The 72089-nt window shown below is 34.6% G+C and overlaps 5 protein-coding genes, 1 long non-coding RNA gene and 2 pseudogenes across 7 annotated transcripts; 2 read left to right on the forward strand and 6 right to left on the reverse strand.

The window, feature by feature from the left end:
- The first annotated feature begins 10957 nt into the window (after positions 1–10957).
- On the forward strand, positions 10958–11790 carry LOC144547735 (UDP-glycosyltransferase 74E2 pseudogene; annotated as a pseudogene).
- Positions 11791–12046: 256 nt separating this feature from the next.
- Positions 12047–14902, reverse strand: LOC144547866 (uncharacterized; annotated as a pseudogene). The gene is made up of 7 exons (XR_013509162.1): positions 14656–14902; positions 14231–14300; positions 13711–13870; positions 13534–13615; positions 13203–13425; positions 12460–12524; positions 12047–12392 (listed from the first exon to the last, which is right to left on the reverse strand). The product of XR_013509162.1 is annotated as an uncharacterized LOC144547866 (transcript).
- Positions 14903–22191: 7289 nt separating this feature from the next.
- On the reverse strand, positions 22192–29615 carry LOC144548034 (putative disease resistance protein RGA3). The gene is made up of 3 exons (XM_078296720.1): positions 29113–29615; positions 22990–26044; positions 22192–22435 (listed from the first exon to the last, which is right to left on the reverse strand). Exons 1-2 carry the CDS (start codon positions 29488–29490, stop codon positions 23000–23002), a joined length of 3423 nt encoding a protein of 1140 aa, XP_078152846.1. The 5' UTR covers positions 29491–29615; the 3' UTR covers positions 22192–22435; positions 22990–22999.
- A 1764-nt stretch (positions 29616–31379) lies between these two features.
- Positions 31380–34763, reverse strand: LOC144547860 (uncharacterized). The gene is made up of 7 exons (XM_078296546.1): positions 34447–34763; positions 33680–33749; positions 33150–33309; positions 32971–33052; positions 32645–32867; positions 31903–31967; positions 31380–31835 (listed from the first exon to the last, which is right to left on the reverse strand). The coding sequence occupies exons 1-7, from the start codon at positions 34756–34758 to the stop codon at positions 31581–31583; spliced, it is 1167 nt and encodes a 388-aa protein (XP_078152672.1). The 5' UTR covers positions 34759–34763; the 3' UTR covers positions 31380–31580.
- Positions 34764–37546: 2783 nt separating this feature from the next.
- On the reverse strand, positions 37547–38856 carry LOC144548005 (GDP-mannose 3,5-epimerase 1-like). Its single transcript, XM_078296695.1, has 3 exons — positions 38363–38856; positions 37980–38187; positions 37547–37846 (listed from the first exon to the last, which is right to left on the reverse strand). The coding sequence occupies exons 1-3, from the start codon at positions 38389–38391 to the stop codon at positions 37691–37693; spliced, it is 393 nt and encodes a 130-aa protein (XP_078152821.1). The 5' UTR covers positions 38392–38856; the 3' UTR covers positions 37547–37690.
- Positions 38857–49452: 10596 nt separating this feature from the next.
- Positions 49453–50612, forward strand: LOC144548061 (uncharacterized). Its single transcript, XR_013509220.1, has 2 exons — positions 49453–49778; positions 50283–50612. It is a non-coding gene; the product is annotated as an uncharacterized LOC144548061 (long non-coding RNA).
- Positions 50613–52048: 1436 nt separating this feature from the next.
- LOC144547865 (uncharacterized) lies at positions 52049–53378 on the reverse strand. Its single transcript, XM_078296549.1, has 4 exons — positions 53303–53378; positions 53034–53124; positions 52458–52690; positions 52049–52346 (listed from the first exon to the last, which is right to left on the reverse strand). The coding sequence occupies exons 2-4, from the start codon at positions 53080–53082 to the stop codon at positions 52134–52136; spliced, it is 495 nt and encodes a 164-aa protein (XP_078152675.1). The 5' UTR covers positions 53083–53124; positions 53303–53378; the 3' UTR covers positions 52049–52133.
- A 2782-nt stretch (positions 53379–56160) lies between these two features.
- Positions 56161–59352, reverse strand: LOC144547736 (putative disease resistance protein RGA3). The gene is made up of 3 exons (XM_078296437.1): positions 58981–59352; positions 56499–58692; positions 56161–56267 (listed from the first exon to the last, which is right to left on the reverse strand). The coding sequence occupies exons 1-3, from the start codon at positions 59350–59352 to the stop codon at positions 56161–56163; spliced, it is 2673 nt and encodes an 890-aa protein (XP_078152563.1).
- Positions 59353–72089: the final 12737 nt, after the last annotated feature.

Consider the following 72089-nt stretch of genomic DNA (forward strand, 5'->3'; position numbering starts at 1 on the left):
TCACATTTCAATATGGAGATCATGTTGAGCAGTTCGGATCGACGTTTTGAACTTTAAATCGCAAAATATGAGGGTGAAGTAAAATAGTCGCTTTACTCACAACTAACCATAGCCCATCTCTCTCTCTCTCTATATATATATATATATGCCCTAACTAAAAGAACCGAAAATAATTTACAGTTTGTTCAGAAGAACCGATAAAATTTTAGGTTTTGTCTACATAATTAAAATCTCATGGCAGGCTATCTATTGTTCTACCTATATAAATTGAAATCTCATGGAATCACATGTTCATTAATTGGTGTTATATAAGGTCAGTTTAGTCATTTTTTGCAAATTAAATTTTTTTGTTTTCAATTGACAGAAAGCTCCCATGCATTCAAATGTCAAAGGATTTGTCACTTGGGTTTATCAAAAATCCCATATAAGTAAAGCCCAAATGAACGATTTAACTTTGTTAATTTTGTGTTCTTATACTTGACGGTGTATATTTTTTTGTTTTCTTCATTAAAAATGGTCGTCTTCATAGGTTTTCTTCCTTGAAAAGGCTCATGTTAATATTAATTGACAATTATAAAGCACAAAACAAAAATATTGCAATCATTTTTTCCCCAAGGGAAGATGTTGGACTCACAATGATTTTGCCACCCAATAGAAATCTAAGGTTGTAGCAATATTTTCATAGAATATTTGGCGAACAAATTTTAATTTGAAATAATTTCATAATCTTTATTTGAAAGAAAGCTAGACAGACATCTCGTAAAAGATGAAAAAAAATGGTTTTATGTGGAATCAAATGTTTTTTATTGGAAATTTTTTTGAAATAATTTTATTTGAAAATGTTTTTATATGGAAATAAATGTAATTTGGTAAAGCACCAGCTATTTCAATATATAACACTAATATATATATTTTTTATAGCTGACAGCAAATTCCGTCAACAGATATATTGATAAAAGTATATAACACTAATATAGAGCACATCTTGGAAAAAATGAAAAAAAATCATAGCCAAAACAGACAATCTCATTTGATTAGCACTAATTGTTAGTCTGAAAGATATTTGAGGAGACTCCTTACCATATGTAGGATTAGATTATTTTCCTTTTCTTTTCCAATTTGATTGTTGTGATTGGCCTATATATGTTGCCACTGTAGGATAGGCAACCTTGTTCTAAATTGTGTAATATCTTTCGTGGCAAGGGTTGTTGTGCAAAAATGTAGAAATGGTACAGCCAAAACTACAAACTTGAGAAGTCATTATGACTGAGATCGACAATGCTATAAATAAGATGCGAAAATTTTGGAGTGCAATAACAAAAACGGGACCAAAAATTGTTTTCCACTCAAAAGGATCGGCTTAGTAGGTGTTTTGTTCCTTCTAAAGGTTCGTTTTAATTAATACTGCCAATTACCATACACAACACAAATATATTGGCTAAAGAAAAAAAAATAGTAGAGATAAGGATAACGACAAAAAATTGGGTAATACAAAAATTGACTGTTGACTTGCTTAATCGTTCTTTAAGAGGTGAATATTTGAAGAAAAAATTAAGTATAGAAAAAAAATCAATGAAAATGAAAGAAAAGGAAATTTGATTCTTTCTGTGTATTACAAAACATATAATAAATCAAATAGTAAATTTATTTCTATCGAGGGTCTTCGAGAGGGCACCTAAATGTTCCTTGTGGACCAAAGGAAGACATCTATTTGCTGCAAAAAAAAGTTGGACAAGAGCTTAATTTTGGGAGAATTTTAAAAAATGTCCATCCTTTAAGAAAGATCAAATAAAATACTCCCTCACTAAATTTTTTTGACAAAATACTTTTGTGGGACCCAAACTAACCTTCCCTCCCTCTTCCCTCTCTCCATGTTACTCTCTCTCTCCACGTTGATTACTTTGTCTTTTAATTTGGAAACTTTTTTTTTTTGGAAAGTGTCAAATAAATAAGACTCCATTATTGTTATTTTTTTTTCTCATACCACATTAAATTCCCTAGATATCATGCATTTTTAATAACTTCAAATATTTACTTCAAATATTTGCGTTTAACTTACTCATAAGTTATGTTTCATTTTATTTTTATGTTTTGTTTGAATTTTAATTTATTTCAATCTGTCTTCTTTTGATTCGATGATCCGTCGTAATTTAAACTATTTCAAATATCATCAAATATCTCATGTACAAATTTATAAAATTTTATATATTCAATGTAAAATTTATTATGTCAAATATTTTTAACATCCTAATTTATTTTAACATCATTGTACTAGAGTATTAATTTATACTATAAAATATTTTGGATTAACATGTGATGAATCTTTATAATATAGACATTTTACATATAGTTTATTCAGTACAAAAAACGTAACATATGAATATATTAAATATATACATTCTACGTATAATTTATTAAGTAAAAAAAATGAGAATGTGGCTTACACAACTATAAAAAATATATCACATCACATACTAAGAACAATTAAGTGAGATACTCATGTTTAAAAAAAGTACTAATCATGTACATTTTTCTTAAAGAAAATTAAGAAAAAATTAAAATTAATCATTTTAATAACCACACAACATCAAAAGTCTAACAAAATATGCTAAGATTTATAGTTCAACTTCTATCTCCTCATCAACATTATCATCAGAATTAGAGCATTCTTCCTCTTCAAAATATTCGCTTGCATCACTGGACCATTCGAATGACAATGCATCAGCCATGATCTGTGCAAAAAAATATTAAAACAGTGCATTATCATTTCACATATTCATTATAATTTTTGTAATTAAACTTGTACATATAATTTTCTCTCCATTACCACGAATTTAAGTTTTTGATGTTTTGGCTCCTTATACACAGAGTTATACATTAAAGAGATTCACAAAATATAGATTTGAGTATATTGAATATTAACTATTAATTTAATCAAGTACTTATTACAATATAATTTATCCATTTAATTGGACCTGGAGCAGCATGCAGCAATAAACTGCCACACAATAGAAGTAAGCTCTCAGCAAATTAACATTTGAATTTCATGCATACTATTTTCTGCCATACTAAATAGTTAGGAATACAGTTTATTTATTTCATTTATCATTCATCTTTTTTTTGTTTAACTCTAAAATTAAGAATAACTATATATTAAGAACAGGTACGCACAACAGATGGCATGTGAAACAGTAAAATAAAAAATAGTTGAGGCTTATTTCAGTGTCTCTTTTCTTAAATTATGTTAAATAATATATTTGCAATTAAGAAACTAAAAAATCATCCAAAAGTCAAGTTAAAATTATCTACTTAATCAAACTCAACTAAATAATTTTGATAAAAAAAAAAAATACAAGTTAAATTCAAAAAGCCTCTTATCAGCGGTTCACAACAAATAAGGCAACAAAATATATAACCGGCTTCTTCTGAATTCTGCGGTGAAATTTAGCCAATTGAAAAAAAAAATTCAACATTTTCTATTAAATAAGAGGACTTATGCCATGTAGGATTGGCAAAAAGAGCTCGTGGCTCGTGGCCCGCTTGGTATTCGCCCGTGAATTGATTGATAACAGCTCGTTCGTTAGTGGATCGAGTTAAAATTAGCTCGCTCGCTACATACTCGAGCAAGAATTAATGAGTTTGAGTTTGGCCTGGCTCGGTCGTTAACGAGCTATTTAATGTACATAGTTTAATAGTTTAATTGGATCCGTTCACTTCAGATTGAGGATATTATGGTCTATGGATATTATAGCCAGTGTTATGGCAATTGCACTTTGGACTGTGTTTAAGTTGATTGGTAATTTTATATGGAATATGTGTAAATTAATTATAAGCAATTAAGTTAATTTGTATGAATTTGTTTGATTTGGTATGCATGAATTTATTCTGTGAATATATTTGTATGAATTTAGAATTTTGATATATTTGTATGTATGAATTTAGCTGTAAACTTAATTTATAGTAGTTGATTTGCTTAATTACAATTGAATTAAGAGCATTCTTCGGTAATTAGTCATATAAATATTATTTTGTTTTAGTCATAATTGATAAGATGTGTTATGAAAATTTAAGATATAGCAGGAAAGAAAATATACAAATTTATAAATTTGTCAAGCTAATAACGAGCTAGCTCGGCTCGCTCGGACAAGCCACGAGTCGGTCTTGAGCAATAGTTTTAGCTCGGGACCTAAAATCTAAACTCGCTCGCTCAGCTTGATACACTAACAAGCCGAGTACAAGTGTGGCCTAGCTCGCTCTTTAACAGCTCATTGCCACCCCTAATGCCATGTGATGCACACATATAATGCTCTGATCTAAGCCTAAGTAGAAGATATTCAACAAATTTGTTTTATCGGCTCTTTTTCATAACTTGAACCCAAATATAGGCCTATGACATATAATAATTTCCAAAATATATTTTTAATGTTTATAATATTCATTCAGCAATATATTCTCACTAGACTCCATATGTGATAGGTATAACAATGTTTAAGAAGAGGAAAACAAATATAAGAACGGTTGGCCTAAATCAGAGAGGCACTGGAATAGAGGCAAATCAGGGGGGCGAAAAGCAAGTGCGGAGGAGAACAATGCGCCGGTGTGAAGGAAAGACAGTGGCCTAGTGCGGAGGAGAGAGGAGGAGAGGCAAGCTGTGCAGAGAAGAGCGTGATGAGAAAGGGAGACGAAGAGTTTGAAAAAACAAACAGAGCATTGAGGAGGCAAACAGACGGAAAGGAATTTTTTTTTTTTGATTCTACGGAGAGGCAGTTTGGAAATAGTGAATGTAACTAGAAGGAAGGGAAAAAGTTTACATTAGTGGGTACCAGAAGGGCATTTTGACAAACAATTTAAGAGGAGGGCATTTTGTTTGATCTTTTTTAAAGGGAGGGCAGTTCATAAAATTTCCCCCTAATTTTGTAGCAGCAACAAGGAGTTTGCCTACGATGCTACGCGTACCATAGAGGACGGCTCAATATTTGAGTTTTCAAAATCCTAACGGTTGATTCGAACCATTCAACATGTTCTCCATATGAATATGTACTTGCAAACCAAATTTTTTATTGATTATAATATTTTTACTATTTTTTTTATAGGTAGAAAATCACTTGATATGAAAATTCAGTACCATTCAGATCAAGTGATTTTCTACCTATTAAAAAAATAGTAAAAAAATTCTAAAAAATGGAAAATTTGGTTTGCAAGTACATATTTATATGGATATCTTGTTGAATAGTTCGGATCGACTATTAGGATATTGAAAAAACATAAATATTGAGCCGTTGCACGGAGGCCCTCTATGCTACGCGTAGCATATTAGCATTTTCCCAGCAACCAACAAGTAATATAAATATGAAATGTTTATTTGTCGAAACAGGTAATTTTGCAGCTTGATTAGTCAACAAATCCTACCATGGCTTATGGTTAAATAAAAGCAAAAAAGTTATGTGGTCTAAAATCTAAATATTAAAATAATAATTATTATAATAATAGGAAAATTTATGAACCTGATTTGATTTATGTAGATCCCCAATTTCAATACCAGTACAACTGCAGTGAAGAACATGGACATAAGTGACGAATGGCTCCGTCAGGGCAGTCTCAATTGATGGAATCAACCCATCTGGCATAACACAAAGCAATTTACAGTTTTTGATTTCCAACCTTGAAAGTGTTGAAATACTCTGTCGGCCGATATGTGGCTTTCCATGAGAGGAATCACCAATTGGCTCAGTAGATTCCACCAACTGTAGTCCATCCATTGTTATTGATTTCAGGACTTTACACCGGGAAATTTTCAGTGCATCCAACATATGATTCCCTAGTCCAGTAATCAACTCAAGGCAGTGACAATCAGAAATCTTCAATTTCTCAAGCTGGGAGGACAGTTGCTCTAGCTGTAGAACTCGGAAACCATGACAACCACTAACGACGAGGTGCTTGAGAGTGTGAAGATTGTTGAATGGAAGAGATTGAATCTTGTCACATTTATGTAACTTGATTTCCAACCTTGTAAGCGTTGAAATGCTCTGTCGACCGATATGTGGCTTTCCATGAGAGGAATCACCAATTGGCTCAGTAGATTCTACCAACTGTAGTCCATCCATTGTTATTGATTTCAGGACTGTACACCAGGAAATTTTCAGTGTAGCCAACTTATCCAGATTCCCTAGTCCAGTAATCAACTCAAGGCAGTAACAATCAGAAATCTTCAATTTCTCAAGATGGGAGGACAGCTGCTCTAGCTGTAGAACTCGGAAACCACGACAAGCACGAACAACGAGGTGCTTGAGAGTGTGAAGATTGTTGAATGGAAGAGATTCAATCTTGTCACATTTATCTAATAAGATTTTCAACCTTGTAAGTGTTGAAATGCTCTGTCGGCCGATATGTGGCTTTCCATGAGAGGAATCACCAATTGACTCAGTAGATTCCACCAATTGTAGTCCATCCATTGTTATTGATTTCAGGACTTCACACCGGGAAATTTTTAGTATAGCCAACATATCTAGATTCTCTAGTCCAGTAATCAACTCAAGGTAGCAACAACCAGAAATCTTCAATTTCTCAAGCTGGGAGGACAGCTGCTCTAGCTGTAGAACTTGGAAACCATGACAATCACGAATGACGAGGTGCTTGAGAGTGTGAAGATTGTTGAATGGAAGAGATTGAATCTTGTCACATTTATCTAACAAGATTTTCAACCTTGTAAGTGTTGAAATGCTCTGTCGGCCGATATGTGGCTTTCCATGAGAGGAATCACCAATTGACTCAGTAGATTCCACCAATTGTAGTCCATCCATTGTTATTGATTTCAGGACTTCACACCGGGAAATTTTTAGTATAGCCAACATATCTAGATTCTCTAGTCCAGTAATCAACTCAAGGTAGCAACAACCAGAAATCTTCAATTTCTCAAGCTGGGAGGACAGCTGCTCTAGCTGTAGAACTTGGAAACCATGACAATCACGAATGACGAGGTGCTTGAGAGTGTGAAGATTGTTGAATGGAAGAGATTGAATCTTGTCACATTTATCTAACAAGATTTTCAACCTTGTAAGTGTTGAAATGCTCTGTCGGCCGATATGTGGCTTTCCATGAGAGGAATCACCAATTGGCTCAGTAGATTCCACCAATTGTAGTCCATCCATTATTATTGATTTCAGGACTTCACATCGGGAAATTTTTAGTGTAGCCAACATATCCAGATTCCCTAGTCCAGTAATCAACTCAAGGCAGCGACAACCAGAAATCTTCAATTTCTCAAGATGTGAGGACAGCTGCCCTAGCTGTAGAAATCGGAAACCATGACAATCACGAATGACCAGGTATTTGAGAGTGTGAAGATTGTTGAATGGAAGAGATTGAATCTTGTCACAGTTATCTAACAAGATTTCTTGAATTGAATGCAAGGAACATGGATCACATATCCATCCTGGCACTGTGGCAGAAGAATAAAATCCTACTCCAAGTTTTTTGAGGTTAGGATGTGGCTGGAGGGATTCTAACCAAGAAAAATAGGCATCATGGAAACCTATTTCTGGTATGAGCATTATTCCCAGCTTTGATTTCAGAGGGTCAACCCAATCAGGATTACAGTTTATATAAAAAGCTTCAAGTTTGCACTTATTTCTCATGTTAGCACGTTGGGCATCTTTTAAATTACTCACTCCATAAATAGTGAGATTTCCTTCAAGGTCCGTCATATCCTTTAACCAAGCTACATTTGTAACGTTCACCCATGCTTTCATTGTCTTTATTGCTGGAAAATTAACAAGCCCATGCGGGAGATAATCCAATGAATTATATGGTTCAATAATTAAAGTTTGTAGATTGTAAAGGAGGCCAATGGATAATGGCAATGTTTCAAGATATGGACACTTAATATCAAGATGAGCTAGATGTTTCAACTCGGAAATGGAACTAGGAATTCTTCTCAAATAATCCCCTTTCAATTCCAATACCCTGAGTGCTTCAAAATTTGTGAGGTTACATATTTGAAAATATTTAGAACATTTTTTAGTACTTTTCGACAACCTTGAAGTTAGGTCCGTTTCCTCGGTATTGTTTATACAATACTCGTGCTCTAAATCTCCATAGCATCCTCTTACATCGATAGAAAGGGTTCTTAAACCCATCAGATTTTGTTGGAGAACTTGATTTACATATCCAAAGAAACCACCTACATATAAATGACATGCTTCTTGCGGAACGTTTTGCTTTTGAATATCAAGTGGTTGATTGATCTCCACCGAATAATGTTCATTCTCAGAATTAAGTCGAGCAAGATCATGGATTATATCGTGCAACTTACAACGTTCTTCATATCCACTTGAAAAATCATCAACAAAGGACCTCTGTTTTAACTCTTCATAATATTCAACACCAATTTCTGTGATTCTTCTTTTGCCCTTGGACTCAATGTAGCCATGAGAGATCCATAACTCTATCAAATGCATCTTTTCTAATATGTAATCTTTTGGGTACATAGAGCAAAACAAAAAACACGGCTTAAGGTGGGGAGCTAAATGATCATAGCTGATTTGAAGTGCTGGGAATATATCATTCGATGAATTTGATTCCCAAAGATCACTTTCTAAAATCTCTCTCCAATCCTCTTCATTTGTTTCATGGCTAAGGAGACTTGCAATCGACTTCACAGCTAATGGCAACCCATCACACTTTCTCAATATCTCCCTTCCCATTTCTCTCTTCAAGAAGAGTGTTTGCCCAGTGTAATTTGTACCACAAAATGCATAATGCTGAAACAACTGCCAGCATGAATCTTCAGGCAAGTTAGTAGGACAAAAATAGGTCGTTGTTTGCATGACCTTTGCAACCTTTTTATTTCTTGTTGTAATGAGAATACTAACAACCTTTGCTTCTTTAAAAGGAACCAGGAACAACTCCCAAAGACTTTTATTCTCGTTCCACAGGTCATCTAAAACAAGTAGTATTCTGTTTCCCTTAACAGTTTCTGCAAGCTTCCCTTGTAATGAACTCAACTCACTCAAATTGTAATTCATTTTGGAGACTGATTCAATAGTTGCTTTAGTGAGTCTCCCAACATGAAATTCTTCAGAGACACATACCCACCCACATAAATCAAAGCACCGGGTTACCCTCTCATCTTTGTAGACCAGTTGGGCAATGGTGGTTTTTCCGAGACCACCTTTTCCAATAATTGAATTGACCGAAAAGGGCTTTTCCTTTTCAGATAGTAACAAATTGATTACTGCCTCTATTTCAGCATCTCTCCCAAAAATGCTTGCCTCATCTACCATGTGACCCGTTGGGGGTCGTAAAAGTTCATTGTTCGGACGCCTCGCCCCATCACTCTCCCTTAATTGAAGAGCCTCACGATCCTTTGCTATTTCATCAAATCGACTTTTTATTTTGTTAAACCGGTCAACCATGTCATCAGGAATTGGAACAGTGTACTCAATGTACTGTCCAGAAAGAAATGTATATATTATATAAGTATGCCAAAATTCATAATTTGTTAACTTAAAAATGATAATTAGATTGGAAATGTATTATATTATGTGACCACTCTGATGTTAGATAGGAAAAGCTGATAATATAACAAGTGACCATACATTCCGGTGGATACCAATCTAGCTAAAAAATAAATAAAAACTCAAGCATCCTCTATTAAGTTTTAGTACCATAAAAAAACTAACCTCCATCTTCTTTGTCTTGTGAGAACCTGAAGCTTCAGAAGCCTTTCTTGCCTCTAGTTGGACACGGGTGACCTCATACTGGTACTCGCCAAGCACATCCTCGGCATCATAAGCGACCTTCTTCAGCTCCTTGAGCCATAGCTTTACAGAACGGTCTCTGATCTCCCTCTCCTCAGCATCGTACAGTGTGGCCTTGATCCGCTCCAGAGTTCGCATCAGCCTCTCCAGATCCTCCTCAACAGCTCGAACATGCCCCCTTTCGGAGTTATTAGAATTTGAGGAAGAGGAAGAAGGAGCCTGCACAGAGGCTCTAATTGAGGGAAGCAAATTGGTGGCTAGAGAGAGCACAGAGGTTATCAAATACCCTGCCATTTTGCTCTGTAGATTTCTTTGAAGAGGCTATTAGGAAAGAACCTTAGATCTGAGTGGTGAATGTGAGAAATGTGTCTAGAGTAAAGAGCACCAGAATTTTGAGTTCTGAGAAGAAGTGGTGTGGAGAAAACTTTGACCATAGAAAATTCATCCTAACCAAGGGGAAGAGGTATTAGTCGCCACCATAGAAATTTGGTATTATCGCTTATTAGTCGCGACCATAGAAAATTCATCCTAACCAAGATAATTCGGTATTATCACTTGTTAGTGGAGACCATAGAAATAATTGACAGCGAACCAAGGGGAAGCCTGGAAGAGTTAATTGCCTTCTGTTAGAATTAAAATTGGTTATTTACTTTCAATCGGATGAGGTTTTTAATTGAAGAGGTCATGCGGCCTTTGGCTTAATTATTTATTTTTATTATTATTTTTAAATCTAATAGGTGTACTATTATGTGTTGAAACTTTAAATAAAAAAGGAACTGAAAAACAGAAATAATAATTTTCGTTTGTGCCTCAAGTTCACAAGTATTATAAATAGATATATAAAAAAAGAGATATATATCTAATGATTAAAACAATGGGTTGAAATATAAATTTTGAGTTTTTCGATTTTATTTCCAACAGACTAGATATAGCAATATATCAACAAAATATTCAGAAATCGTCTGCAACACAATATGAATTTATTGAAGAAATCAAGTGAAACTTATCTTTACTTGACTGTACCAGCTGTGAGGAGGAGAAATTGTGCTCTTCAAATAATTGCTTAAAAATTGAAAAGTCAGCAATGAGTTGGCTACAAAGCAATATTCAATGAAAAGTCAGCAATGAATTCTAAATTGCTTGACTTATTATTGAATTGCTTCATCTGTTTTGCTTCACAAAAACAATGTCATGTATAATTTCAAGAAGCACAGTACATGGAGTCAAAATGGCGCGGTAAAACAATCGGGCCAACTGTACCGTCTTCGTACCTCTACAACCACCTCCCGTCTGACACATCGTATGGTTTCCACCTCTACATGCCAACCATAACCCCTTGCATTGCATGGCTCAACTCAAAACCACCGCAATCGGTTGTGTATACCTCCTTCGGTAGCATGGCCTGCCTAGACCCGGCCCAGATGGAGGAACTGGCATATGGACTCCATGACTGTGGCAAGCTGTTTTTGTGGGTCATTAGGTCGGTAGAAGCCGACAAAATACCCGAAAATTTTGCTGAGAAAGTGAAAAACAGAGGGGTTATATTCTCTTGGAGCCCGCAACTAGAGGTGTTGGCGCATCAAGCAGTGGGGTGCTTCTTTTCACATTGCGGTTGGAATTCAACTGTGGAGGCACTCGTGCTAGGCGTGCCAATGGTGCAGATGCCTTAGTGGACGGATCAACCGATGAATGCAAAATATGTTGAAGGGGTTTGGGAGGTTGGTAAACTGGTTAAACCGGAGAGTGGCAGGTTGGTAAAGAGAGAAGAGATTGTAAGGTGGATAAGTGAGGTGATGGAAGGAGAGAGGTGAGGAGTACAGGAGGAATGCAAAGAAATGGAGAGAGAAGGCTCAAGAGGCAATGAGAGAAGACGGAAGCTCGTATAAAAATATTGTTGAATTTGCGGCTAAGTACAGGGCCAACTGATACTACATTACATGTGCACATTATAGACTGGAATTTACTGGTATCGAGTCATGCCTCGATCATTTACTCTCATTTCTCACCTATTTATGTTATTGCTTTCATGTTTGTATCTCGTTCATATTTGGTGTTGAATCACCTTTTGTCTGTGAAGAAAATGGCCAAAGGACAAACAAGCATTTCTCAATATATAAAGCATATATTTCATCAAAAAAAGTGTTGCCTATTTTGTGATTGTGGCTAGACTGATTTAAATTGTTCAATTAAGGTTACCGTCAGTAACACTATCAGGAGTATTTTATGAGAATAATCACAAAAAACATGTATTCAACCAAGAATACCTAACCTCCTTTTCAAAATATTTTGTAAAATGTTCTTCGCTGCCAGTGACAGAAGCAAATATATAAATTACAAATCCAATATGTTCTCTAATCAAGGAAATTTTAATTCATTAATTCTACCATGTAAAAGAAGGCAAACAAAGTTGGGATAGGCATCAAACTTGGTACATAGAGAATACACGGCATCAGGTCTGGCCATTTCACCGAAAGAACCAAGACCCAATTCGTCAGCATGTATGCCTCCAGTGATAAATGCCGATTGAATGTTCGCTCTATTTGATCCTTTTATGTCATGGTGCAGAGAATCACCTACTGTTATGCATTCCTTCGGGTCAATACCCGTTAACCCTATTGCTGATTCATATATCACCTAAAATGAAACAAAAGATATGTATGAGAACCTAAAATGAAACACGGGTAGAACACGAGTATAATACCTCATCAGGCTTTCCCATCCATCTCACTTCTCCACCCAGTTTCTCATACTTAGCCCCTAGAGTACCTGACCAATGCCAATCACCTTATTTGTTAGTACGAGTGAGGCTACGGTACTATGCATAGTGCACACCAGCCTGTACTATGGCTCCATATCTCCATTTTCAAAGTCCAAACGATTGATCCGAACCGCTCAGCATGACCTCTATATGAAAATGAACTTGAGGACCAAATTTTACATTTTTCAGAAACTTTTTTTACAATTTTTTTAGATAGCTAGGAAATCACTTGATCTAAAGATTCTAGAATTCATATGCCTGAGGTAATAGAAATTTTGATTTTAGATTCGGACCGTCCGATCTGCTTAATTAAAGGGGCCTGTGCATTCCACCTCGAGCCAGATTGACCCGGATTCTGATCAGAGGATCCAAATCTAAACTCAAATATTCTGCTACCTCAGAGGATTCGGACTCAAGATTCTTGACCATTAAAATTTAGTGATTTTCTACCTATCTAAAAAAATAGTATAAAAAATCTAAAAAAATCTAAATTTAATCACCAGGTACATTTTCATATGGAGATCATGTTGAGCAGTTTCGATCGACCGTTTGAAATCAAAAAACAGATATATGGAGCAATAGTACGGATTGTTGTGCGCTATGCACAGTACTATAGCCTCACCTTGGTTAGTATTATACTATTTTATGTCATAGCCAAAAGAAATAATAGAATAATAGTAAAGTACCAGGCATCACACACAAGTTACGTGCTTCGACCGTGACATAATCTGGATTAGCAACAACCATAGGTATCGGTTTTGTTCTTTTTGCACATAGTTCTAAAATCTGCTCAAGACCCTCCAAATCCATAGGTTCTGAACCGCCAGATGGTAAACCTAGTGCTTCAGTGCCATGCGCCAGTATAAACTCAGCATCATCCACTCTACTCACCACCTCTAAACCTAATCCCTATGAATAATTAACACAGGAAAGCATTTGCAAAAATTCACATTATTACATATGTTAAGCTAAAATAGGAAGATTATCTTCCTATAGAATACAACCAACTTAGTTTACCTCAAGAGATATTGCCCCTCGATCATTCCATGTCATGTGGATGCATCTTCTTCCCAGAGCAGAAAACCAGGGATCATCTCTCCTAATTTTTTTTAATGTTATAATTATACAGTAAGAACTAGATCTAACAAATGGTAAATTTTCTTTCTGAACTGTATGAAATAATATATTTTATACCTCAAAAAAAATTGGTGGGTTAGTTCTCCACTGGTAATAGCACCAAGGAATAAAGACGGGTCGAACCCAAGAGATTTAAGCTTGTCATCTGTAACAACTGCTCTTCTTGATGAATTGCTTATAATTACCATTTTAGCCCCTGTTGCTGCTAGCTTCTCTACTACCAAGTCAATATCAGCAAGCAAAATTATCAGATAAATGTTTGGGGCAAAATTCATAAAATATTAAGTTAGCTCTCTCAGGATGTGTGAGAAAAATTCAGCAAGTGAAGTTACATCATGAGGTAGGAAAAACCATTACTGTCTAAATTAAAAATTCAAGATATTACATTGTATATTTTTTACTAAAAACTGAAAAGCGAAAACCGAAATATCAAGTTAACCCTTCTTAACTTTTTGGAACAATTTACCCCTTTATCAGTCTATATCGAAACTTCTATTTGCATAACTCATTGCTGTTTATGTAGGGTATTTCAGAAATTACTTGGAAAGAAAAAACATAATGAACTAAATTAACATACATGTAGAAATGGCACCAGGATATGGTTTCTTCCCATCATGAAGTACCCCATATTGATCTAAGAACCATGCCTGTCATGAGAGGCAATAAAATACATCAGAAATTTAAAGGGGGGAATTTGGAATTTAATTAGTTTCAGTCAAGGTTTATGGTTAACTTGTTGCCACATAAATTCAAATTTTGCATAATTTTTACAATGTGCCTCGAAACCCTTCTTTCTATGCTACTGCCGCATATATGATTAAAACGATTACCTGATAAAAGAATCTCAAGGTCTAAAATTTTCACCAATTTCAGCAATTCGGTTTCACAAAAATCTCTCTTTTCTATCCTCCCTAAATTCTCCCAAATCACCAAAATTAACCCAATTTCTTTCAATATATCATATCTGTCTGCAAATTAAATCAATTATAATGTCAAAGAGACCTTAAATCGTCCGGATTCAGCAAGAGAACGGATCCCATCGAAGCAATTGAAAGCACGAGAAGCCTCTCCACTATCAGTTGAAGTGGTTTCCCGCGAAACGGAGCATTGGCTGGAGCTGGACATGGTCTTGCTCGAGAAACAAATATATAGACCTCTAGTGCTTGAAATGGAGAGAAATCTACTGGGCGTTATCGGAGAGGCGCAGTAGAAGCGTGCGATATTGATTTTTGATCGGAGAGTGGGAGAAGGAGAGCGCTCCAAAACCTTCAAATTGTAAAAATGCCATCCTAAACTTTGAAATTGTAAAAATGCCACTCTAAACTTCATTAATTTCTAAATTTTCCACTTTAAATAATTAATGACTGAAATGCCCTCTCTTCTCCTCTTCTTCTTCTCCACCTTTTCCCTTGATCCGATAGTCCTCTTCTTCTCCACCTTTTACCATGATCCGACAGCTAACTTGTACTTTGATGATAAGCTTGTTTCTTTTTTCATCTGTTAGATCTTAGAGGGTGATATGAAGAAGCTGATTCAAAAAAAGACTATATTGCAACTATCACTCATAAAGCTTGATGATTCATTGTTTCTTTTTCATGATTTTTCAAACTACACATAGAGCTGTCATTAATATGATAAAGGTTGAATCATACCTGAATGGTCATGTGTCGCTGGTTATTGCCAGGCCTAAAACGGTATATACTGGTAAGTGATTGGTTTTGCACTTGTAATTATTGTTTAATTGTTCTAAATGAGTAACTCATAAATGAATATCAAAGAGTATCTGTATCTCAGAAGATATGTTATATTTGAAGAACCCTCATTCGATCACGAGTAACCATGTTCGAAATCATATCAATTTATGAAGGGTGTAAGGGGGCTGCTTAACTTAGAGGCTGTCGGATCAGGGGAAAAGGTGGAAAAGAAGAGAGCTGTCGGATCAGGGGAAAAGGTGGAGCACAAGAAGAGAAGGAAGGGCATTTCAGTCATTAATTATTTGGAGTGGCAAATTTATAAATTAATGAAGTTTAGAGTGGCATTTTTACAATTTCAAATTTTAGGATGGCATTTTTACAATTTGAATATTTTGGAGTGGCAAATAACCAATTTTATGTTTTCTACCTTTTTTTTTTCTCTTTTTTCTCTTGGCGAGGAGACGCCGAGCAACGGTGCCTGGAAGGCGGAGTTTAGGATCCCCGAGTTAACTCAAATTTTGAGTTTAGATTCGGACTGTCCGATCAGAATTTAGATCAATCCCGTCCGAGTTGGAATGCACGGTTGCTTTAGTATCATGCCAAAAACATATCGAACGGTCCGGATTTAAACTCGAAATTTGAGTTACCTTAGGTGAAATGAATAGCTACAAGCATAGTGACAAATGAATTATTCGGGTTCGGTTCGGCGAGGTAAAAATTTGTAATTCGAAAATAATTCAGGTATAATTCAGAAATGATTTAAAATTATTCGAACCAGAGATCTCAATCTTGCAAGAGACAAAAATTTAAAAAAATATGTTCTGGAAAAAAATCGAGAGAAATTCGCGAATAATTCATAAAATTTGGAAAAAGTTCGTTGATATATATATAGCCAATCTCTCTCTCTCTCTCTATATATATATATATATATAGAGAGAGGTGGGCTACGGTGAGTTGCGAAATAAAGCGACTATTTTACTTCACGCTCATATTTTGCGATTTTAAAGTTCAAAATGTCGATCCGAACCATTCATCTTGTTCTCCATATTAAAATGTGCTTGGAAACCAAATTTTATATTTTTTGGAATTTTTTTACTATTTATTAAGTAATTTTGAAAGTCGCTGATCTGATGGTCCAGAAAATTTTACTGTTCTTTACTGTTCACAGCAAAACAGCAATTTTCAAAAATGCTTAATAAATAGTAAAACAATTCCAAAAAATATAAAATTTGGTCTCCAAGCACATTTCAATATGGATTAAACATCTAACGGTTCGGATCGGTCGTTTGGACTTTCAAAATAAAAATACAGCGTGAAGTAGAAACACGTTTTACTTCGCAACTCACTGTAGCCCACCTCTATATATATATATATATATATATATATCTCTTCGACGGAATAGATTATCCCGTCCAGCACTATAGCATTTTTTTTTTTTTTTTTTTAAATTATTCTCTTAGATGAAACCAAACCCCTCAAAAAAAAATGATACAATGCTGGACAGGATAATCTATCCCGTCCAAAATATTTTTTTTCTTCTGCTTAGCGAGATTAATGGAGCACTAATCTGGACGGGATGATTTATCTCATCCAAACACTGTAGCTAAACCGGATAAACCATTCTATTTTTCCTAGATTTTGATTTTAATTTCTAGGAAAATGATACCATTTTTCAATTTAATTTATTTTATTTTATTTTTTATTAATAAAAAAATCGGTATAAGTCATTTAGTTCCAAACAATATTTAAAAAAAAAAAAACTATCACTTAAAATATGTACATACAACTTTTGTTAAATATAACACAAGTACAATTTTATTTACAATTCGAAGTCTCGACTCAAAATTATTTATAAGACTTGAAAGATGACCTCTACTCCATTTATTTTCTTGCTCCTTTTGTTGGCTAACTTCGATTTTCTTGATACTGTCGTATAAACTTGTGATTTTTCGGGCTGTAGCATCTTCGTCTACCTCTTAAAATGAAAATTTGATAACAGTAAACAAGATATTCTTTAGAATAAATTTCTTTTATCTTATAGAAGTTTCATCTAGTTAATTACACATTTAATATAATACTGCTCTGAACAAAGCAATATGGAATCTGACATTCAATACATTAATCGGTTAAAGCAAATTTGTTCTGGTATTATCTGATACAAAACTCCTTGATGTGGACCAACTCAGTTAAAGCGAAATTCAAGAATGCTGAATTTTAGTATCGTTTTAACAGTTATTTTAGGAATAAAAAATGTGGAAAATTACGTATTCTGAATTATAAGCTATGATAGAAAATTACTATTCTGAAAATTTTGATTGAGATTAATTAGCGTCATGCAAATGAACAAAAAGTATCTTATAGCTGTAAACTAGGAATGCACTATAAGCTATGGTGGAAAAAATGTGCCATGCCATGTTTTGTGGTGTGGCGACTAACACGTCATGATTTTAGTCTCGTGTTGTGCCGTGCCATATTGTGCTATGATCAAAATGTTAAGGGGTGGTCATAGCACGCGAATGGTCATGCCGTATCCAAATGTACCATGATCAAATGTGACTCGCGTTACATGACCATTTGATCATAATTTAAATTAGTTTATTCAAGGTTCATCATTTGATTAAGATCTAATGGTCCTAATTACACGTGATTTGCGTCACCACATGTCGTGTCATGTCAAATTTATAAAGTTATTTGAATTTGATTTGTGTAGGTTGATGGGGGAGATTTTCTTCGCTTCAAATCATGTGTTTTACACATGCAATTGGAGAACCCTGATCAACTGCTGATACATGTAGAGGTCGAAGCTCATGTTACCAGACCCGAGTTACATACCAGAGAGGTATATATTCATATCTAATACTTTTAAATTAAATGAAAGATGCATGTTAATTGGATTCATATTTAGCAATGGAAAAAATAATTATTCATGGCATTAATACCGGGATGCAAGTATCGAACCCATTTTATTTCACATTTGGTGTCGATCAAGAGTCCGTCCGAAACTGGTTGAAGATCCGCAATGTAGCTCCAGGCACAGAAGAGGAGGCACGGCGTATCCTCATATCATAAAAAGAATCATAGTTTTAGTGAACCTATGTTTGTCATTTGGTTTTTATTTCGGACTGCATAGGCAATTGAAAAATTAGAAATGAATGTGAATGAGTTTGTATCCATCTCAATTAATTCGGTTTGTCCGGTCAAAAGTTAGCTGTGGAACTCCGATAAAACGAACATTTACTATTCATAAGTCATAACTATTACTTTTGTTGTTGTCTTATTTTTATTGTGTTCTAATTATATATTTTTTTCCAAATTAATCTATAATTTTAGAAATTTCAATAACATATATAAATTAAATAATATGAAAAAATTTTAAATATGTCTCAAAATTATTTTTTATTTAAAAACATTTCAATTATCTTGTGGTGGTTTGAGTCCCCGTTGAGTGAGAGTACAATTGAACTAGTGGCCCCTAGTGAGACGCCAATAGCTGGGGTGGTTCGAGTCCCTCTGGTGAGGCAAACAAGATCTAGCGGTGGTTCGAGTCCCCGTCTAGTGGCACAGCCAAGATCTAGTGGGGTTTGAGTCCCCCCATGGTGAGGCAACAAGCGGAGATAACTAAAGAAGTGTGTATGTGTGTGTGTCATGTGTTTGTTTTAAATATGCATTAGTAAGATAGCATGTGAGGATATAATTTAATATCTTGTTTGTGTAAATAAGTGAATTTGACAAACTCTGAAATTGGAACTAAATCCCGTACTGAGAGACTGTTTGATCTCTCGCCCGTTACACTTTTACGTGGGTTTCAGAAAATGACGAGGCCGGAAATGAGCATGAATAGAAGGGACATGGATCGGGAGACCAACAAGCAGAGGTAATGAAGAAGAGACGTCTAAGCAGTGTTCTAAGTAGCTAACTATAGCGGTTTTGGACCTACAAAGCTAAGCTACGGGGTAAAACTACGCTAATCGAGCTACGGTCACTATAGCGTGTAGCGTGTGACAGCAATAGCAGTCCGCTATGCTACATGGCTTATAATTTTGCAATTTTAATGGGCCTTAATGTCCGGCTAGACTTTTTTTTACTTTATCAAGTTATATCAATATAATATAACATGTGCGAGCTATACCGCTATATCAATTAAATTTTGTATCATGCATTAATATATGATAGTGGTATATTTTGAATATAAAATATATCGATAGTTTTTTAATTAGGGATATTTTGAATGACAATTTAAACCTTGTATTGGTTCAATATGAATATTAGAACTTCTTAATCAATTTGGTGTTTTTTTTTTCTTGATGAGACATGTTTACTATTAGTAGAAATATAAAATATAATTTTTGAATAAAAAAATGCTATTTATGATAACTTTCACTATAGCTGCACTATTCGCTAAAGATTTTTTTTTGTCTCCCCACTATGCCACTATAAACGTTATTTAGAACCTTGCGCCTAAGCAAAGATCATGAGTAAGAGCAAGCGAAATTATCCATGTTTTGATTAATTGCCATTTATGCTCATTTTTAATTTTGTATGTTTATTTTTAAGTAAATTTGATACACTTAAACAGGCATGGTTGTTGTAGTATTTTCAACCATATTTGTCGTGATCATTGTTGTAAGCCTTTTATATTGCGAAATTACTGTGGCATTTATAGATGTTATTGATAATGTATGTGATGTGCATATGTCTTATGTGTAAATACGTGGCGGATTCGGATTGTCTCGAGGTGTGACATTTAATATATACAAATGTTGTTGAGGTGTGTGTTTTTTTATTAATGATGTATATGAATTTATATTAAGTATATATTGCTTTTTAGGATGATACTAGTTGCTAGCATAATCAGATGCTTGGTGGTATTCAAATGAAGTAGGATTTGAAGAATTTTTTCAATTATACCGGGATTGTGTGGAAGTTTCACAAAGAATCAAGGAACAAAATACGAGTCAAAGAGAGAAAATGTAGGAGGGGTATAAAGGAAAATATAAATTTTAATGTGTGTGAGCTAACTGCAAAGACAAACAAAAAAGTATTGAAATAGTTAAGGGTAAATATAATGTATTGAAGTCTTGAGGGTACACAAGAAATTGACCCATTTTCAAAATATTAATTAGCTAAAAACAGATGCACACATATCACTTATACAAAAGCTACAAACAAAAGAAATAAACTTCTATTTTTTTAATTAGTATCGAATACTTTATGTATGAATAAATTTTGTTCAAATCTAATAAAAATAATAAAGCATAGCTATGTACAAAATTATGTAGGTAAAACAAAGAATGGGAATAAATTTTGCTGGCTAGCAAACAAAGATTATTTTACTATTTTATCAGTGTAATATAAAAAATGTAATTATTATGAAAATATGTTCTTTCCAATAATATGATGGAATATCACAGCACAAAAATATGTTTTTTTTTTATTCAATATAACTCAATTACAATATAGGAGTAGAACTAGGGTGTTCTTAAGCTCACCAAAGTGTTTGGTGAGCTTGACTCCAAAATCCATCAAATCGGTTTCAAATGACGAATCCGAACTGTTGGAACCCGTCTATTTTACGTGTGATGCGTCTACATGTGAAATTTTTAAACTTTCGAATTAGTTTAGTATAAAGTCAATTGGTCAAAATTAGAAGGTTAATAAATTAATTTTAGTGCATTCATTTTTTGAACATGTTTTGACCGCTTGACTTTATACTAAACTAATTCGAAAGTTTAAAAAATTCACATGTAGACGCATCACACATAAAATAAGCGGGTTCTAATGGTTCGGATTTGTCATTTGAAACCGATTTGATGAGTTTTGGAGTCAAGCTCACCAAATACTTTGGTAAGCTTAAGAACACCCTAGTTCTACTCACAATATAGATATACTAATGAATGCGCTACTTAAATACTACAAGTTATATAATTTCAAGGGCTTTGTGAAGAAAAAAAAAAAAAACCTTATTGAAGAAAAAAGGGCTTTGTAAAAAAGTGCATACCTTTAAGGATTTAAATCTTATTTTTTTTATTACTGTTTGTTTTTCAATTGGTGGTACTTTAAATTTGTCTATGCTTTTTAATAAGATAGTAAGAATAAACAATTATGTTGAATTTGTTTTTGTTATTCATGTAAATCCAAATATAGGTTGTTTATTTTTTCTTTTGTTGTTATTTCAAATTAGATAAAAATTTAAGAATAAAGTATATATAGTAACGAAGATTGCATATATAATCTCCTGGAAACAAAAATGACAATTAAAAACTATATGTATGGAGGGGTAAAATTGTCTATAAAATTTAAAATTTTGAAGTTGTTGTGTCACAATAAAATATTAATGTGTTAATATCATCAGCCTTCTGTACATGGGACCCACTAGTTCTCGCTCAATTTTTAGTTTCCTATGATGGTATCGTACAAGATCTATGTAGTGATGAACTTTTTGACCCGGTTTCTCTCTACATTTCACCCGCAACATATTTCTTTTGTAAAGATTGAATCACGGAAGATCCTTGCTCCAAAAATCACAATGAGTATATTCAGAAAGCGTGTTGATGGACTGGGCTCAAGAGATTATATAGCAGGCCAGTATACATATAAATATAGTATTTTTATTTATAAATAATATAAAAATTAATACAAGGTAATGGATTAATTGAATAGAAAATTTGCTGTAACAGAAGTAACCAAAAATACCTCATACTACAAAAATATATAAAAATTGATATTCTACGAGTTCAATATATAACGAATTTACTGAGCTATTAAGTTTGAAGTTTCAAATATAATTTTTTAGAATTTGAACCGGCAGCAATTTGACCAAAGTACTACCAAAAGCATATTAGTCACACAAAAATATTGGCTAAAGAAAAAAAATTGGGTAATACAAAAATTGACTGTTGGCTTCCTTAAAAAAAAAGGTATAGAAAAAAAATCAATGAAAATGAATCCCCATGAGAAAAGGAAATTATTTCTGTGTATTACAAAACAAATAATAAATCAAATAGTAAATTTATTTCTATCGAGGGTCTTCGAGGGGACTCCTATATGTTCCTTGTGGGGCCAAAGGAAGACATCATTCTAATAGAACACTGCAAAAAAAAAGGTTGGACAAGAGCTTAATTTTGTAGCAGTAACAAACAAGTAATATCAATATGAAGTGTTTATTTGTCGAAAATATAGTGACAAGATATCCGAATTATACCCGAATAATTCTTTTTTGAGGTGATGTCGAATCGAACATAAAATTATTCGGTTGACCGAATTAAACCCGAATAATTCGCAAATTTTACGAATTATTCACAAATTTTACGAATTATTCACAAATTTTTTCCGAATTTTTTCAAGAACAATTATTATTTATTTTTATTTTTTTGCTCCCTTGCAGGACTGAGATTTCTGATCCGGATAACTCCGAATCATTTCCGAGTTATAACCGAATTATTCTCGAATCACAAATTTTTGATCTCGCCGAACCGAACCCGAATAATTCATTTGTCACTATGGTCGAAACAGGTAATTTTGCAGCTTGATTGGTCAACAAATTCTACCAAGGCTTATGGTTACATAAAAGCAAAAAAGTTTAGTGGTCTAAAATCTAAATATTAAAATAATAATAATTATAATAATAGGAAAATTTATGAACCTGATTTGATTTATTGTAGATCCCCAACTTCAATGTCAGTGCAATTGCAGTGAAGAACACGGACATAAGGGATGAATGGCTCTGTCACCCGCAATTTTAATGTCAGGGCATCCTCAATTGATGGAGTCCATCCATCTGGCAGAACACAAAGCAATTCACAATATTTGATTTCCAACCTTGTAAGTGTTGAAATGCTCTGTCGGCCGATACGTGGCTTTCCATGAGAGGAATCACCAATTGGCTCAGTAGATTCCGCCAACTGTAGTCCATCCATTGTTATTGATTTCAGGACTTCACACCGGTAAATTTCCAGTGTAGCCAACATATCTAGATTCCCTAGTCCAGTAATCAACTCAAGGCAGGGCAAATCAGAAATCTTTAATTTCTCAAGCTGGGAGGACAGCTGCTCTAGCTGTAGAACTCGGAAACCAGAACAATTATGAACGATGAGGCGCTTGAGAGTGTGAAGATTGTTGAATGGAAGAGATTGAATCTTGTCACAGTTATTTAAAGAGATTTCCAACCTTGTAAGTGTTGAAATGCTCTGTCGGCCGATACGTGGCTTTCCATGAGAGGAATCACCAATTGGCTCAGTAGATTCCACCGACTGTAGTCCATCCATTGTTATTGATTTCAGGACTTCACAGTTGGAAATTTTCAGTGTAGCCAACATATCCAAATTCCCTAGTACAGTAATCAACTCAAGGCAGCGACAACGAAAAATCTCCAATTTCTCAAGCTGGGAGGACATCTGCTCTAGCTGTAGAACTCGTAAACCATGACAATCATGAACAACGAGGTGCTTGAGAGTGTGAAGATTGTTGAATGAAAGAGATTGAATCTTGTCACAGTTATTTAAAGAGATTTCTTGAATTGATTGCAAGGAACATGGATCACACATCCATCCCGGCATTGTGGCAGAAGAATAAAATCCTACTCCAAGTTTTTTGAGGTTAGGATGTGGCTGGAGAGATTCTAACCAAGAAAAATCGGCATCATGGACACTTATTTCTGGTTTGAGGGTTATTTCCAGCATTGATTTCAGAGGGTAAACCCAGTCATCCTCATAATCAAACTCAACACACTCATCCTCATAATCATTATCAGGATCACAGTTTATATAAAAAGCTTCAAGTTTGCACTTATTTCTCATGTTAGCACGCTGGGCATCTTTTAAATTACTCACTCCATTAATAGTGAGATTTCCTTCAAGGTCCGTCATATCCTTTAACCAAGCTACATTTCCAACTATCACCCGTGCTTTCATTGACTTTATTGCTGGAAAATTAACAAGCCCATGCGGGAGATAATTTATTGGATTATTTGTTTCAATAATTAATCTCCGTAAGTTACTAAGTGAACCAATACTTTCAGGTAGATATTCAAGGGAATAGCAATAAAGAATTAAAGTCTGTAGGTTGTAAAGGTGGCCAATGGATAATAGCAATGTTTGATGTTTCAACTTCGGAAAGGAATCAAGTAGATATTCAAAGTCGTCATCGCAATCAAGAATTAAAGTCTGTAGGTTGTAAAGGAGGCCAATGGATAATGGCAATGTTTCAAGATATCTTGCCTTAATAATATTAAGATGAGTTAGATGTTTCAACTCGGAAATGGAACCAGGAATTTCCAAAAAATCCCCTTCCAATTCCAATACCCTGAGTGCTCTAAATTTTGCGAGGTTACAATACCAGTAATCTAAATCTCCATAACGTCCACTCATATTGATAGAAAGGGTTCTTAAACCCATCATATTTTGTTGGAGAACTTCATCTACATATCCAGAGAAACCACCTACATATAAATGACATGCTTCTTGCGGAACATTTTCCTTTTGAATATCAAGTGGTTGATTGATCTCCACCGAATAATGTTCATTCTCAGAATTAAGTCGAGCAAGATCATGGATTATATCGTGCAACTTACAACGTTCTTTAGATCTACTTGAAAAATCATCAACAAAGGACCTCTGTTTTAACTCCTCATAATATTCAACACCAGTATCTGTGATTCTTCTTTTGCCCTTGGACTCAATGTAGCCATGAGATATCCATAACTCTATCAAATTCATCTTTTCTAAGATGTAATCTTTTGGGTACATAGAGCAAAACAAAAAACACGGCTTAAGGTGGGGAGGTAAATGATCATAGCTGATCTGAAGTGCTGGGAATATATCATTCGATGAATTTGATTCCCAAAGATCACTTTCTAAAATCTCTCTCCAATCCTCTTCATTTGTTTCATGGCTAAGGAGACTTGCAATCGACTTCACGGCCAATGGCAACCCACCACACTTTCTCATAATATCCTTTCCCATATTTACCAAGTGTGGTGGCATAGTGTCACTTGTACCATTAAATGCATAATGCTGAAACAATTGCCAGCACGAATCTTCAGGCATGTTAGTTGGCCTAAAATAGGTCGTTGTTTGCATGACATCTGCAACCTTTTTATTTCTTGTGGTCACAAGAATTCTGACCAGCTTTGCTTCTTTAAAAGGAACCCTTAACGAGTCCCAAAGACTTCGATTCTCGTTCCACACATCATCTAAAACAAGGAGTATTTTTTTTTCCTTCACAATTTCTGCAAGCTTCTCTTGTAATGAACTCAACTCACTCAAATTGGAATTGATTTTGGAGACTGATTCAATGGTTGCTTTAGTGAGTCTCCCAACATCAAATTCTTCAGAGACACATACCCATCCAAGTAAATCAAAGCACCGGGTTACCCTCTCATCTTTGTAGACTAGTTGGGCAATGGTGGTTTTTCCGAGACCACCTTTTCCAATAATTGAAATTACCGAAAAGGGCTTTTCTTTTTCAGATAGTAACAAATTGATTACCTCCTCTATTTCAGCATCTCTCCCAAAAATGCTTGCCTCATCTACCATGTGACCCGTTGGGGGTCGTAAAAGTTTATTGTTTGGACGCCTCGCCCCATCACTCTCCCATAATTGGAGAGCCACACGATCCTTGGCAATTTCGTCAAATCGACTTCTTATTTTGTTAAGCCGATCAACCATGCCATCAGGAATTTGAACAATGTACTCAATGTACTGTCCAAAAAGAAATGTATATATTATATAAGTATGCCAAAATTCATAATTTGTTAACTTAAAAATGATAATTAGATTGGAAATGTATTATATTATGTGACCACCCTGATGTTATAAGGTTGGAAAAGCTGATAATATAACAAGTGACCATACATTCCGGTGGATACCAATCTAGCTAAAAAATAAATAAAAAATTCAAGCATCCTCTATTAAGTTTTAGTACCACACAAGAAGAAAAATAACATTTGCACAAGATAATTTTTAATATCTATAGGGGTGTAAACGGTCGGATATGGATTAGATAGTGGCCTTACCGTATCTGTATCCATTATAATTTTTTGAATACGGATACAGATATGGATAGTCTCGGATACGGATACAAATCAGATATTAAATGTTACGGATAAGGATTGGATATCTGATGAATACGGATATTTTTCTTAATTAGCTTGTTGGTTACAAAACATCTATTATATTATTAAAATATTAGTCACTAATTATATCACAATTATATTATTTATTAAAATATATGCCGAGATTTTTAAAAATAACTAACTTCATAAATATTTTATTAAAAATAACCAAGCTATTTGCACTATAAATAAGGTTTCAAGAAAGAAAATATCCACGGTTTGAGTTTTTTTTTTTATGTATATGTAATATATGCATATATAATATAATATATGTATATGTATATATATTATAATATATGCATATATATATATATATATATATATATATATATATATATATATATATATATATATATATATATATATATATATATATATATGTTTATGTATATATGTATATATAATATATGCGTGTATATATCAAATTTGATCTCTGCTGGTAAATCAGTAAATCTGAACTAATACAAGAATCAAACTACAAACGTGATTACACCAGCATGTAGAGCATTCAAAAATACACAGAATTGATACAAATTTCAATTTATTTGGATTTTTCTACATTTAGTTATGAATTTTCAAATTTCAGCTTTTGAAAAAAATTTAAACAGCCATAATTTTGGCTGGGAAAATCGGATTTGCGCGTATGACCACTTTTCGGAAAGGGGGACGAGACAGATCCAAATAAGCATAGGGGTCACCCCTGCCAATTTGAAGCATTAAAATTAAAAAAAAAAACATCTTTTAGTGCCTCAAAAATTCAATTTAAGTTTTCGTTCAATGATACGCATACAACGATCGGTATTTTCAAAGTTTTTAAATTCCAAACAGTCGATCCAAACATTCAACATAATGGGTATATTAAAATGTGCTTGCATATCAAATTTTTATATTTTTTGAAATTTTTTTACTATTTAGTAAGTATTTAACAAAATCACTATATTCAGACCATTTAATTTTTGTACCCATCTTAATAAATAGTAAAAAAATTCAGAAAAATATAAAATTTGATCTGCAAGCACATTTTAACATATCCATCATGTTGAACGGTTTGGATCGACTGTTTGGACTTTGAAAACATAGGATGTAATCTGGTATCACTAAAAAAGGGTGTAATTGGATCCCTTCTCATTACATATATATACATGAGGAGGGTTCAAATGCACCCAAATTTTTGTGCACCCAAATGCATCCTATCTTTCAAATTCTTTTTCTCCATTTTCAAAGTCTTAATAGTCAATCCGAACCGTTAGATGCGATCTACATATTAAGATGTGCTTGGAGACAAATTTTTCATTTTTTGGAATTTTTTTACTATTTAGTAAGCCACTTTGAAAATCGCTGATTTTACATGTTCTGGACCATTGGATCAGCGATTTTCAAAGTGGCTTAATAAATAGTAAAAAAATTCTAAAAAATGTAAAATTTGGTCTCCAAGCACATCTTAATATGTAGATCACATCTAACGGTTCGGATTGACTATTCGGACTTCGAAAACGAAGAAAAAGGAGAGGGTGCATTTGAACCCTCCTCTATATACATATATTATATTATATATACACAAATACATATACATATACATATACATATCATATATTATAGATACATATACATATATATAGAGGTTGACTATTCTACTTCCATAAGCATATGCCCACATATGCTTATAACCCATTTTTGTGATTCCAATGTCCAAATGGTCGATCTGAACCGTTCATCTTGTTTTCCATATTAATATCTGCTTGGAGACCAAATTTTACATTTTTCTGAATTTTTTTACTATTTATTAAGCCACTTTGAAAATTGTTGATCCAACGGTGGCTTAACAAAATAGTAAAATCAGCAGCCACCGTTGTATCAACAATTTTCAAAGTGGCTTAATAAATAGTAAAAAAATTCAGAAAATTGTAAAATTTGGTCTCCAAGCAGATATTAATATGGAAAACAAGATGAACGGTTCAGATCGACCATTTGGACATTGGAAACACAAAAATGGGTTATAAGCATATGTGGGCATATGCTTATGGAAGTAGAATAGCCAACCTCTATATATATATATACATATATTGTATTATATATACATATACATATACATATATTATACATATACATATATTATATATACAAAAAGAAAAAACTCAAACCGTGGATATTTTCTTTCTTCAAACCCTATTTAGAATGCAAAAAAAAATAAAAAAATCCCATCCGTGAAATTTTTTCACAGCCCGGATTAAAAATTGTGGACAGTGAAAAAATTTTACGGCCTAGTTATTTTTAGAAATTTGGCCGAACCTTGGTTATTTTTAATAAAATAATTATGAAAATAGTTATTTTTAAAAATCTCGGAAATATATATCTATATGCAATTTAATAAATTATTGGTATAATATGCAATTTAATAAATTATTGGTATAATATGCAATTTAATAAGTCACTTCAAGAACATATAGCACATTTGTTGTGGTTTAAAAATATAAACGGTCGGATATGGATAGTTAAAAGTCTTGTTGTATCCTTATCCGCTATAATTTTTTAGATACGGATACGGATATGGATAGTCTCGGATACAGACACTTATCAGATAAGTTAGGTAATTTTCCAGATTCGGATCCGGACGAAAATCTTTTTACACCCCTACTATATGCATGAGGTACTAACCTCCATCTTCTTTCTCTTGTGAGAATCTGAAGCTTCAGAAGCCTTTCTTGCTTCTAGATGGACACGGTTGACCTCATACAGGTACTCGCTGAGCACATCCTCGGCATCATAAGCGACCTTTTTCAGCTCCTTAAGCCATAGCTTTACAGAACGGTCTCTGATCTCCCTTTCGTCAGCATCGTACAGTGTGGCCTTGATCCACTCCAGAGTTCGCATCAGCCTCTCCAGATCCTTCTCAAAAGCTTGAGCACGCCCCCTTTTGGAGTTAATAGATTTTAAGAAAGAGAAAGAGGAAGAAGGAGCCTGCACAGAGGCTCTAATTGAGGGGAGCAAATGGGTGGCTAGAGAGAGCACAGAGGTTATCAAATACCCTACCATTTTGTTGTGTAGATTTCTTTGAAGAGGCTATTAGAAAAGAACCTTAGATCTGAGTGGTGAATGTGAGAAATGTGTGTAGAGTAAAGAGCACCAGAATTTTGAGTTCTGAGAAGAAGTGGTGTGGAGAAGACTTTGGCCATAGAAAATTCATCCTAACCAAGGGGAAGAGGAATTAGTCGCGACCATAGAAAATTCATCCTAACCAAGGGGAAGCCTGGAAGAGTTAATCGCCTTCTAGAAGAGGTATTAAATGAATTTCTGAGTAGGTTCAATGGCCCCTGGAAGAGTCAGTCTCTTCGCTCCTTCTTACTAATTGCCCGTCTTTAATCTTCTTCTCTTTAGTTTCCACGACCATTCCCAATTCAACCTCATCTCTTTACTGATGGCGACCCAGGTCGAGACTTCTTAAGCGTATTTCATTTCAATTGTACAAGATTTGAATATTCAATCAAGATAATTCGGTACTATCGCTTATTAGTCAAGACCATAGAAATAATTGACAACGAACCAAGGGGAATGAATCGCGTTCTGTTAGAATTAAAATTGGTTAGATACATTCAATCGGATGAGGTTTTTAATTGAAGAGGTCATGCGGCCTTTGGCTTAATTATTTATTTTATTATTATTTTTTAATCTAATAGGTGTACTATTATGTGTTAAAACTTGAAAGAAAAATGGAACTGAAAAACAGAAAAAATAATTTTCGTTTGACCCCTCAAGTTCACAAGTATTATTAGAAAAATGGATGCGTCCCTAGCAAATTCATTTTTATAGGGTCTTTTCTAAAAAAACATATTGTAACTAATTGTTTGAAATTCATGAACTGCAGTTTGTAACTAGTTGTTGCAAAATTGTAACATAGGTGTTTTCTTGCAAAGATTCTCTTCTCTTTTTTTCCTGCTACCATATTGTATTACAGCTTTGAGATATAAATTAGCTCCAAATCAATATGATAATTAATTTAATTCAAGAAAAATTAACAAGAACATACGAAAATTAACAAGAAGATATGAATATCACAGATCAACTCTGTCATGGATTACTTGGCCCGGCTCGAGATCACCGACTTAGAGACACTAGACAACCTAATCCGGTCTGAGTCGACCGAGGGTCAGCCGGTCAGGGTTTTAGTGTATGATGTGTTCCTTCCTTGGGCAGGTGAAGTGGCAAGGCGGCACGGAGTATCCTCTGCTGCATTCTTCGCACAACCATGTGCCGTGAATGTGGTGTATGGACACACAAGGGAGGATCAGGTCAAGGTGCCGGTCAAGATGAGCCCTTTTGTGGTGCCCGGATTGCCTGTTCTTGAACCTAAGGACTTGCCGTATTTATGCTCGGGGCCGGGCTGTACCCGGCTTATTTGGAGATGGTTGTGGCACAATTCAAGTGGCTAAATAAGGCAGATGGTGTGCTTGTTAACTCTTTCTACGAACTTGAACCTGAGGTTTGCCTACTTCATAAAAAAAATATATATATTATATTTTTCTCCTTTTTTTTTTTTTTTGCTACCTAGAAGCATGAGGACAAAGTCGGTAATTAAGTAAAAAAAAAAAAATTTAGTAACTAGTCTTTAGCTCCTAAATCAACAAACAAAAAATATCCACAGTAGTGCCTATTTTGTGATAAGGATCTTTCAAAAGTCAACAAAACCAAAAGTTATTCAAAGAAAAATACAATAAAACCATAATAGTATAAGGACTATCTATACCACTATCAATTGATGATAAGGATCTTTCATGTTTGTATCTCGTTCATATTTGGTGTTGAATCACCTTTTGTCTGTGAAGAAAATGGCCAAGGACAAACAAGCATTTCTCAATATATAAAGCATATATTTCATCAAAAAAAAGTGTTGCCTATTTTGTGATTGTGGCTAGACTGATTTAAAATTGTTCAATTAAGGTTACCGTCAAAAACATGTATTCAGGTGTATTTTATGAGAATAATCACAAAAACATGTATTCAAACACGAATACCTAACCTCATTTTCAAAATATTTTGTAAAATGTTCTTCGCTGCCAGTGACAAGCAAATATATAAATTACAAATCCAATATGCTCTCTAATCAAGGGAAATTTAATTCATTAATTCTACCATGTAAAAGAAGGCAAAACAAAGTTGGGATAGTGATCAAACTTGGTACATAGAGAATGCACGGCATCAGGTCTGGCCGTTTCACCGAAAGAACCAAGACCCAATTCGTCAGCATGTATGCCTCCAGTGATAAATGCTGATTTAATGCCTGCTCTCTTTGATCCTTTTATGTCATGGTGCAGAGAATCACCTACTGTTATGCATTCCTTCGGGTCAATACCTGTTAACCCTATTGCTGATTCATATATCACCTAAAATGAAACAAAAGATATGTATGAGAACCCAAAATGAAACACGGGTAGAACACAAGTATAATACCTTATCAGGCTTTCCCATCCATCTCACTTCTCCGCCCAGTTTCTCATACTTAGCCCCTAGAGTACCTGACCAATGCCAATCACCTTATTTGTTAGTACGAGTGAGGCTACGGTACAATGCATAGTGCACACCAGCCTGTACTATGGCTCCATATCTCCATTTTCAAAGTCCAAACGGTCGATCCGAACAACTCAGCATGACCTCCATATGAAAATGAACTTGAAGACCAAATTTTACATTTTTCAGAAATTTTTTACTATTGTTTTAGACAGCTAGGAAATCACTTGATCTAAAGATTCTAGAATTCATATCCCTGAGGTAATAGAAATTTTGAGTTTAGATTCGGACCGTCCGATCTGCTTTATTAAAGGGGCCCGTGCATTCCATCCCGGGCCGGATTGACCCGGATTCTGATCAGACGGTCCAGATCTAAACTCAAATATTTTGTTACCTAAGAGGATTCGGACTCAAGATTCTAGACAATTAAAATTTAGTGATTTTCTACCTATCTAAAAAATAGTATAAAAAATATAAAAAAATATAAATTTAATCACCAGATACATTTTCATATGGAGATCATTTTGAGCGGTTTTGATCAACCATTTAAAATCTGAAAACAGATATATGGAGCAATGGTACGTAATGTTGTGCGCTATGCATAGTACCGTAGCCTCACTCTGATTAGTATTATACTAGATTATATGGCATAGCCAAAAGAAACAATAGAATAACAGTAAAGCACCAGGCATCACACACAAGTTACGTGCTTCCACCGTGACATAATCTGGATTAGCAACCACCATAGGTATCGGTTTTTGTCTCTTTGCACATAGTTCTAAAATCTGCTCAAGACCCTCCAAATCCATAGGTTCTGAACCGCCAGATGGTAAACCTAGTGCTTCAGTGCCATGCGCCAGGATAAACTCAGCATCATCCACTCTACTGACCACCTCTAAACCTAAACCCTACGAATAATTAACACATGCAAGCATTCGCAAAAGTTCACATTATTACATATGTTAAGCTAACATAGGAAGATTAATACAGAATACAACCAATTTAGACTACCTCAAGAGATATTGGCCCTCGATCATTCCATGTCATGTGGATGCATTTTCTTCCCAGAGCAGCAAACCAGGGATCATCTCTCCTAATTTATTCTTATTATTATAATTAAACATTAAGAGCTAGATCTAACGAAAGGTAAATTTTCTTACTGAACTATATGAAATAATATATTATTATACCTCAAAAGAAATTGATGGGTTAGTTCTCCACTGGTAAGAGCACCAAGGAATAGAGACGGGTCGAACCCGAGAGATTTAAGCTTATCATCTGTAACAACTGCTCTTCTTGATGAATTGCTTATAATTACCATTTTAGCCCCTGTTGCTGCTAGCTTCTCTACTATGAAGTCAATATCAGCAAGCGAAATTATCAGATAAATGTTTGGGGCAAAATTCCTAAAATATTAAGTTAGCTCTCTCAGGATGTGCGAGAAAAATTCAGCAAGTGAAGTTACTACATCATGAGGTAGGAAAAACCATTACTGTCTAAATTAAAAATTCAAGATATTACATTGTATGTTTTTTACTAAACAATGAAAAACAAAAACCGAAATGCCAAAGTTAACCCTTCTTAACCTTTTTGGAACAATTTACCCCCTAATCAGTCTATATCGAAACTTCTATTTGCATAAAAGAACTCATTGCTGTTTATGTAGGGTATTTCAGAAATTACTTGGAAAGAAAAAAAATAATGAATTAAATTAACATACATGTAGAAATGGCACCAGGATATGGTTTCTTCCCATCATGAAGTACCCCATATTGATCTAAGAACCACGCCTGTCATGAGAGGCAATAAAATAGATCAGAAATTTAAAGGGGGAATTAGTAATTGAATTAGTTTCAGCCAAGGTTTATGGTTAACTTGTTGCCACATAAATTTAAATTTTGCATAATTTTTACAATGTGCCTCCAAATCCTTCTTTCTATGCCACTACCACATATATAATTTAAATGACGTCTAAAGTTTTCACCGATTTAGGCAATTTGATTTCACAAAAATCTCTCTTTCCTATCCTCCCTAAATTCTCCCAGATCACTAAAATTAACCCAATTTCTCTCAATATATCATAACAGTCCACGAATTAAATCAATTATAATGTCAAAGAGACCTTAAATCGTCCGGATTCAGCAAGAATACAGATCCCATCCAAGCAATTGAAAGCACAAGAAGCCTTCCCACTATCAGTTGAAGTGGTTTCAGCCAAGGTTTATGGTTAACTTGTTGCCAAATAAATTCAAAATTTGCATAATTTTTACAATGTGCCTCCAAAGTCCAAACCCTTCTTTCTCTGCCACTGTTACCGCATATATGATTAAAACGAATACCTGATAAAAGAATCTCAAGGTCTAAAGTTTTCACCGATTTCGGCAATTCGGTTTCACAAAAATCTCTCTTTATCTCCAAAATTAACCCAATTTCTCTCAATATATCATAACAGTCCGCAAATTAAATCAATTATAATGTCAAAGAGACCTTAAATCGTCCGGATTCAGCAAGAGTACGGATCCCATCCAAGCAATTGAAAGCACGAGAAGCCTCTCCACTTTGAGTTGAAGTGGTTTCCCACGAAACGGAGCATTGGCTGGAGCTGGACATGGTCTTGCTCGAGAAACAAGTATATAGACCTCTAGTGCTTGAAATGGAGAGAAATCTACTGGGCGTTATCGGAGAGGCGCAGTAGAAGCGTGCAATGTTGATTTTTGATCGGAGAGTGGGAGAAGGAGAGGACAAGTGAGAGAAGAAGAGCGCTCTCATTTTTTTATTATGTTTTCTAGTTTCTACCATTTTTTTCTCTTGGCGAGGAGACGCTCAGAGCAACGGTGCCTAGAAGGCGGAGTTTAGGATCTGCTTTGGTAACTCAAATTTTGAGTTTAGATCTCAACCGTCCGATCAGAATAGATCAATCCGAGTTGGAATACAAAGGTCAATCACATATCGAACGGTCCGGATTAAAACTCAAAATTTAAGTTACCTTACGTGAAATGAATAGTTACAAGGCCAGACCAAACGAGGGCCGACATTTTTAAAAATATCCAAAAAGAAAAACAAATTATTAATAATAACTAGATTTTTGGAAAAATTTTAAAAATGCCCAAACCGCCTCAAAATTCGGCGGTCCGGAATTTTTATTCCAAACCGCCTATTTTTTGGGCAGTCCGAGATTTTTTTTTTTTTTTTTTTTTGCTCAGAACCGCCTAATTTTGAGGCGGTCCGAGAATTCTTTTTTTTTTTTTTGCTTTTTTTGCAAATCAAATTTGTATATCTGGTTAACATAGCAAAACACCTTCAAAAATCGTGAAAATTGACCGATATGTAGTCTTGACATCGTAGAACAGGACTGTGAAGTTTCATACAAAATCTCCGAATAGATCGTGAGATATCGCCTCTCAAAAATTGCCCGAACTGCTGAATATTTCATTCTGAGCCCAACTTTGCACATTTGCTTAACATAGAAAAACACCTTCAAAAATCGTGAAAATTGACCGACATGCAGTATTGACATCGTAGAAAAGGACTGTGAAGTTTAATAGAAAATCTCCTAATAGATCATGTTTTTCTACAATGTCAATACTGCATGTCGGTCAATTTTTACAATTTTTGAAGTTGTTTTCTATGTTACGCAAATGTGCAAAGTTGGGCTCAAAATGAAATATTCAGCAGTTCGGATAATTTTTGAGAGCCGATATCTCACGATCTATTCGGAGATTTTGTATGAAACTTCACAGTCTTGTTCTACAATGTCAATACTACATGCCGGTCAATTTTCACATTTTTTGAAGGTGTTTCTCTATGTTAAGAAGATGTGCAAAGTTGGGCTCAGAATGAAATATTCAGCAGTTCGGGCAATTTTTGAGAGCTGATATCTCACGATCTATTTGGAGATTTTTCATGAAACTTCATAGTCCTGTTCTACGATGTCAAGACTGCATGTCGGTCAATTTTCACGATTTTTGAAGGTGTTTTTCTATGTTAAGCAGATGTGCAAACTTGGCCTCAGAATGAAATATTCAGCAGTTCGGGCAATTTTTGAGAGCCGATATCTCACGATCTATTCGGAGATTTTGCATGAAGCTTCACAGTCCTGTTCTACAATGTCAATACTGCATGTCGGTCAATTTTCACAATTTTTAAAGGTGTTTTTCTATGTTAGGAAGATGTGCAAAGTTGGGCTCAGAATGAAATATTCAGCAGTTCGGATAATTTTTGAGAGCCGATATCTCACGATCTATTCGGAAATTTTGTAAAAAACTTTACAGTCCTGTTCTACGATGTCAAGACTACATGTCGGTCAATTTTCACGATTTTTGAAGGTGTTTGCTATGTTAGGCAGATGTGCAAAGTTGGGCTCAGAATGAAATATTCAGCAGTTCGGGTAATTTTTGAGAGCCGATATCTCAAAATCTATTCGGAGATTTTGTATGAAACTTCACAGTCCTGTTCTACGATGTCAAGACTACATGTCGGTCAATTTTCACAATTTTTGAAGGTGTTTTGCTATGTTAACCAAATATACAAATTTGATTTGCAAAAAAAGCAAAAAAAAAAAAAAAAAAAATTCCGGACCACCCGGAAAATAGGCGGTTTGGGCATTTTTAAAATTTTTCCAAAAATCTGGTTATTATTAATAATTTGTTTTTCTTTTTGGGTATTTTTAAAAATGTCGGAAACGAGGGTATAACATGTTCTTTTTAACATATTGTTTACTATTTTACTGATTCAATACAATAAAAGTAGTATTAAGTATTAACATTTAAAATTAACAACATGAATTAGGGGTGCAAACGGATCGGATACGGATCAGATAGTGATAACCGTATCTATTTTTATTTTTCGGATACAGATACAGATGTTAGCTTTTTATAATAGTGAATAAGATGAACGATTTGGATCGGTCATTTGGATTTTGAATTTTAGATTTATGATCCAATGCACAAACCCCTCCATGCATTGCAATGCACCATAGCCCATCTCTCTCTCTCTCTATATATATATATATATATAGGGTAAGGCTAAGGTGTTATGGCTTGCATATATATATATATATATAGAGTTAGGCTGGGGTGCTATGGATAGCATAGTGGCCTCTATGCTACGGCTCAATATTCGAGTTTTCAAAATCCAAACGGTCGATCCGAACCGTTCATCTTATTCTCCATATTAATATCTGCTTGGAGACCAAATTTTACATTTTTCTGAATTTTTTTACTATTTATTAAGTATTTTACAAAATTGTTGATCCAACGGTGGCTGCACAAAACAGTAAAACCGTTGGATTAGCGATTTTCAAAGTGGCTTAATAAATAGTAAAAAAATTCAGAAAATTATAAAATTTGGTCTCCAAGCAGATATTAATATGGAGAATAAGATGAACGGTTCGGATCGACCGTTTGGATTTTGAAAACTCGAATATTGAGCCGTAGCATAGAGGCCACTATGCTATCCATAGCACCCAGCCTAACTCTATATATATATACTAGTAATCGTGCCCGTGCACAGCAACGGGAGCAAATTATGTAGTAGAAAACCTAATTTACTAAAGTATTTTTTTCATAAAAAAATAGAGAAAAAAATATGGAATTAACAAAACAACTAATGAATACTAATGAAACAAAAAAGGAATATTACACTAAGCTGTAATCACTCCATTCTATTCCAAATATGGAATTAAGCTCAATTCAACACAAATCAAATAAATTAGGATGAATTGCACGGATTTTTACTGCTTCCCATCAGCAGCACAAAGGGAACCAAGTTGAACTGGCGCTTGGATCCCGACCACCTTGGACGAACCATAACCCGACAAATCGGCTCCTGAAACTTTTTCCTCCTCAAGCTGCTCCTTAATCCATAAGTATGTAAATCTCAACCAATTCTGTAAAAATGTATTAATAAATAACTCAGTAAATAATAAAATGGAATTCATAAAATTTACCAGTAAATAATAAAATGATAAACAAGCAAAACAAAAGAACATAAAAACAGATTTGTAAATGAACAAAATTTACCTTGAGCCTCATGGTGGGTGCCCAGCCAAGCTTCTCCTTGATAAGAGTATTATCGGAATTACGCCCGCGGACTCTCTCAGGACCAGGAATGTGGTGAATTGGGAGGTTCTTGTCTTCGAAGCTAAGTACAATCTCAGCCATCTCATTCATGCTCACTATTTTGTCATTTCCATTGTTGACCGGCTCACGGAAATCAGACTTGGTCAACCTAATCATAAAACAGATAAGAGTAAATTAGTGAGTCAAACTATGAGAAGAAATTTTCTTTTTGGTGGCTTAAACATGAACTCAACCAGAAATTAGTTGCAAAAACAAACTTTGCAAGAGAATCGATAAAAGTAAAATTACACGAACTACAGAATTATGTTAGGAAAAGTAATTACCTCAAAACACCCTCAACGCAAGTACACATCACCAGCGCGTACCAGTCAGGGGTAGCGGTATCATTTTGTAATTCTGGTTATATAACTTCAGAGAAGCATGATTTACCTAAAGTCTGGGTTAATGAAGAGGTGCATAACTGCATGTATATAACTTCTTCTTTTTTGTATTTGTGTTTTATGCTTATTATTGTGTTATGGGCACAAGCATTAATTTTAATTTAGTTTCTGTTCTTCTTATGGTTTCTTGGAATTAACCAGTATCTCTACATATATTGATATATACTATAGTTAATCCCATTTGGTTATTACTCTTTTGTCCTTTTTCTTTTAATCATAAATAAAAGTACTTTGTTTTGTTATATTCAGTCTGTATCTAATATACTTGGTGAAACAAATAAATTTCAAAAGGATAATGTAAAATTATTTAGGTTGATTTATCAGAAGTGCAAGCAATGGAACTACTGATCAGATCAGTTCTGGCAAAGAAAGTTCGAGTTCATGGTACGTATTTATCCCTCATTTATGAGCCTTCAGATTTCCTGATCCAATATATACTACCATCAAGCAAGAAACCTGAACAAAAAAAAAATGACAAACCTCCTGAGAAGCGTTGGCGAGGCTGTGCACAGTGGGTCAGCGCTCCATCCAGCGGTTATAATATCCTTTGGATGCCATGTAGCAGTACCTGATTGAAGAAAATCAATTACAAGTCTAGCCCCTGATTTCTAACATAATTGTAGCCTATGTTTATTACTGTGTGAAGATGGTTACAGCAGCCTAGCCCCAGATTTATATGTTTAATGAAATTCTAAAAATATAAATTCTATGTTTAATGAAATCCTACAAATAAGATGCAATTTAAATGTACTTCTTTGAGAGCAAATTAGTTTGACAGAGATCTAACTCCGAGAAGGGACATGAAACATTGTTTAAATGAAGAGAAATAAAAGAATGTAGCTAAAACAAGATATTAAAAGGAGAAAAATTTACCCTTCTAGTTGAGGCAAGGATATGAGGTCAGTGTTGGGCAAAAGTTCTCTTTGCTTTGAATTAAATAGTGGATGATTTTCTTTTAGAAAGGGGATGCAAACATTACATTTATACATAATCTTTAGAACTATGATTTACCAACAAATTAGATTTGAAAATCCAAACTAATTTAGCATAATTAAATTTGACCTTTTCAAGCTTGGAGGCGTAATCATTTATAATATCATATGAAATCTCAGCTCCATCCAGATCAGAAACATATCAGTAGTGCTGTTCCCCTTAATCACCTGATAAAAATGGACAGAGAATTATGTCACTTTCTGTTAGAAACGCTGAAACATGCTAATAGACATTGATGAAGCCAATTTAAAAAAAAATGATGCGTTTTATTAGAGAAGCTCATTGTTAACTTGCATTCTCAAGGTCATCTCTGATCTGAGAAGCAGCTCATTGTACTTCAGATCTGACATACTCATATATTTTTCCGTCGTCAGTATCAGTGGAAGGATAGTCGCTCTGTTAAAAAAATGAAACACAAAAAATGAAAGATTAGGATTGAATGGCAGCAGTAATTGTTTTATAGGATTGAATGGCAATCATAGAGAGGGAAGAGACACGGCGTGCCAACATTGAACACACCGCTGAAACCAAAGCCTATGCCACTCGCAACCCTAACCCTAATATCCAAAAAGGGGCGAAATTGAGGGGAGCACCCAATAGCAACCACAAGTGCGACGCGTGTCGGCAGGAAAGAGACGACGATCCCTTCGCCACTATCCAGTTCGTCTCACAACTCCATCCTTTCGACAACGATCCTTCTTCCCCTTCTGTGAAGGAAGTTGAGAGATGGCTCGGTGCGGGTCAGGTGAGAGAGCGAGAGAGATGGCGGAGATGGCTGAGGCGATTAAGTTTCTTTTTCTCGTTCTCGGCGAGGGTCAGGTGAGAGAGCGAGAGAGATGGCGGAGATGGCTGAGGCGAATAGATTTCTTTTTCTCGTTCTTTTTCTTTGGAAAGAAGGGATCGGGGAGAGGGACTGGGAGAGGGGGATGGGCAACCAGCGTCCCAGCGAAAAAAATTGTACATCTGAGATTTAATCTGCACGATTTTTGATTCAGATCCAACGGTGCAGAACAAAAAAATTTGTGGCAAGATGTGTGGCTATACATGTGGCGGGTCCAATTTCAAGTAAATTTAAACTTCTACACAGACAAATGATGTATTTAATCAAAAGAATGCAGATTAATTGTTTAGATGGCTCAGATTCAATCAACAAAAAAAACAATAAATCAGGACCCTTGCAGGATCTAGACATTAAACTTCTTAATAAGGTAGGGAGATATATATATATATATGAGTAAGGCTACTCTACTTTGCAAAGTAAAGAGTCCCTTGTACTTTGCATTTTGGTTCCTTGGATGTGCTATAAAAATCGTGCTGATCGGATAGATCTGATTGAAAAAGTTTCGCTGAAATCAACCTTTTCGTCTCTCAATTCACTGGATCCGTCCAGTGAGATAACCCCCCAAACCCCGACCCCCTCTCTCTTACAGCGTACTCTCCTCTCAAAGCCACCTCTAGACCTAAATCGCACCAAATCGCACCAGTTGATTTCTCACGCGATCTTCCTTCTACCGCTCCTCTCCTGCTCTCGTGCTCGGCTCCCTCCCTCTCGGCACTCTCGTGCTCTGCTCTGGAAAGAATCGTTGCTCTTGTGCTCGGCTCCCTCCCTCTCGGTGCCAGCGACAACCGCTCATCTTCTCCAGTGATAGAACTAAGACCTCTCTCTTGCGAAAATCTAAGACAATTCACCGATTGGAAATTGGTAACTTCAGACCTGTTTATTCTGAAATTAGGGTTAAACAAAATTTGAGTTTGCTGAAACTTGCTGAACTGGTACGAACTCATCGATTGAAAATTGCTGTCATATTTTAGGTATTATATCTATATTTGCAATTATGTAGTTTCTTTGTAACTGTAGGAGCAACTGATTCCAGTACCTGCTATTGTATAGTGCTGGACCTGATTTTGCAGAATCGTATCCAACTTATCTCTTAGGTTCATCTGAACTTTGTCCGACAGCTCATTTGTGGCTTATTAGGCATAGGGGTATTGACATGTCATATGTACTCTTAATAGTCATCCTAATGTCATTGAAGTTGTCATATCAGTTGGTATAGAAGTATAGATATGCTTCTTGTGGTGTCATAGTTTCATTGACAACACATCATGGTTTTACTATGTGATCCAATAACTTTGATACAAAATAGCTAACTTTTCAGGATTGCAATGACCCTTACATTGGGTTTACGAAGAAGGGCAATAGAAAAAGAAGAAGATATTTTAGGGTCTAAATTGTAAAGGTCGTCGTTTTGGTGATATTTTGAAAGGTGAAATTAGATTGATTGTATCTTCTAAACTAATTAGGAAATCTTGGGAATTTGTTGAGGGTATCTTGGGAATTGGTACTTGTAATTTGTAAAAACTTTTGATGTTATAGAAGAAATTTTTATTTTATTTGAAGTTCGAAGATGGAACTGTTAACAGATGGATATGTAAATTTCTTGGTTTTATTAAAAGGTAAAGTATTACTCTAATCATTGCAAATGAGTATTAAGCAGATGGTTTTATTGTTCAGAGATTGTCTTCTCCTGCTTCAAATAGGATGGCAATGGCTTCTTCGAACATAATTTTATAGCAGTCCGGTTTCTGTAATTATACTGTAATTATTGTCAATAAGAATTTTATAGCAAGTGTCTTGAATTAGAAAAATAAGAATTATATTGTAATTATTGTAATTATAATGTTTTGTCAAAGCAGGAGTGTTTTGAATTTTATAGCAGTCCAGTTCCAAGAAGAATAATATACCAAACTTGAATTATACTGTAATTATTTGAGCACTACAGTAATAAAAAAAATGAACCTGTAGCCCTCTTGTAACACTCATGTACCAATCAGTTTAAAATTATACTAGTTTCCTGTACCAGTCAGTTTTATCATAGATCATTTCCACTTAAGAAATTACATACTAGTACAATTAATCACAAAAGGCTACATGATGAAATAATCTCTTTCATCACTGCCACAAATAAAAAAAGAAGCCAAATAAACAGTGGATGTTTTCTATAAAAAAAACTTTGTTCACTCAAGTGCAAGTTTTCTACTGCTATAACAAAGACATCTCTAAATTCTGACAAAAAAAGAGACAGAAATACACAACTTTTTTTTATTATTATTTCAAAGCCCGGGACAATATTACACAAGTATCCTTACATCACAGAAAACAGCCCACAGATATTGTAAAATTCCCCAATTGCTATTGGTACCACAAACCGGTATCATATCCTAAAACATAGGAAAAATAAAACCATGACAATCCCAACTCTGTACTCTAGCTAATCTTTCAAGCTGATCGTCCAAATTATTTTGGTCTCGAGACATGTGCCAGCAGTAAAACATACCAGTCTCGAGATATGTGCTGTAGAGGCTCTTTCTTGCTGGAGGAGGTTGCAATCATCGATTCTATTGAAACCCTTAACAGGTATGACACAGACTTGCAATAAGCAATCCGCGTACATCCGTGAACAGGAATAAGACCTTGTTACACTTTCAACTTCATCAGTCAGATTCTTCGTCAACAACTTTACTTTCAACTTCATTTTTAACTTCGTTGTTGTTCTCAGTACTCTCATCTCAATCAACACATTTTTATAGAGTTTGATGCCTGTTAAAAAAACTAATTTCAAAATTAAGAAGGGTTAACTAAAAAAAGCTAAAAAAGCTAAACCTATGACAAAAAAATCCTAATTAAAACTTCATAAAAAATGAATGGAATTAACTAAATAAACTAGCATAAAAAATAAAATGATAAAATTGATAATAGACAGTGAGCTCTTGAACTTTTTACAGAAAAGTCTAGCATTTTACATAGCAATCCTCCATTGATACATCTCTTGTATGGAATTGTCAATTTTTTAACATAACATATTTGTTCAAATTTAACAAATCATTAATAAAACCTTTCTTTTAGGTTGAAGAAGATTTGAAATCAGAACTTCAGAAGCAAATGATGGTTCCTGAAGATTTGTATTCGTCAGAAACTCTGAACAAAGTAGCAGCAAATGAGGGTTTATGAAGATTTGTTGAAGCATGTTCAAGGAAATTTTGGTTACACAAGTTTAGTTGAGAAGGCAACGCTGAGAGAGGAGAGCTTACCGAAACCCTAGGTCTCCGGAGTGAGAGAGAGAGGGGATCGCAAGCGAGAGAGAAGACGGGCACCGAGAGAGGAGAGGAGCGGGATCGCTTTGAACGAGTCGCTGGAGTTGAGAGTACGCTGTGAGAGAGAGGGGGCGCTGGAGAAATTCTTATTCTAGAATTCCATGAATGCATCAGCTATTTTGAAGCTTTCATTTTGTTGGGTTCGGGGTCAGGGGCGGTAATGGAGGGTCCAGTTCAAGTTGAATGGAGTTCCGAAAAAGTTGATTTCAGCGAAACTTTTTCAATCAGATCTATCCGATCAACACGGATTTTATAGCAAATCCAAGGAACCAAAATGCAAAGCACAAGGGGCTCTTTACTTTGCAAAGTAGAGTAGCCTTACTCTATATATATATATATATATATATATATATAGGTGGGCTACGGTGAGTTGCGAAGTAAAACGCGTTTCTACTTCACACCGTATTTTTATTTTGAAAGTCCAAACGACCGATCCGAACCGTTAGATGTTTAATCCATATTGAAATGTGCTTGGAGACCAAATTTTACATTTTTTGGAATTTTTTTACTATTTATTAAGCATTTTTGAAAATTGCTGTTTTGCTGTGAACAGTAAAAAACAGTAAAATTTTCTGAACCATCAGATCAGCGACTTTCAAAATTGCTTAATAAATAGTAAAAAAAATTCAAAAAATGTAAAATTTGGTCTCCAAGCACATTTCAATATGGAGAACAAGATGAACAGTTCGGAGCGACGTTTTGAACTTAAAAATCACAAAATATGAACGTGAAGTAAAATAGTCGCTTTACTTCGCAACTCACCGTAGCCCATCCCTCTCTCTCTCTCTCTCTCTCTCTCTCTCTCTCTCTCTCTATATATATATATATATATAGGGTAAGGCTAAGGTGCTATGGCTTGCATAGAGGGCTACAGTGCTACAACTCAATATTCGAGTTTTTAAAATTCAAACGGTCGATCCGAACCGTTCATCTTGTTCTCCATATTAATATGTGTTTGGAGACTAAATTTTACATTTTTTGAAAAATTTTTACTATTTTTTGAGATAGGTAGAAAATCAAATATCTGAATGGTGCATAATTTTTTAGATCAACTGATTTTGTACCTATCTAAAAAAATAGTAAAAAATTTCATCTAATTTTCTACCTATCCTTTGTAACTCTTCTTTGGTGGAAACAACCTACCATCTAATTTTCAGTTGCTCTTATATTTTCAAAGAATGTGTGGGATTACATGTCAATTCATTCAGGCATGCAGCTGCATAACTTGGAGACTCGGTTCAACAAACAAGGGACAAATCATGGTTACTGCTCAGAGGATCTTCTTTGTAGCAGATTGAGAAAAAAGTTTTGGAAACATGGTTTATTGCAACGGTCTGGTTTCTTTCGAAGCAAAGGAATGAAGTGGTATTTCGAGGGTGGCGGGTAGGATTAGAGAGGAGTGCAAGCTTTGGTTGAAGTTTTGTAATGGGAGGGGTAGTATGGATACTTGGTGCTTGTATAGTTTGTTTCATTAGCTGTATATAGCTTCATGCATTAGACTCATCTAATAGCTTGGAGAACTCTTGGTAGCCACTACTAAGTCCCTAAAAAAGAATTCCTAGGGTCAATTTGAGTCTAGAATTAAATTAGACTTGATTTAGATCATTTAGGATTTTATTTGGATCAATTTAATTTGGAGTTGATTTGAGGTCATTTTAACTTGATTTGGGTTCAAAAGGACTTGACTACAAGCTTTAAAAGTCAAGAGGGTCTATTTTGTAAATATTCAGGGGGCTATTGTATTAGATTCAAGGTTTAAATTGGGTTTTATAACTTTTTAGGATCAATTGCGTAAAATTACTGGATATGAGGGCTTGTTTATAAGTTTCTGAAGTGACGAGGGTTGTTATTTTTTTTAAATTATCAGGGACTTCACATCTGGCCAGGGAATAGCGAATTGTTTAATTCATGTTGATTATCGTATTTTTAATGTTTTGATTTCAAATTAGGTGACTTTTACAAATCGGTACCAAATCTGTCGTTCGGTATCGAATGCATGCTAGTCATGTTAAACTCTGTTGTGTCATACAAACGACACAAAAATACAAAGAAGAATTTCATGTATAGCTGTCAAAATCTTGAAATTATGTATCTTTTCTTTAAAAAATTCTAATATCATATTTATTCTCCTAAATATTAAATATTAAGAACTCCCAAATTTACTAAATTTATTATCGTCTCTATGAAAACTCATTTCAAATTTTTTTTTTTGAAATACTTAGCAGATACTGCTAAGTTTTACATCATGATTACAACGTGTATATACCTTCTATTCCTATTGCCTGATGCTATTAACACCGCTCTAGCACCATTGCAACCACATTTTGGTCTCCTGCACCGCCCATTCTGCCAAGTTCTCTTCAGTCACGCTGGTTCCTCTAAAGATTTTCCCATTTCTACTCTTCCAAATATGCCAACACGTCCCAACAAATTGCGTGGTCCATTCCCTTTTTGACACCCTTTCCATTCTTCTTACTGTTGCCCATGACTCTTCCCAAATTTCGTCTACCGATGGTTGATGTATCATGATTTTGTATCCTAAAATCTGAGATACCTGATCCCATACCCTCATCGCATAGGGACAGTGAAATAACAGATGCAGGAGCGTTTCAAGATCACACCGACTGCACATCACACAGCTAGTTTCACACCGTATATTCCTTCTTTGTAACCCATCACGTGTCAGGATCTTGTCTTTTAGGAACAAATATGCAAATATGTGAACTGTAGGTGGCATCTTACACTTCCAAATATATTCATAACCCCATCTTATCATTCCTTCTCCAACCATCATTCTATAAACAGATTTTGCTGAATATACCCCCTGACTGCTCCATCGCCACACTAGGCGATCTCTCGTGTTGTAGAACTGCACTTGCTCTTCTATAACCACCTCGGGAGCAATAACATGCGCTATTGGTAACGCCTCCCTTAGGCTTATCCTGGGATAATCTGACTCATTACCCCTTATTATTGGGTGGTCCTGCCACGTGTCAAACCAAAACGAGATTCTCAACCCATCTCCAATTTCCCAGTACGCACTCCAATGAAAGATGTGTTTAATCTTCATTAGGTAGTTCCAGAAAAATGAACCTTGTGCCTTCCAGATTCTTGGTCCATTAGCATCAGAGCCCAATCCCTGCAACTTGGTAATCGTTTGTGACCATATGGACTCAGGATTAGTATATATGGACCACCACCATCTCAAGATTAGTGCTAAGTTATGAACTCTTAAATCAGGGGCACCCATTCCTCCCCACCTTCTAGGTAGTATTACTGTCTCCCAGTTAATCAATGACATGCCCCTTTGCTGATTTTGAGATTTCCCCCAGAAAAAATTCCTTCGGATTCTATCGATAATATCATAAGACTCCAGATTAGCATTTGAAGTCAAAACATGGCGCACAGAAGCATCTGTTTGTTTATTATTCCAAGACGCTAAAAGTTAAAAATAACAAGCAAAAATTTGATCATGCATGTATCATGCATTTATCAACTCATTTCAAATTTAATCCTTTATTAAAATAAAAATGTATCATGCATGTATTAAAAAAAATGTCCGGTCTTCTATTGATAATATCATAAGACTCCAGATTAGCATTTGAAGTCAAAACATGGCGCACAGAAGCATCTGTTTGTTTATTATTCCAAGACGCTAAAAGTTAAAAATAACAAGCAAAAATTAAAAGCATAGAGGTTTTAATATGGGACTTTAATGGATCAAATTTAGGCCTTATAATGTTTTAAATTTGTACTCAGTTCTCGTATGAGCTAACTGGGCTTATTTTGGGCTTAAAGTTTTCTCTCCTGTTTCAATTAATCGGATATTTAAATTATAACTCTTACTAATTCTAATTAACTTGCATTTGCTTATATGATTAATAATAAAAATAAAAAAAAAATTGAATCTGGAAACAATGCTAGATGAATATTGGCAAATTAATTTCGTAAATTGAGGTTCATGCATTAGGCTGAGAAGAGGAAGAGATAAATTGGTACAAAATTAATGCTTGTAAGATTGTTATGGTCCCACCTCCACTTTTTTTTTTTTTTTTTGAAAAAGGAAATTAAGCAGAAACTAGACTGGATTGAATGTGCATTGTAGTTTGTAGAGTTTGGATTTACCAAAGAAATTAGAGCTCATGGAGTTCAATTGCTAAATGCATGATAAGCTGCATTTCTTTAATTTATTATTGGAATCATCTGGAATCTAAGGATAGAGACATTTAAGGCTTAAATTGGATTTTATAACTTTCTAGGGTCACTTTCTAAAATTAATTTAGGCTTGATTTAGATAATTTAGGATTTTATTTGGGTTAAAAACGTCTTGTTTATGAGCTTTTAAAGTCAAGAGAGTCTTTTTTGTAAATATCCAGGGGCTATTGTTTTAGATTCAAGGTTTAAATTGGGTTTTATAACTTTCCATGGTCAATTGGGTAAAATGTCAAGCTATGAGGGCCTGTTTATAAGTTTTTAAAGTGGCAAGGGGTGTTTTCAAAAATTCTCAAGGGCTTCACACGTGAGTTTAGAGTTTCCTGCGGCCATTTTTATTAAAACCCTAAAAAAAATATTTTTTACAAAATTGCCCCATGTTTCAGGTTTTTTTTTAAAATGCCCCGGCCGCTTGGCCTGGGGGCGGTCCACTCTCCTAGCAAACCGTCCACACTAGGGACCTGACTGCCTCTTTGCTAGGCGGTCCTCTATTTTTTTTGTTTTGGAGATCTTAATATTTTCATTTAAATAATTTTAGTTTTTTATTTATGGTGTATGCCAAAAAATAAGAAATTTGATATATTTATGAGTGATGTCGTAACTCTTTATAACTCTGATTTGATTTGTTAGTTGGATATCACAAGTCTAAAGATAACAGTAATTAAGGACTTGGTTTTGATTCTTAATAATTTATTTATTCCAATATACACAAATAAATATAGTTAGATTGCATCAATAATGTCAACTTTTTCTCTTTTTTTTTAGAGAATAATTGAAGATAGACAAACGAACACAATAAATAGTAAATGTATTTTAAAATAATTATATGAATAATTTTTGAATAATCTCTTAGACCTTTAACTAAATAACATACCAATCGTTGCATGTATATCATTGAACGAAAACTTAAACTGAATTTTTGAGGCACTAAACGACGTTTTTTTTTTTTAAAATTGAAAAAGCCTGGCCATTGAATCTGGCCAATTTTGCTGTCGTATTTGGCCAAATTTATGAACAATGCATGCATCCATTCAACTCAAGTTTACAGCAAGGCTGAGGCTCACCGCTCAGTATGGTATAGGTCTGGTTGATGTACCAAGAATTATTTTCTTTTTTAATCTTTTGGTTGTGTCTGTTTGTTGTTAATGTCAAACAAAAATAAAATATGGTAACAATTTTAAATTAGTTCAGCTATTACTGAGAATTATGTAGTGGGCTCAAATTAAATAACCTTTCCAATGAAGATATATCTGAATTGCATTTTATGTGACAAGCTTCAGTACAGTTAATATTATCATTATTTTAGGAGATGAGAAGGGAAAATGTGACGCACAATACTGAGTGATGCTTCAGAGTTATGTTTTTCAACTCCTTTGTGTTCAGAAAATTCTTCTAGATGCTTCAGGGAAGGACACCTCTTAATCTTGATTATAATGATTCCATTTGCTTGGTCTTACTCCTTGACATGTCTTGAGAATTTCCTTGTTGTACAAAGAAACTGGATGTGCCAGTATATAACAATTGGTATCAGTCCTAAACTGTAATGTTCTTTATTAATTTGGAGTTGTGAAAGCAGAAATGTTTGCTTGATCTTGTACCAGTGCTTTCTTGCTTGCTTGCTCGGTTATTTCATGACTAACTAGGTTGAGAATTGTTGCCTTTTTTGTTTCCTTGATATGTGAATTGAATTGTTAACTAACTTTTGTATACTTGGAATGAATATGTTTGCTAATTTAAGTTATATTTTGTTTTACTGTTTTCTTTCTCGAATTGTTAGCTAAATCGCCTTTGCACAGTCCCACCAGCATAATTTACAAGTTTTCGAGTGATTATGTACTGAGGTACTGAGGGAGCAGTATAGGGATCCATAGAATGAGGTTAGAATTTGAAAATTGTTGAAGGATCCCGAGATGCACTTGCTCGGACAATTGCTGTCAAGGTAATTCTTTTTTGCTCCATGCTAATTATGTGTATGCAGTAATCTATGTTGAAAAAAAGGAGCAGATTCCCCTTGAAATTAATTATCAAGAGGTACTTCACACTTGTTAATATTTTAAAATAAAGGATGCATTTGTTGCTGCGTCATTGGGCATTTTCCCTTTCACATTAATTATTGTTATTCCAATTATAATACCTTCTTTCGAAATAACTACACATATGATTCTTGATTCCATTTAATTAGAAGTTTTCTTTATGAAACCGAGAACCTTGGTATTAGTACATGCCAATACTTCAAATGGTTACAAAGTTTAGGCCTATGTTGGTAACAGAAAAAGAAAAAAAAAATATTATTAAGATGTTACTTTTATAATTGTAGGGAGGTTTAAAAAAAATTAATCTTGGACCTATAATTATGTAGTATATAAGGTGAACATAAGACTAGTGTCTTCTTATAATTGTACTGTTGCTTTTATTTATTTATTTTTCACTTGGTGAAATTCAGGGAGGCTATGATTCCTTGCATCTTACTTGCTTTGGGTGGTAACCTTGTTGATGGTATGTGTTTTTTCTCGAACATGTTATCTTTTTGCTAATAAAAAGGTATATTACGCCTGATAATATATTTTAGATTTTATAGTGCTCATATTCAAATGTTGCTTCTGTCTTGAGGCTCCTATCTAGAAGAACAAACCTAATTTTTGTGTTTTTTTTCAGGTCCAGGAGTTGGAAACAAGAGGTTGGGGTTGCGTACCACTTAATTTTACTTTCAAATTAATTACTTGCAAGTTTTGTGCTATTGAATTGTCCTATGCATGTTATTCCTTTTTATGAATTCGTTATGCTTCTTATTCCTTGTATATTTTTGAAATATATATTTTACAAATAGATGATCATGTTTATCTTTAAATTAGTGCATGCACATTGATGCTCACATTAATTATTTTATATTTAAATTAGAATTAGAGTAATGAAATTGTGATCATGATAGATCACCAAAAAAAGAGAGACATGGAATGGAATGCTCACTGGGTACCTGAATTAAGAATAATGGCTTACAGACACCAATTCAAAGCACAAAATGAAACCATGCAAGGAATGGGAAGTCCTTTGGTAATATGCCGGTACACATTTTAACATAGTAGTTTTGGCTTCATGCAGTGCATGGACTATATGGATCGTTGTTTTGATTCGATAGTCAATGCGCTGCATGATGCTAAAACTACTATGATAAAATCTCTACCACAATATGCCTCCCTAGGAGCTCTCTTAAGAACACAAAAATAGCTTTTCTTAAGAACTCAAAAACTTAACAAGCAGCATAACCACATCAACAAAATTGCACAGTATTGAATACGATATTAACTACCATTTTACACAAGTGAAAAGAAAGCTTGGCAACTAGCTGACATTAATCCTAAAGTTAAAACTGACCAAACTCCAGAAATAAAAAGAAAACATCCAAAAACAATCACAACTCATTTTTAATTTTAGTTATCTCTTTTCATTACACACCCTGTCACCCACAACTGGAGAAAGGTTAGAGAATTGACCTAAGATTAATGTTGACCCAGATTAATGTTGGTATAAAAGAAACTTAAAGAAAGTTTTAGTCCTCCGGCAACCACCTAAACCTTGCTATTTCAGTTCTGCACAAAGAATATAAGAATAATTGACAGGTGTTAGCAACCTGAAAGTAATTTTGCACAAGTGTAAAAGCAGATTATTAAAGAATTTACCAGACAACTATCAACCCTAAACACCATGACATTCCATAAAGGTTGGAAAATATAGCCACAGAAAGTATGACCAGCATGGTACGAAAGGGATAAATACCAGTAGAACAGTAGTGCATAAAAAGTCCTAGCTTATACCAATTGGCACAGAACAAAGCTCCACGTAAAAGAAAGCACACAGAAGTACATTAAATTTTCCTGTTTGGCCATATTACCAAAATTAGATGAGGATTAGATGAAGTAGAAACAGTTTTAAGCAATTGCAGACAAGGATTGACTAGGGGTAGGATAAAGCAAAATTACAAGATATGACACAATTTTGTAATAATTTTGTAATCAAAGCAAATCTTAACAATTATTGTTGGTTATTAATATAATTCTTCAAGTGTACCCAAAATTTTCATTTCTCCCCAAACAACACTTCAATATAATTAAAAAAAAAGAACAAGATAAATTTTATTCATTACTGTAATATGTTCATTAAAAATCCTATAAATGTAATATAAAACGTCGTTTGCCTATTCAGATAGGCAGAGATGTCACTTTTTGATTCTACACTAATGGCACTCAGCAACATTTAAAAAAAAAAAAATTAAGAGGACATGAGTTTGAATCTCATGTCAGACACAGACATAATACATGTATCTGTGGTACATAATCAGGATATACTCTAAACTTGAAAGCCAAAATTTAGATGGGTAATAAAAGAATATTGAGAGCTGCTGAAAATATGGTGCCCTGATGGAACTCAACAGACTATTAACAGCAGTAACAGAAAGAACACCTTTCAAGGCCCCGACAACTGCTTCTGCTGTTTGTATTGCAATTCCTTCCTGTAAAAAAAGCATGTTAATAATTAGTACTTCTAAATTCAATATTTGGAATCAATAATTTAAGTGTGCAACACAGTAAATTGTCACCAAATACCTTGATTCTTAATTTACCTTTGATACCAAGGAAGACATACAACCAGTACCAGCTGACTGCAACGAGCTTTGTGTATTTTGACACGACTGAAGAGCAGAGGTTCGTAATTGACCCGATGAACCACCCAATGCCTGTGCCCGCATTTGGACTAGATAAACAACACTGACCATGTGACCTCCGGGCCCCACAGACTGACGTACAACTCCACCTGGTGCGAGACTACGGATCGGTTGTGGATCGCCTGGGCTTCCTGTCAGTATGATGGTGGGAATCAAATTAAGCACTCAACACATTATTGTGATTCCTTTTTATATAGATTTTGTTCTTTTTCTATTGGAAGCTACAAGTTGACCAGTCTAAATTGACTTCTGAGCACGAGACAACACTATAGAGTAGAAATAGATGCTGTCTTAAATTTGGCCAGTAGTTAACATGGACAGACTGAAAGAAGTTACACAGATCCTACATGGTTACAATCAACATGTTTTCACAAAAACATAAATACCTGTCAACTCTTGGGATATAAGAATCTATAAACCACATCATGTCAATTTTCAGTACATTATCTAGGTTCTGTTAACATCTTCAGTTACCTGCAGGTTGATTTGGTTGGGCTGCATTTGGATCAACTGAGAGTTTCATTAGCACCTGTACCAGACGGTGGTACAGCAGTTCCCGTAACACCTGATACCAAAGAAATTGTCAGGACTAAAATGATACTAGCATGAAGTGAAGGATTTAATTCGGGCCGAGTTGGTTTCTCGTTGCTCAATTAGCAGCTAGTATGATAGTTTGTTAATTAAAAAAAACAAATTCAATTTTTCTTTGACTTGTATGTTAGAATTGTATATAGGATCCTCACTGGAAAATGATCCAGCTAGCTAACGATCTGATGACCACCACCAAGCAAGGAGCTTGTTTGTAGAGGGAAGGCTGAAAATCAAAGCAAAGAATAAAATAGAGAAGCTTAGCACCTTTTAAGTGTGTGTGTGTGTGTGTGCATGTGCGCACGTGTCAACATGATGATATTGACCTGAATCATTATAGGATTGGGGCCATTAGCATTTATGTAAACCGAAGGTCCAGAATTCACAACAGACTCCTGCAGATTCAAAAAATTAAAATGCTCAAAAAAAGAAAGAAAAAATTGACTATAGCAAAGGCATGTTACTCAACCCTTTCATACTCTCTCAATGATGCTACATCGACTTCATTAGCCTACAAAAATTGGCGGTCATTATTCCCTCCATAAATAAGCTAGGGTATAATCAAAATTGAACTAAATTAATTGGTAGATAAACTTGTTGCTACTGCCATGTGCATAATTTTTATATCTTATTCTTTTGCTGTCATTATGCCAACTTGCTTTCAGGTCAAGTAGAAGCAGTAGTGATTTTTATATTGTTAGGTACCAGGATTAAAGCTTACATTCTCAAGATTGCAAAATCCTAATTTAAACTCATGAATTGCAAAATTACACTTGTGGTCTGTGATAGGTTATACAAAATCTCAATTTATAAAACAAGTACGAGTTGCAATATCACTGATTACTCCAGCAATCAATAGATAGTAAGTGCATTACTGCAATATTTGAGTTTTCTACCAAGCAGGCTAGAATAGTCAGATATGCAAATTCAGTCGAAAACGAACCATGAGATCTGCTTTAGCAATAGACTACCAAGTCGAAGAGTACATCAGCTGTTGGCTCTCCTCCATAAACACTGTCATAATAAGAATGTCTTATCAAGTGAATGAAACATCTCAATGAGGCTATTAAATTAACCTAAACTTTTGGGTGAAACTTAATTATAAAATGCTGAGTGCTTCATGTACAGTTATGGCAATTCAAATATTAATTGAAGAAAGTTTTCCTGATTTGTGGTAGTAACTCAACCTGATTCAACTTGGAACAAAAGGTAACCATGACCCAACCCACAGAACGAGTCTGATTTGGAATGAAAGGTGCAGTATGAAATTAAATTTAGCTAAGAATAAAAATTTAAGGTGCAACATTTTCGGTTCCAGTTTAAAAACACAAAAATATTTAAATGAAAGAAAAAAAAATACCTTGATTTATAAGGATATGGAGGAAACGTGAGAGAAGCCGTGTCAGGTGGCAGCCGGAGGTCAGCGCCCTGTGCAAACTCGACAGCCCTGTGCGAGAGAGGAAAGAGCAGCGAAAAGGGGCATCAGTACGATTGTAGCGAGAGATAGGAACGCGGGAGGAGACGCACTGAGAGAGAGAGGAGCGATCGGAGGAGAGGTCTTCGCGTTTTCTCTTTCGCGAGAGAGAGGGGGAAGGGGGCTGGGGCTGGATCGCAAGAATAAAAGAGGATTACTGGAAGCCTCCAGTGAATTCGGGCGTTTAGAAGCATCCTCTTTAAATTATTCCAAATTTACCCTTTAATCAATCAACGGTTGTAGTTGATTCAGCCATAGTTATTCCTGTAGCAGCAGTCCATAGAAGCATCCCTCATAAATCAAATAGTAAATTTATTTCTATCGAGGGTCTTCAAGGGGACTCCTAAATGTTCAAGGGGACTCCTAAATGTTCCTTGTGGGTCAAAGGAAGACATCATCGAATAGAACGCTGCAAAAAAGTGTTGGACAAGAGCTTAATTTTGTAGCAGCAACAAATAAGTAATATAAATATGAAATGTTTATTTGTCAAAACAGGTAATTTTGCAGCTTGATTAGTCAACAAATTCTACCAAGGCTTATGGTTACATAAAAGCAAAAAAATTCAGTGATCTAAAATCTAAATATTAAAATAATAATAATTATAATAATAGGAAAATTTATGAACAACTTGAGGTGTTGGCTGTGATGCTAAAGTGGCAAACTTGAGGTGGAAATAAAAATCCATATTACCAGACGGTAGAACAACTCAAACCTTTCTTCTCTCATGGTGTGGAACTGGTAAGCCACTTTGGCATCACACCCAACACCTGACAGATACTAGTTACTCACGAAGAATGTAACTCAGTAAAAAAAAAAATGAAAAATGCAAGCACACAACACCGACACTAACCAAGATAAATTCATCATGAACTTTACCTTCTCAAATCCTGAAGCTGACCGCCAACATGACTCAGTGAGCATTTTTAAGCTTATCAGTATAAAAGAGATGAAATAAAAGAGAAGGGTATAATAGGAAAATAAAAATTATGACAAGGTTTAACTATAGATTTTTAGCTATATGGGTAAATGGAAAAATGTAATGATAGTTGAGGAATATACTAAATATTATAAAGAGTGTAGGGGTAAATAAGAAATTGAAGAAGTCTTTAAGGGTAAATAGAAAATTAACCCAAAAATAAATAAGTATAGAAAAAAAAAATCAATTAAAATGAATTCCCATGAGAAAAGGAAATTATTTCTGTGTTTTACAAAACATGTAATAAATCAAATAGTAAATTTATTTCTATCAAGGGTCTTCGAGGGGACTCCTAAATGTTCCTTGTGGGTCAAAGAAAGACATCATCGAATAGAACGCTGCAAAAAAAGTTGGACAAGAGTTTAATTTTGTAGCAGCAACAAGCAAGTAATACAAATATGAAATGTTTATTTGTCAAAACAGGTAATTTTGCAGCTTGATTAGTCAGCAAATCCTACCAAGGCTTATGGTTACACAAAAGCAAAAAAGTTCAGTGGTCTAAAATATAAATATTAAAATAATAATAATTATAATAATAGGAAAATTTATGAACCTGATTTGATTTATTGTAGATCCCCAATTACAATGGCAGTGCAACCGCAGTAAAGAACACGGACATAAGGGATGAATGGCTCTGTCAGGGCAATCTCAACTGATGGAATCAATCCATCTGGCAGAACACAAAGCAATTTACAGTTTTTGATTTCCACCCTTGTAAGTGTTGAAATGCTCTGTCGGCCGATATGTGGCTTTCCATGAGAGGAATCACCAATTAGCTCAGTAGATTCCACCAACTGTAGTCCATCCATTGTTATTGATTTCAGGACTTCACAATAGTAAATTTTCAGTGTAGCCAACATATGATTCCCTAGTCCAGTAATCAACTCAAGGCAGCGACAACCAGAAATCTCCAATTTCTCAAGCTGGGAGGACAGCTGCTCTAGCTGTAGAACTCGGAAACCATGACAATCACAAACAACGAGGTGCTTGAGAGTGTGAAGATTGTTGAATGGAAGAGATTGAATCTTGTCACAGTTATCTAACAAGATTTTTTGAATTGATTGCAAGGACAATGGATCACACATCCATCCCGGCACTGTGGCAGAAGAATAAAATTCTACTCCAAGTTTTTTGAGGTTAGGATGTGGCTGGAGGGATTCTAACCAAGAAAAATCGGCATCATGGACACTTATTTCTGGTCTGAGGGTTATTTCCAGCATTGATTTCGCAGAGTCAACCCACCGACCATTGTAATCAGGATTACAGTTTATATAAAAAGCTTCAAGTTTGCACTTATTTCTCATGTTAGCACGCTGGACATCTTTTAAATTACTCACTCCATTAATAGTGAGATTTCCATCAAGGTCCGTCATATCCTTTAACCAAGCTACATTTCTAACGTTCAACCATGCTTTCATTGTCTTTATTGTTAGAAAATTAACAAGCTCATGCGGGAGATAATTTATTGGATTATCTGCATTAATAATTAATCTCTGTAAGTTACTAAGTGAACCAATACTTTCAGGTAGATATTCAAGTTTTTTGCAATCAACAATTAAAGTCTGTAGATTGTAAAGGAGGCCAATGGATAATGGCAATGTTTTAAGATATGAACACTTAATATCAAGATGAGCTAGATGTTTCAACTCGGAAATGGAATCAGGAATTCTCAAATAATGCCCTTTCAATTCCAATACCCTGAGTGCTTCAAATTTTGTGAGGTTACATATTTGAAGATCTACATAACATCCTCTCATATCGATAGAAAGGGTTCTTAAACCCATCAGATTTTGTTGGAAAACTTCATGTACATATTCAGAGAAACCACCTACATATAAATGACATGCTTCTTGCGGAATGTTTTCCTTTTGAATATCAAGTGGTTGGAACCTCTTGATCTCCACTGAATAATGTTCATTCTCAGAATTAAGTCGAGCAAGATCATGGATTATATCGTGCAACTTACAACGTTCTGTAAATTCACTTGAAAAATCATCAACAAAGGACCTCTGTTTTAACTCCTCATAATATTCAACACCAATTTCTGTGATTCTTCTTTTGCCCTTGGACTCAATGTAACCATGAGAGATCCATAACTCTATCAAATGCATCTTTTCTAATATGTAATCTTTTGGGTACATAGAGCAAAACAAAAAACACGGCTTAAGATGGGGAGGTAAATGATCATAGCTGATCTGAAGTGCTGGGAATATATCATTCGATGAATTTGATTCCCAAAGATCACTTTCTGAAATCTCTCTCCAATCCTCTTCATTTGTTTCATGGCTAAGGAGACTTGCAATCGACTTCACGGCCAATGGCAACCCACCACACTTCCTCATAATATCCTTTCCCATATTTACCAAGTGTGGTGGCATAGTGTAATTTGTACCACTAAATGCATAATGCTGAAACAACTGCCAGCATGAATCTTCAGGCAAGGTAGTAGGACTAAAATAGGTCGTTGTTTGCATGACCTTTGCAACCTTTTTATTTCTTGTTGTAATGAGAATACTAACAACCTTTGCTTCTTTAAAAGGAACCCGGAACAACTCCCGAAGACTTTGATTCTCGTTCCACAGGTCATCTAAAACAAGGAGTATTCTTTTTCCCTTCACAGTTTCTGCAAGCTTCCCTTGTAATGAACTCAACTCACTCAAATTGTAATTGATTTTGGAGACTGATTCAATGGTTGCTTTAGTGAGTCTCCCAACATCAAATTCTTCAGAGACACATACCCACCCACATAAATCAAAGCACCGGGTTACCCTCTCATCTTTGTAGACCAGTTGGGCAATGGTGGTTTTTCCGAGACCACCTTTTCCAATAATCGAAATGACCGAAAAGGGCTTTTCTTTTTCAGATAGTAACAAATTGATTACCTCCTCTATTTCAGCATCTCTCCCAAAAATGCTTGCCTCATCTACCATGTGACCCGTTGGGGGTCGTAAAAGTTTATTGTTCGGACGCCTCGCCCCATCACTCTCCCTTAATTGGAGAGCCTCACGATCCTTCGCAATTTCATCAAATCGACTTCTTATTTTGTTAAGCCGATCAACCATGTCATCCGGAATTTGAACAATGTACTCAATGTACTGTCCAAAAAGAAATGTATATATTATATAAGTATGCCAAAATTCATAATTTGTTAACTTAAAAATGATAAATAGATTGGAAATGTATTATATTATGTGACCACTCTAATGTTAGATTGGAAAAGCTGATAATAACAAGTGACCATACATTCCGGTGGATACCAATCTAGCTAAAAAATAAATAAAAAATTCAAGCATCCTCTATTAAGTTTTAGTACCACACAAGAAGAAAAATAACCCTTGCACAAGTAAGATAATTTTTAATATCTATATGCACGAGGTACTAACCTCCATCTTCTTTCTCTTGTGAGAACCTGAAGCTTCAGAAGCCTTTCTTGCCTCTAGTTGGACACGGGTGACCTCATACCGGTATTCGCCAAGCACATCCTCGGCATCATAAGCGACCTTCTTCAGCTCCTTGAGCCATAGCTTTACAGAACGGTCTCTGATCTCCCTCTCCTCAGCATCGTACAGTGTGGCCTTGATCCACTCCATAGTTCGCATCAGCTTCTCCAGATCCTCCTCAAAAGCTCGAGCACACCCCCTTTCAGAGTTATTAGAATTTGAGGAAGAGGAAGAAGGAGCCTGCACAGAGGCTCTAATTGAGGGGAGCAAATTGGTGGCTAGAGAGAGTACAGAGGTTATCAAACACCCTGCCATTTTGCTTTGTAGATTTCTTTGAAGAGGCTATTAGGAAAGAAGCTTAGATCTGAGTGGTGAATGTGAGAAATGTGTGCAGAGTAAAGAGCACCAGAGGGTTGAGATCTGGGGAGAAGTGGTGTGGAGGAGACTTTGTACAGTAGTAAATGTTTCTTTTTTATTTAATGAGAGTGGGAAACTGGGAATGAATATTTTAGCTAGGTGGAGTGGGGTCACTAATTAATACCTTTACGAAGAAATCTGTGTAGACATCGGACCTAATTTGGTTGGGTTCGATGGGCAATTCTACCATAGGATTTCACCATATTTGAATCGCGAAAATTGACTGGCTTTCTTATCGAATTTGGTTTATTCTCAGACAGACCCGATAACTGCATAAACCCATTTGCTCTTTCTCCTTTCTCACCGCATTTGCCCCGCTCCTCTCATGTGCAAACCCTCCGCCGTCTCTCTCCTCAACGGAGTCTCTCTCTTAGCATGCATCTCTGGCGCCAGATCTCCATCGCGCCATGTCGTAGCTTCTCCGAATTTGAAGCAGGTAAGACAATTGATTAATCAATACAAATTGATTGCAATTTCATTCTGGCACTTGGTCCCAGAGCAGGCTGTAGTGTCATGCATTAATTACTTTCAACATTCTGGCCCCTATCGACAAACATCTTGATCATGAGGTATCAATACATATCACTTTCTTAATTAAATTGTTAAATTTATCATTTTTCCTATTTCATTTATTCCTTACATTTGGGATATTCCCTCAATTTCAATCACGCTCGACAGATGCTAGAGCATTGTGAATACGAATTAGTGAAACTCAAAAGATGTACGAATAATTGAACTCAAAAACTTGTATCAGAAAATAAATATTAGCACCTTTGTGTAAAGTAAGCACTAATTGACAGCTTTAACACAAAGTACCATGCGGATGTGAACACAGATAAATGAAACGGGCTCTGTTGCTTCCTCATTGGGCTATTAACAACTGCTCTATTAAGAACACTATGCTTTGGGTTTGGTGAGAAACTCACAACTGCTCTATTAAAGTAATTTTAGTTTGTGACAGCAAGTGATCGATGTATAAGTTCTACCAAAACATCCTTCTGAAAGATAAAACATTATAATAAAAACAAATGTGTATATTAGAAAAAAGAAAGATTGCAGAGTAGGTAACCGAATGACATAAAATAAAAGGACAAGGGTCCTCTCTTCATGAATCAAGAGGGAATAAAGTGCTTCTCACAGGACAGGACAAAACTAAATTAATAATTCTCAATTCAGGGATGGACATGGGTTATTAACAACGGCTCTATTAAGAACACTATGTTTTGGGTTTGGTGAGAAACCCACTTCCCAATCCTAGAAAAAAAAATTGTCTCTTCTTCTAATAAAACATTCTAATAAAAACAAATATGTATATTATAAAAAGGACAGATTGCAGAGGGGTCTGGATCCGTAACCCAATTTTTGAATCCATCACTCGAGATTGCTTCGCGATTCGAATTCATCTCTCGGGATGTATACGCTCTAATTCGGATAGATTCTCAGACATTCAAACCGGACGGTCCGATCCAAAACCTAAAGGGTTACTTCTCTGGATCTGAACTCATGGCAGAGTGGGTAACCGGATCACATAAAATAAATGGAATAAAGTGCTTCCACCAAAAAAGTGTTTCTTCCAAAATCCAATAAATCATTTACTCACAGTGTGGCGGGTCACTGACACTTCTACTTTGCCTTTACTACCAAATACCAACAATTTGTTTTGTATTCCTATCCTGCACAGATTGTAACTCTGTGAATGCCACATAAAATATGTTATTTTACAATAATGCAAAAGACTTGAGATTTTGAAGTCAAGCAACTCTGTTAGTGCATTCAATCTCTATTCGTCTCTTCTATTCCTCATTGGATGAGCATGGGCTATTAACAACTATGTTTTTGATTTTTTGATTAACCCACTTCCCAATGCAAATTTTTTTTTCTCTTCTTCTATAAAATTTCAACGAAAACGTCCTTTCGGAAGATAAAACTTTCTAATAAAAACAAATGTGTATATTATAAAAAGGAGGGATTGCAGAGTAGGTATCACACACTACTACAAAAAAAATATCGGTACATGATGTGGTGTATAGGTTCCCAAACTTAACCTGAGTAGGACAAGCAAACATGACCAGAAACATTACAGTACAGGCTGATTTTTTGTACCAGTACTGATATTCATATGGGTACCAGATAAGACCGGTAAAATTACTTGACCAGTACAACAACTAGCCAGCACGATATTTCATGGAAGTACTGGCAGATAGAGCCAAAATGTTTGATAGATGGTGTCAGGTGATCAATTTTGATAATGAAATTAGAAATATTTCGATTTGAGAAACTTGATGATTCGTTTTAGGCTTTTAGCAGTATTGTTCTCATACCTTCTCCTGACCAGCTAAGAAGTCATATTATGCAAAAATAATCTCCTTTTGACTCTCATGGGCCATGTTTCTCAGGAACTATGTTGTGCGATATCTCCTAGAATCAAAAAATTCCTTGGCACTCACAAAATCAGTGAACCAGTTTCAAGGGAAGTATGAACAGTTGACTAATACCTGATCCTCCAGTGAAGCACAGTAATAAGAAGAGTACAACAATGTCTAATTTTGTACATATGGCAGGAGGTTGAACAGCTTTGAGCTGAAAGAAATGTTGTTGCTAACAAGATGAAAGCCAAACTCCAACCATCTATTCGCCAAGCTACTGTTGAAGAAGGTAATCCCTAATTCTTTTCCTCCAGTTTCTGCACATTACCAATTATTGCTGTATTGTATACCAAAAAAAGCACTGTCAGCTCCAGTACAGGATTTTTTTCTTTATGCAGGATAACCAATGTTAGACCCTATAATTGCTACAGTAGAATATGAACTTGTTACTGTACTGTCCTTTATTATGGTATCATTATGTACTGGTACTAAGCATAATGTAAGATTTTAATTAATGGTACAGGCTTAGACACCTTATTTTTAGTATTCTAATTTGTTTAAGCATAAGATATCATGTTTCTAGTTGGTAGAAAAGTGATTTGTAAGATATATAAAATAAGAAAAAGATGAAGGTTAAGGTTAACTAACATTTTTTACCAGTGTTAAGATATCATTATTTTTTTGAAGTTACTTTCCATCATAGAAGGAAATATCGGCCGAGACCAATCCGATACTAACGGATTTTGTGTTTTTCGTCCAATTTCTGCCATTCTGGTCCAATTCTGGTCATTATTCATCTGAAAACATGAACCCGTGATTGATTAAATAGAGTATAAACTATGCACATGCTGAAACTCGTCACATTCATTGATTAAATAGAGTATCAACTATGAACCCATGATTGTATTATATTGTATTAGTGGATATGCATATGCATATGAAGATGTTAACAATCCTTCATTTGGGTCTACAATGTCTTCATTCTTTGGTTCCGGACAACAATATCCTCATTTTTATCATAATACAGACGAGGATGAAGTGATCCTGCCAGCACGATATAGTTTCTAACAGTGAAAGAGTGTGTTTATAGTTTTAATGCTTGTATTATATTGTATTAGTGAATTATTTGATTGTAATCATTTATCTAAACATAAATTATTGACAAATTATTTTTTTATCAATTTTTTCCTATTTTTTTAGTGTAAAACAAGCTTCTGGCCAAAATGTTCGATTTTCCGATACGAATCTACCGGGACCGATCCCGATACTGATATTTCCTTCTATGCTTTCCAGCTTCATTTATTTTTTTAAAACTGAACATTGTTAGAATAAGTATAGTAATGTTATACTGTTATTTCTGTATTGTTGTATTGATATCTGAAGCTTTCAGTTAATGAAAGGAGACACGTAGTATGATAGTATTTACTGGTACCATTGATGACTCGGCACCAAATTAATATCCTTTTATGTTAATATGGAAGAAATCTTCATATAAGGGCACAAGTGTCATTTTAATTTAAATGAAATAATTTCTATTGTATTATGTATATTTTCAATAAAAAATCTGAGAAGATTTTAATTGTTTTTCATTTTTATTCCGATCAACAAAGTTAAATTGGAATTCATTTCTATTGAATTCTACTAAATTCAAATCTATTGAACTCCAACACCTCTATTATTCCGATCAGACCCTTAATTTATACAGATCTGATACCAGTATATAACCTTACCAGTATTATTACTCCAGTACAGATTTATCTGTGCATTTAAATGTTGTTCTCTTATATTGCGATAATTTTTGTTCTTTCTTTATGTTAATTGAGCTTAGGCCTAAAGCCCAATATTCTTGTTATTCATTATTTCTTTTCATAATTCTGGTAATAGAAGATAGTTGGTACCAGAACCTGGTTATTGTTCAGTTTTTTTCTTTTTAATATGTGCCTTTTCATGTTAAGCCTTGCAGTTGCAATTTTTTCTGAGTCTGAGTCATGTCTCTTCAGGATTTTGAGTTGGGACTACATTTTTAGTTTAATTCTAAATAATTCTAAATTTTGAGATTTGTATATGCAGGTATACCCTGAAGGAACCCACTTTATGATCCATGGTTTATGAAACCAATAATCTATGACGTGCGGGCCCAACCCCATCTTGTTGAGAGCATTCCTGGTAGCCGTGATCTGCAGATGGTATTTACTCTGATTTATTTCCACTGTTATTTGTTCTAAAACAATTTATTGTGGATCTTATTTAAAAGGGGCCCCGATTACCCATTAGTGGCGTGATTCTGATCCATTTGTTTTATATCAGACAGATTCGTCTGGAAAAACAGGGTTTAAGTCAAGAATAACAGCAGTTATGGACCTGTATTTATTCTTTCTAATTTACTTAATTTTATTTTTATGAAGCGATCTTCATGTATGTAGTAAGTGCTTTGTTACACTAAATTTACAGTCAAATCCATTGCTTACAATTGTGAAGGCTATGCTCAGTACAATTGCTTGTGAGAAATATTTGCATGTGTACATAAAAGGCACTTTCTGAGAAATATTTCTTTTGGCCAGCTCTATTGCAATACAATAAAAGTGTCAATTAAATTGGATTAATTACAAGTAGTTGAAAACTTTTGCTTATAATTTAATTTTTTAGCAATAATTTTTATCAAGTTCTCTTTTCAGAAATAGTTTACTCTATATAATAATGATCACGAACACAACTAAGCCTGATATTACAAAGAATAAGTGACCTTGCTTTGCCATTGTACAATCTGAGTCGATTTATTTGAAATTTATTGTTCATTGTTATTAAAAATAACTTCTTGAACAATATTTTGTTTTGCTAGAAGTGATCTTTCATTTCTTTTCTTTTTTTACTTTTTTCCCTTGTCTGCAATATATTTAACTCTTGTGTGGATTTCTTTTAATTTGAAAGGTGAAAATCGGGCTGAAGGTTATGACGAGACCGTTGCCAGAGAAACTGCCGAGACTGTCAAGGCCGTCGTTGCTCAGTACAATGCTAGCAAGCTCACCACTCAAAGAGATCAACAAGAATACCTATCGATGCGGTCTCTAAGCTTCATTAAAAAACGCTCATGATCCTCCTCGGCAGTTTTAACGAGTCGATTGAGGAGCGCCTTCTTCTTGATAAAACCGAGTCATTCAACATCTACCTCTCTCTGTTCTCCCTCTGTCAAAGTGAGGATCCCGGTTCTCATCCATGCGTAAGGTGGCAACTTCTCAAGCGATACCCACATCAATGCCTCCTCGTCATTCTCCGGCGTGAAAACGTTATCGTCACGCTGCCTCGTTGCCATGCTACCTTGCCTGCTCAGGCTTCCTATTCTCTACAACTTTGCAATTTTTTTTTTTTTTTATCTATTGCTATTATTTATTTCTGTTTACGGAGGTTTTGTTTTGTTTTGTTTTGTTTGTTTTGTTTTCCATCTCATCTAAGTTTAAGTTTTACTTTGTCTCTGTTTTGTTTTGTTTTGTATTTCTTAATTGCTCACCATTAACTCTCTTCTTGCAATAGGATTCCATAACCCGCCTATTTCATTGATGAAACAAATGAAATATAATAGTTTTTATAAAGAATTGTCTGGTGGCAAGAAGGCTGGTTTTTATATAAGAAAGGAAGGCTGCTAGCTATTGATTCAGAGAATCGTTGCACTTCAAATTGATGGTTATTTATTATTAATTTTTTTAATTATTTCCAAAATTATTTTAAAACTCTTTTGTATTTTATTTTTCCTTCTAGACATCAATAGTTAAATAAATAAATCCAACCCCGGGATGAAAACCTCAAGCTAGTCTCAGCAAATTTGGATGTAAAAGTAATTACGAATTTGCTAATTGATATAAGAGGAGGGTTCAAATGCCTCCATGTTTTTGTGCCTCCATCATGCCTCCATCTCTATCTATCATTTTCAAAGTTCAAATAGTCGATCCGAACCGCTCAATCTAACCTCCATACTAAAATATGTTTGGAGACCAAATTTTATATTTTTAGGATTTTTTTTACTATTTTTTTAGATAGGTACAAAATCAGTAAATCTGAACCATCTAAAAACAGTATTTTTGTACCTATCTAAAAAAATAGTAAAAAAATTCCTAAAAATATAAAATTTGGTCTCCAAACATATTTTAGTATGGAGGTTAGGTTGAGCGGTTCGGATCGACTGTTTGAACTTTGAAAATGATGGAGAGAGATGGAGGCATGATGGAGGCACAAAAACATGGAGGCATTTGAACCCTCCTCTTGATATAATAGAAGGGATTTGAGTTTTTAAAATTTCTAAGACAGAACAAATAAATTCATCAATATAATTTAATAGTTGGATAAATATTAATTATCATCAAATTTAATTGTATGACTGAAATTTATTCATTTTTTACTTATAATTGTTCGTCAATTAATTATATGAAATTAATCCATCGTACGTGGTATATATAATTGAATATATGAAACTAGTTACTTTATTGTATAATTATTTATTGACCTTAAAAAAAATTTCAACGTTCAGTCTTATTAATAATATTTTGTCTCAATTTAAAAATTAAGTTATTTCTTCAATACATAATTTATTTCAAGAAAGTCCGAGAACTAAACCTTGTTATTTTTAATTTAACAATGTACGTCAGAAAACGATCAAGCGCGAACATTAAAGATAAGTTTGATTTACTACAATCAAGCGCGAACATTAAAGATAAGTTTGATTTACTACAAGCTTAGAATCTTAAATGACATATAACCGATGCTAATGGTACTAATTTGGATCAGTTGTTACATATAACCGATGCTAATTCAAATATTTAGTAGCGGCTGTTTGACCAATCCAGATTAATTTTGCATTTGTATTACCTGGATCAGGATCGTCTCTAGGTCCGATCCTAATATGAGTAAATAACCAATCTAGATTAGTGTTTTTCCACTAGTGACATCATTGACCTTATCGTCCAACTTGTTGACCGGCACCCTCGGCTCGTCCTTGTCAGATCGTATGGCCATCTTCGGTGGGTCTTCTGTGGCAGAACCCGGTGCAGTATGATAGGTGGTGACGGTGAGAGACTCGTTGGGTTGTGCTCCTTGTGCACCTGACATTGATTTTTTTTTTCTATTTTTTTTGTAACCTGCAAAACTGATACTGATGGAAAAATTGAAATAGCAAATACTGAAACCTCAACTGTTGAACTAGAGTGAAATTTGATTTGTAGAAATAGAACGAAAGAAAATTGGGAAATATTTTATATGAAGAAGCTACTAGCTAAGGGATGATTGGGGGCAATCCAACACGTCGGAGAGTTGACTGACACGTGTCTGTCAGATTTACACTCTGATCGGAAACAACGGAGCATAAGAAATGAGTTCATTTCATTAAAATGAGATGAATAGAAATGATTTTGATTTGAAATTTTCTGATCGGAAACTATTTACAAGTGAGTAGAATTCATTTTCAAGAGGAAAAAAACCATCCATCATATTTGTTGAATTTACAGAAATTGCCATTGTTAGGGTTTCACAGAACTAAGAAAATGAATGTTAAATTGAAAAAAAAAATTTACTGAAGAACGATACAAGTTTGGAGAAAACAATTCGATACCTCGTCGGACCTCCTGATGTGAAGAAAGGAGATCGATTTCACCGTGCAGTTGACGAAGGAAGAGAAGAACGAAGAGGGTAGACAGGTCTTCTCACGAGCAAACAATCAATTCTCGCCAAATACCTACGTTTTGGCGGAGATTTGCTGACGCGATTTGAGGGTCGAAAAGTCGCGTAAATTGAACTCTTCTCTGGCTTCTCCTTCGCTTCCGATCACGAACGCGACATGCGATTCTAATTCTATTTCGCGTTTGTCGCTCCCTTCACCTTTCCGATAAGAGGGTTAAGGATGAAGAAACGCGTGTGATTCTAATTGTAATTGTAATAGCAAAGCACTCTGTTTGGGCCCTGACGCTTCATCTTGGGCCTATAATAAAAAATGTATTTTGTTTCAATTTTAAAAATTGAAGGCCGACAGAAAAACTTGTGATGATCGTTCCACTTGGTCTAATAAAAAATTATCAAAGAAAACAGTCAATTATATCTATTCAGACAATAGTTAAAATAATATAATTTGTATTATTTAGAAGAAAATATTATTTGATAAAACAGCGAGTTGGAATAATATAACATTATACCCTACTGTGATATAATAACAGTAGTAGTAATGTAATTAATTTGTATCATTGTGCTCTATTAATTTCGAAAAAGACGGACAAGAGCACACATTTTTAGAGCAAAACTAGGGTGTGATGTGCTCACCAAGAGAGTTTGGTGAGCACAACTCTAAAAGTATATCGAATCGACTTCAAATTTTGAATCCAAATTGTTCAAATTCATATACTTCATGAGGGATGCATGTACATGCAAAATTATAAAAGTTTTGAATTTATTTGCTACAAAGTCAATCGGTCAATGAAAAGAATATTTTATAAATTGATTTATAAATTTTTTTATATATTTAATTTTTATCATTTCTTTAACCGCTTGACCTTGTTATAAATAAACTCGAAACTTTCAAAATTTTGCATATGTATGAATCATTCATGAAGTACATAGATTTGAACGGTTTGGATTCGATATTTAAAGTCGATTCGATATATTTTTGAAGTTGTGCTCACCAAACTCATTTAGTGAGCACATCCCATCCTAGCTTTGCTCCACATTTCCGCTCCGTTTCTCTCGAACAATTTAGACCATAAATCGGAAATGCATCAAAAATCGAGTCTAAAACGAGACTTTTTTGTTTGGACCCATCTATTTGTCATTGTTGTTCGAAATTGACCAAATTCTTATAAACACAAAAAAATCCATTAATTTGTGAAAAAGCCCAATTTCTGATGTTGATTCAGAAAAGCCCAATTTCTGATGTTGATTCAGAAAAGCCCAATTTCTGATGCTCATTTCAGGAAAGCCCAATTGAAGTGATTGATCAAAGGCCTGATCAGCCTGTCCTGTCACTGTCACTCAGACAAGTTCACAAATCAAATGCTCTTTTCCTCTTCGCTAATCATATTCACAAGTTCACATGCAAATCCATTTTGTCTAGCCGGTCGGTTACAGCGCAAATTCATAAATTCATAAATAATGCTCCCTTTATTAGCGAATTTTTTTTTTTTGAAGGTCAGGGACAAGATGCCCTCCGACATTTGCTGTATTAAAATAAAATAAAGTGTAATATTTACAAGGTCACCTCAGCACATCATATTACATATTGCATAGTCCACATAGCTACCTATTTGGAATAAGATGCTTCTAATAATATACAAAATCCTCTCACAAAATATCTCTCTAAATCACCCCCTCTAGTTGGAGTGATGAGATGCCTATAGAACAGCTTGCCATTGCTTGATATGTGAGGATGCTTCATTTGAAATAAGTAAACAAAAAGAAAAAACAAAGGAAGGAGAAAGCTTAACTTTTCAATAGTTATTTAGTACACCTCTTTTCTACTATATAATCAAGACATACACATTGCCTTCTTCCTAACTTATTACATTGCATACATAGATAACAAGAGGAAACTTTGTGGTCTAGCCAATACCGGCAACACCGAGATCAGGTTTTCCATCAGCTCCGGCACCAAAGAAGGGCCTTATCCTCCAAATTGTTCACCGGCACCCCCGGCTCGTCCTTGTCAGACCTTATGGCCATTGTCGGTGGATCTTCTGTGGCAACACCCGTCCCATTATGATAGGTGGTGGCGGTGAAAGACCCCTTGGGTTGTGCTCCTTGTGCATCTGACATTAATCTTTTTTTTTTCTTTTAATCGCAAAACTGATATTGATGGATTAATAGAAATAGCTAGTACTGAACTAGAGTGAGACATGGTTTGTAGAAATCGAAGAAAGGAAGAGATTAGAGAAAAGATTTAGATGAAGAATTGACTGACACGTGTCAGGAAGATTTAAGTATGGAGGGACGCGTGTAATTGTAATTGCACAGCACTCTATCTGGGCCTTCACGCTTCTGTTTGGGCCTAAAACATAAAATGCTTTTTGGGCCTGTAGCTGTTGGTCCAGTACAGTTAGAGCAGTTAAAGTGAGTCGTACCATCATCTGATAAATCCCAGCCCATATAAAAAATTAAAAGGATAGTATTGCACTTCAAAATACTATTAAATTTCTACCCTTTCCTCTTTTTTGTTCATGCTAAACAGTTGATCTCATATATTATTAACAACAAGCACTTATGAGATATTTAGAGACATTAATTTAAGTACACGAGTAATAAAACGAAATGAAAGAATAAGAATCTCAATTAAGACTAAGCCTAAATCTAAAGAATGATTGTCAGGGCAGCCACACAGAGAAAGTAGTAATAAGGAAGAGAGAATCAGATGCATAACCAAAATCGAAAGTTTTTGTTGATGAAAACAAGTCACTAAAGAAGAACAAATAGGAGATGCATACCTGAAGCGGATCGGACGATAGAGGAATATATCGGGTTCGAATTTGAGCTTGTTGAAATTTTTTTTCCTTTTATAAAATGTAAAATAGGTAAATATGTGAGTTTTCAAAGTTTGGAAGGCTAAAAATATAATTACGAAATTTAGAGAGAAAAATATGTAATTTAATTTTTTTTTTGAGATGTATACTTGAAATTCCCCCTTTTCTTTATTTGGCAACACAACAAAATACCGTATTGCACCTTTTTATATTTAATTTCCTTCAAAATCTCAATTATTTCAATACATTTTGTTTAAAACTTGAACAAGAAGAACGACAAATGTTGATATCAATAATAATCATGGCATAAAACCATACATACACGTGGATGTATAGCACGTTTAGAATATCAAAAATTAAAGAATTTGAATTATATACGAGTTAAAAATTATACTCCTGTAAATTTTGTGGTTCATTCAAAATACCGTACAAACTATGTAACCCGGATACTCCATATAAGGGTCCGTACCTGTATCAATATGCGTCTGATACGGTCACGATACGTATTAGATACACCAGCTGACGTATCGGCCACAATACATATCGGATACTCATATCCATGCAACATAGCATGCAAATAACACAATATGTACACTTCATATCATGCTTTTCCTCCTTTCAAGCTTAGAGAGGGGTGATGCATTAACTTTGTCTTAACACATAGTAAGCAAAAAAAAAAGTGAGACTTAATTTAACATTTAAAAAAAAACGTGAATTAAAAATCCAAACTCAGACTATCAAATTATTTCAGATTGACACCAAACTGATACTTAACCTTCAATTGAAATAGAATAATGAAGTACTTGCCTCAAAAGCCAGTATTGCACTTTAATTTTTAGGTTGACTAATATACAATGTTTCAATTGTGAAGTACTTGCCTCAATTTGCATTTTGCTTTTATACATTAACATTGCTTTAATACATTCATAGAATTTAATTTAGGCCCAAGAGTGGATTTTGGCTACCTCCAAATTCTATATTATTAAAACTACATGGCGACTTGAAGCATTAATTTTTAAAAAAAAATCATAACTTATGTTTAATTTATAACCATAGCATAATATAACTTTTATTTATGAGTCCATACAGCATAATAAATAACATGAGTTGCATGAGTTAAATAGATAAAAATGACTCATATAAAAAATGAAAAGAAAAAAAAAAACAAGCGACGAAGGGAAATTTTGCTCTGAATACATACTGTACATAATTAGATAAAATATAACAGAAAATCAATCTGACAAAAAAAAAATATTTGCATGAATAAGCTACCTACTAAATCCATTTGCAACTAGAGTCTCAATTTGACATCAACATTGTTGGGTACATACAATTGTGACGTGTAGCATATAAATTACATGTAATAAAATTAATACATTAAAATTAATTTATTAACCTTTCAATTTTGAATATATTTTTTATCACTTGAATTTATGCTAAATTAATTCTAAAATTTTAAATTTTCACATGTAGTTATATCATTCGTAAGATAGATCATTTTCAACAGATATAAGTTTTAATGGAGTGTAAACAGATACAGATAATCCGCACTGAATCAGAATCCATAACACAACCGGATACGTATTCAGATATTTTTTTACCAAGAAATGAGCATATATCTGCTAATTATCCGATTAATTAGCAGAAGCCATGCATAGCGGTATCAAAATTTAATCCAGTTAAATCCGTTGGCACAACTTACTTTTTCCCGAATTTTTTATTAATATCCAAAAAAAATATTAAATTTCAAAATCGATACTCTGTTTGACAAGATTTCGAAAACTGT

The sequence above is a fragment of the Carex rostrata genome, chromosome 32 (assembly GCF_964058835.1).
Source record: "Carex rostrata chromosome 32, lpCarRost1.2, whole genome shotgun sequence".
Classification (NCBI taxonomy): Eukaryota; Viridiplantae; Streptophyta; class Magnoliopsida; order Poales; family Cyperaceae; genus Carex; species Carex rostrata.

What these genes read in the sequence shown, in the direction of transcription:
- LOC144548034 (XM_078296720.1), bottom strand. Translation starts at nt 29,490, where the DNA reads ATGGTAGGGTATTTGATAACCTCTGTGCTCTCTCTAGCCACCCATTTG. An exon ending in ACAAGAGAAAGAAGATGGAG is followed by an intron (nt 26,045 to 29,112) that starts GTTAGTACCTCA and finishes CTTTTTGGACAG; the next exon opens with TACATTGAGTACATTGTTCA.
- LOC144547736 (XM_078296437.1), bottom strand. Translation starts at nt 59,352, where the DNA reads ATGGCAGGGTGTTTGATAACCTCTGTACTCTCTCTAGCCACCAATTTG. An exon ending in ACAAGAGAAAGAAGATGGAG is followed by an intron (nt 58,693 to 58,980) that starts GTTAGTACCTCG and finishes CTTTTTGGACAG; the next exon opens with TACATTGAGTACATTGTTCA. An exon ending in TGAGAAATTGGAGATTTCTG is followed by an intron (nt 56,268 to 56,498) that starts GTTGTCGCTGCC and finishes GTGTTCTGCCAG; the next exon opens with ATGGATTGATTCCATCAGTT.
- LOC144548005 (XM_078296695.1), bottom strand. Translation starts at nt 38,391, where the DNA reads ATGTGTACTTGCGTTGAGGGTGTTTTGAG. An exon ending in TGCGTTGAGGGTGTTTTGAG is followed by an intron (nt 38,188 to 38,362) that starts GTAATTACTTTT and finishes TTTTATGATTAG; the next exon opens with GTTGACCAAGTCTGATTTCC. An exon ending in CACCCACCATGAGGCTCAAG is followed by an intron (nt 37,847 to 37,979) that starts GTAAATTTTGTT and finishes ACATTTTTACAG; the next exon opens with AATTGGTTGAGATTTACATA.
- LOC144547860 (XM_078296546.1), bottom strand. Translation starts at nt 34,758, where the DNA reads ATGGTAGAAACTAGAAAACATAATAAAAAAATGAGAGCGCTCTTCTTC. An exon ending in CTGAATCCGGACGATTTAAG is followed by an intron (nt 33,750 to 34,446) that starts GTCTCTTTGACA and finishes CTCTCATGACAG; the next exon opens with GCGTGGTTCTTAGATCAATA. An exon ending in GAGGGCCAATATCTCTTGAG is followed by an intron (nt 32,868 to 32,970) that starts GTAGTCTAAATT and finishes AATTATTCGTAG; the next exon opens with GGTTTAGGTTTAGAGGTGGT.
- LOC144547865 (XM_078296549.1), bottom strand. Translation starts at nt 53,082, where the DNA reads ATGAAACTCTCAGTTGATCCAAATGCAGCCCAACCAAATCAACCTGCA. An exon ending in CCAACCAAATCAACCTGCAG is followed by an intron (nt 52,691 to 53,033) that starts GTAACTGAAGAT and finishes TCATACTGACAG; the next exon opens with GAAGCCCAGGCGATCCACAA. An exon ending in TGTCTTCCTTGGTATCAAAG is followed by an intron (nt 52,347 to 52,457) that starts GTAAATTAAGAA and finishes CTTTTTTTACAG; the next exon opens with GAAGGAATTGCAATACAAAC.